The sequence below is a fragment of the Sminthopsis crassicaudata genome, chromosome 4 (genome assembly GCF_048593235.1).
Source record: "Sminthopsis crassicaudata isolate SCR6 chromosome 4, ASM4859323v1, whole genome shotgun sequence".
Lineage (NCBI taxonomy): Eukaryota > Metazoa > Chordata > Mammalia > Dasyuromorphia > Dasyuridae > Sminthopsis > Sminthopsis crassicaudata.
In genome coordinates, this window is record NC_133620.1 from 346,902,339 (window position 1) to 346,962,028 (window position 59,690).

General features: G+C 35.7%; 1 protein-coding gene and 1 long non-coding RNA gene across 9 annotated transcripts; one reads left to right on the forward strand and one right to left on the reverse strand.

Annotated features, from left to right (window-relative positions):
- Nucleotides 1–492: 492 nt before the first annotated feature.
- On the reverse strand, nucleotides 493–58,704 carry LOC141539027 (beta-1,4 N-acetylgalactosaminyltransferase 2-like). 8 transcript variants are annotated; one of them, XM_074261233.1, is made up of 11 exons: nucleotides 58,498–58,704; nucleotides 42,192–42,386; nucleotides 31,242–31,373; nucleotides 28,192–28,298; nucleotides 12,206–12,243; nucleotides 11,698–11,878; nucleotides 10,191–10,277; nucleotides 8,734–8,921; nucleotides 6,613–6,753; nucleotides 3,538–3,757; nucleotides 493–2,485 (listed from the first exon to the last, which is right to left on the reverse strand). In XM_074261233.1, the coding sequence occupies exons 1-11, from the start codon at nucleotides 58,503–58,505 to the stop codon at nucleotides 2,274–2,276; spliced, it is 1,509 nt and encodes a 502-aa protein (XP_074117334.1). In that variant the 5' UTR covers nucleotides 58,506–58,704; the 3' UTR covers nucleotides 493–2,273. The 8 variants fall into 8 exon arrangements, with proteins under 8 accessions (XP_074117334.1, XP_074117333.1, XP_074117332.1 ...); XM_074261232.1 differs by lacking the exon at nucleotides 58,498–58,704 and adding an exon at nucleotides 45,683–46,044; XM_074261231.1 differs by lacking the exon at nucleotides 58,498–58,704 and adding an exon at nucleotides 44,978–45,128.
- LOC141539028 (uncharacterized) lies at nucleotides 45,962–53,126 on the forward strand. The gene is made up of 3 exons (XR_012481182.1): nucleotides 45,962–46,099; nucleotides 50,892–50,987; nucleotides 52,768–53,126. It is a non-coding gene; the product is annotated as an uncharacterized LOC141539028 (long non-coding RNA).
- Nucleotides 58,705–59,690: the final 986 nt, after the last annotated feature.

Genomic DNA, 59,690 nt, shown 5'->3' on the forward strand with positions numbered 1-59,690 from the left:
GCATTCACATCTAATAGTAGTCTTGTTAGGTCAAAGGATACACATGAATTTATAGCTCTTTGGGTATAGATCATATCTTTTCATCATTTGTAAATTGAAACATGGCTCTTATTTTATTTTTTATTTTTTTTATAAATTTGAATCAGTTCCCTTTATGTTTGAGCAATAAACCCTTATCAGAGAAACTTTGAATTCATTTTAGTTACTGTTGCTAATTGCATTTCCATTTAACCTGAAAAGGCAATGGCAAATGAAGGTTTTTTAATTTAAAATTTTATTTATTTAACACTTTCCCTCAATTTTTTAAAGACAACTTTTTTGTATTTGAGTTCCAGTTTCTCTCCTTTATTTCTACTCCCAATTAAGGAATAACATGTGAAGTTATAAAAAACATTTCCATAAAAGTCATGTTGTAAAAGAAAACATAGATCTCCCACCTTAATGAAAAAAAAAACACTCAGGAAAAATAAAGATTAAAGAGAGTGAGAGAGATAGATAGAAAGAGAATATGCTTTAATCTGTTCAGACACAATCATTTCCTTTTCTGGGTATGATTAGGATTTTTCATCAAAAGTCCTTTAGAGTAGTTGTGGATCATTGTACTATTGAGAATAACAAAGTCATTTACAGCTGGTCATCTGAGAACATTAACTGTGTAAAGAATACATTTCACTTTGCTTGAGTTCATGAAAGACTTCCCAGGTTTGTTTGGCTTTTTTCTGAGAGTATCTTGCTCATCATTTGCCATAGAACAATATTATTCCATCACAAACACACACCAGAAGTGTCATTCCCCAATTGATGGGCATACCCTCAATTTTTTTGCCCTGAGAAGAGAGGTTCTATAAATGTTTTTGTACAGGTCATTTTCCTTTTTTTTTAAATCTCTTTTGGTATTCACATCTAATAGTAGTGTTGTTAGGTCAAAGGATACACATGAATTTATAGCTCTTTGGGTATAGATCATATCTTTTCATCATTTGTAAATTGAAACATGGCTCTTATTTTTTTTTATAAATTTGACTCAGTTCCCTTTATGTTTGAGCAATAAACCCTTACAATAAGTCCTTATCAGAGAAACTTGCTTCAAAATTCGTTTTAGTTACTGTTGCTAACTGCATTTCCATTTATTCTCTCTTTCCTTTCATCCTGTCCCTCCTCAAAAAATATTTTGCTACTGACCACTCTCTTCACCAATATGATATAATTTATAATCCTACATATTTTCTTTTATGCATCTAAAAATATTAACCTGAAAAGGAATCTATAGGCTTCACCATATTACCAGATGGGCTCATGAAACACAGAAAAGATTAAGGCATTTGACGTAGGTGATCTGAATGACAAATGGAGAATTCTTCCACTACCACTATACCAAGTCCAAATCTTGATCAATGTTCCTTTGTTCCTTCTTCAATTCTCTTAATCAGAATAGCAAAAATCAGAGTGGCTTCCTGTGCTAAGAGCATCCTGCCACTTTATTTTGGAAATGGTATCTTGGAAAATCAAAGTGATTTTGTATTAAAACCACATCTAGACTTAGGATCATTGAAAACTTTCAGCTGATTTTCTAAGAGTATACATAAAATTACTAATATCCTTTAAAGAAGAAGCCATTGCTTGAGACATTATTCAAACATAAAAAATTGTGTTTACAATATAAAATTATTGTAGCATCTTAAATTATGCTCAATAAATATTATATCTACTTCTACGCCAACATAATTAGGTTATTGGCATGTTGCAAACATGGGCCATGTAGCAAATATCCATTAATATTTTATTGTAGTTATTCCATATTTTCTAGAAAAGAATTCTTAGAACCTCTATTATGAATTACTGGTAGAAATGTCAAGAATTCTGTCAACAAGTCTGTTGTGGTTCAAATCAAAGAAAGATAATTGTGGCTTTGAGCAAATTTGATCCTATTCTTCCCCCTGTATAAAATGGGGATGCTAATACTGTATATCTTATGGGATTTCTGTGGGTAAAATACTTTATACATATTAAAGATCAAACTTTATTATCAATATTATTATTGTCATATTCTATATTTACCTTGACCACTGATAGATTCATAATCCTAATGAATGATTGATCTTAATCCAATTGCCCTTCCTACCAAATCACCAATTCTATGGCTGCTTTTTTTTTATTAATTAATCCATTTTTCTAGCAGTCAACTGATAAGTCCATTCTATACCCTCTCTCCTATTAACTGGTATAAGGTACATGAAACAGTTTCATCAGCCCATTTCACATTACTCATAACCTCAAGCCTGAGTGTAGCAGTGGAGATAATTCTTAAAGTAGTGGAGAGACAACTTGAACTTGATCTGATCCTGAGTGTTAGTTCGAAATTTATGGTAAGTTTTTTCCAGGGCAGCTTGATTTGGGTTAAAAGCTTGGGTGTGGGACTGATGGCTCACAATCACATTTGAGCATGATGCAACACGAAGACTCCCTAGTCCATCGATGAAAAACTCTGTTAAGGGAAGGGAAATAGAGAAGATACTGTGAATTCTGTGCCAGAGACCTCAGTGGTCCAGTTCCCAAGCCATATTAACACTTGCTTTACCAGAGCCTAATGTTGAATCCTGGGAAATAATTCATGATAAAGGCGAGGCACAGTTCTGTCCCAGGAATCTCTCATTCTGAGGGTCAGGCACAGCCTCCTAGTCTTACTCTTCCCACCTTTGAGAATATAAGCTCCAAGACAGAATGTATTGCCTCTCCTCATTCTTTCCCTTCTCCTTTCCCATCTTCTCCTTTCACCCTTTCTCTTTCTTTTCCTCTCTGTCAAGGACTTCCTACTTAGAAGGAAGAAGGACATACATCACTATGAGAAATGCAGACCTGGAGACAGAGATGAATAGAATACTATACATTATACCTGAGGAATGAGAAAGGGGGAAATGGAAATTGGATGGAAATAAGAAGTGAGCTTGGATGTGATGAGTCTAGGGAGGTCTGAAAGAAGGGTATGGGTTCAGAGGGAAGGGCTGGATAGATATACTCCCACTTCTAAATATTCTTTTTGAAATTCAGTGCCCCAAATTAAATATAATATTCCACTTGTGAATTGGTCAAAAAAGGGGATAGAGAATATCTCAAGCTGGAAAATAGACATTGTCAAGACTCAGAATGAGAAAAGGTAAAAAAGGGAATGGAAAATCATAGGATAATAGATTTAGAGTTAGAAGGGACGTTAGAAGGTATTATGCAACACTCTCCCCTTCAATAATTCAGATAAGGAAACTGAGGTATTGGCAGGTTAAAGGCTTTCCCAAGGTCACCTTGCTAATAAGTGTCTGAGGTGGGATCTGAATCCAGGTCTTCCTGACATCAATTTTAGTGACTTTTCTATAACACGACACTGCTTTAGCTTGAGTTGGAGTGCTTTTGAAAGCTGCCTCTGTTTTATAATAGAATATGGTAGAAAAGATGCATATCTTGGAAGTAGAACCAGTGCTTGAAGGTGGTTTAATCTGACTTTAATCTGTGGCTACTCTCAGTTTCTCCCTCCAGCCCCATTACCTGTATGAGCCACTCTTTGCAGTCGGGGATCGAATCCAACTTTTTGGAGGCTCTCAGTATGAGCCAGGAAGAAATTGGCAACGCCACTGGTTACCACGCAGCTGGGGAAGCCATCAAGGGTCTGGAAATAGCCTGATCTCCTGTGCATACAGTTCCCATCTTCACCTTGTTCCATCAGTAGCTTGAACTGGAACACATTCCCAGATACACTTCCGCCAACCTGAGACAGAGTGGGGAAGAGATCAGAGAAAATCTGCAATGGGAAACTCTTGATAAATACCCAGTTTGCCTCTCTTGGGAAACCTCCTCATGTTTTTTTGTCTTTATATCTTCATGAGAGGTTAATAAATGTTTGTTGATTTATCAGCTTGTACCATGCTAGCTTGACCACATCCTCAGTCTCCTTTGGGCTGACCTCCCTTCTATTACATTAAAATAGCATTAGTGATTCAATTTTGCCTTTATGCATCAATTTGTGAAACTAAGTTTTAACAGCTTGCAAGTCACCTGATATTGGAGAAGTCACAAAATTACTTGCCTTTCCAAAAGTCACTTGACTTAAAGAATATCACAAAACTAACCTTTCCCCCCCAACCTCAGGGTCTCCCATTCCCTTTCACCAATAAAAAATTGGGTCATCTCCATCCCTATATTCTTCATTCCCTCCAAATTGTATATTAACTTATAGAAACCAATGGTCAGTAACCTTGGTGGACTGAAAGAGCCTTGGATCTTATTATTTCTGCAAATATATGTGTTGCTAAATAAATCATTGTCTGGAAGAAACTACTTAGTGCCTTCATTCCTATAACACTCTTCTCCTATCCATTTGTGTTCGCAAGAAACCTAAATGCATTGCAGCATAAATCTGTGTTAGCACAAGAGGAAGGCAGTCTACCTGAATTGGTTTTTGGACAATGGAGGGCATATGGCTGTTGCATTTGGAGTATGCATCATCATCATTTTCATATTTTGAATAATATTTAATCAGGAAGAAGCAGTGGAAACTTTCTGACATATTTGAGATAAGCCCTCTACAAGTTTACCAAATTGCTACAATGTGAAAAGAGGGAGGGAATGATATAGTTATGACTCTGGTTGCCATTAAATTGTGGAGGGTAGGGGGCAGCTAGGTGGCGCAGTGGATAGAGCACCAGCCCTGAATTCAGGAGGACCCGAGTTCAAATGTGATCTCAGACATTTAACACTTCCTAGCTGTGTGACCCTGGGCAAGTTACTTAACCCCAGCCTCAGGAAAAAAAAAAAAAATTGTGGAGGACTTTAGTCGTTGGCCCTTCACCATGATGTTGTGTTGGAAAGGTGCTCAATGGTGGATGGTGTCTTGTATACCTGAGACTGTGGTAATATTATCATCATCATCATCACTAGCATTTTTATAAAGCGTTGAGGTTTGTAAAGTGTTCGACAAATATCTCATTTTATCCTTACTATTTTATCCTGGAAGTTAGGTGCCCTCATTATTTGTATTTTATATATAAAGAAACTGAGGCAGGGAGAGTTTAAGTTACTTGTCCAGGATCTCCCAGCTGGTATCTGAGCCTGGTCCTCCTGACTACAGATAAAGTGCTCTGTGCTCCACCTAGCTGCCAACATTGCTAATGATCCATTGCCTCCACCATTAAACCTCTATTATGATCTTTCTGTGGCAATATCTGTTTCTATATTGAAACAGATATTACACTATGCTCCTTGTATTGATTCCCTTGACCATTCCTCAATAAATGTTCCAAAATGTTTGCGTTCCTTTATTTCAATTAGAAGACTGAACTATATTTTATTACCTCTTTCAGCTTCCTTCCCTTGTCTATTCCTTGAAACAAATATTCTTTACTCAAGGACCTGGAATTTATTTTTAAAATATTTTGATAACTCTTTCAGTATAATTGATTCCCCTTATAATTCTATTTATTTTAATTTATACATTCAAAATAATTATTCTTAGGCTTTACCAGACCTCCAAAGGGGAACATGACAAAAAATATGAAGAATCTCCATCTTAAAACTTTTGGGCATCATTACCCTCTTTTCTTCTTCTTTTTTTCCTTTCAAATTATAGATATATGTCTTCACTAACTTGGATCCCTCTATTAGAACTCATAATGCCATTCCTTCCAAATCTTGTATGTTCAAGTGTTACTAATCTTTTCTTTTGACCTTTATACCCCACCCAACTACTGTTCTACCTCTCCCTTTCTTCACTGGAGCAAATCCTGGGGCAGAGTTGATCTGAATGCAGTGAGTATTTCAAATATGTTTCATGCCTCCATAGTCACTAATTTGCCTTGACCATTAGGCATGTCCATGGTTACTGGACTTCTCCCTTTTGTTGTGTGTCTACTCTTTGCCCTTAATCTACCCTCTTTTACCTCTTTTTTGAGGATTAATATTCAAATCAACATTTTCAATACTATTCTGAAAATCATAAAAATCTACTTCCTTATGGCCAGATTATCTATGCTGAAACTGATTACTTTTTATTGCCCCCTTATCTTCATCCATGTCATTCCTATTCCTATTTTCTCTACTATTCTATCATGCCCTCTGAATTCACTTTTTTATTGTTAACAAAATGTCTTTTACATTATACTTGTGCCTTTCCTTGAAAATCTCTCTGTATATAATTATATTTGCTTCTGTTTGCATATTATTTTTTCCTCTAAATAACATGCAAAGTCCTTGAGACCAGGGACTATTTTGTTTTGTCTTTGTACTTCCAGAGTCTTGAACAGTACCTGGCACATTAGATATTTGATAAATGCTTATTGAATTGAAATGCATTTATCTATATTCCATTCAGGTGAGATAGGTAGGGCAGATGGATTATTGTTCCACTTTAGGGATTGGAAAACTGAGGCAAAGAAAGGTTAAATTACTTTCTCAAGATCTCAAGATAATTCTGTCGTATCATTGGAACTCACACCCAGTTCTTCTGGCTATACCTTCAGTCTAGGGTTTTCACCACTAAGAAAAAGCTAGCTGAGTGTACCCACCCTCCACCTGCAGACTTCACAGATTTCAGGGGTATTGCGGAAGGAAACAGCAAATATTTCTTACCACATCCATCTCTGTTTTCTCTAGAACATCTACCAGTGCCTCAATCTTGGTTGTTTTTGTGAAAAAAAAGTCATCATCCACCCACAGGACATATTTTGTGCTGACCTGAGACACAGCCAAATTCCTGCCTGCAAACCAACCCTGTGAAGGAGAGGGTACATGAATCAAAAACTCAGAAAAGTCTGGAATGATGGTTGCAGAGCTTGGATACTGGACATTGGCTGAGCTAGAAAAAGAATCACAAGATCAGAGATGTAGAGCTGGAAGGAACCTTAGAAGATATCTAGCCCAATCCAAACTACATGAACATAAATATAAAACACTTTTTTTTTATCAAAAAAGGCCAGATTTAAATAATTGGAGAAATAATAATTGTTCATAGGTAAATAAAGTGAATATAATAAAAATGTCAACTTTACTAATCTATTTACTCAATGCTATCCCAATTAAATTACTAAAAATTATTTTACTCAGTCAGAAAAAATAATGAGAAAATTCATGTGGAAGAACTAAAGTCAAGAATTTCAAAGAAACTAAGAGGAAAATATGTAAAGGAAGAAGATTTGGCAATATCAGCTCTTAAACTACTTTATAGGATAGGAACATTGTTAAAAATATAAAATGGATAATTTCACTCATTTTAAATTTAAAAATTTCCTGTGTAAATAAAACTAATGTAGCCAAGATTAGAGGGAAAGCAGAAAATTGGGAAAAGATTTTGATAGACAATCTTTCAGATAGTATATGACTATGATAATCTCTTACTCTGATATAAGAAATGATGAGCTGGTTGATTTAGAAATACACGGAAAGACTTAGACCTATGAAAGAAGGTGTTATCCACTTCCAGACAAAAAACTGACAAAGAGAAATATGCACAATGTAGCATGCATATGTGTACATGTATACATGTGTATTCACATGCATATACACATATGTGTATATATACACATACATGTGCGTATCTGTGTGTATCACCACAGAACAAAAGAAAGCCTAGAAGAAAGCACAGAAAAACTGTATTGCTTAAATGAATTTTATAGCAACCCTAAGATTAACCACATTATTAATGCCAATTTAGGAATGATTTTTTTCCTCAATAGTATTTTATTTTTCTAAATATATGTATTTTCTAACTACATGAAAAATTTTCAATATTCATTTTTGTTATATTTTGTGTTCCACTTTTTTTCTCCCTCCTTCCTTTACCTCTCCCCTCTCCAAGACAATAAGCAATATGGTATAAGTTATATATGTACATATATACAGTATTTTAAAGCATTTTTTGTCATTTTGTGCAAGAAAAATCATACCAAAAAGGAAAAAAACCACAAAAAATAAAAAGCATACAGAAAGATGGAAATATTATGTTGTGTTCCACATTCAGTCTCCATAGTTCTGTCTCTGGATGCAGATGGCATTTTCTATCCCAAGTCTAAGGATCCCCACATTGCTGAAAAGAGTTAAGCCTATCATAGTTGATCATTACATTGTTTTGCTGTTAGTTTGTACAAAGTTCTCCTGATTCTGCTCGCTTCACTCAGCATCAGTTCATGTAAGTCTTCCTAGGCTTTTGTGAAATCAGTCTACTAATTTTTAAAATAGAACAATAATATTCCATTACATTCATATACCATAACTTATTCATTTATTCTTCAATTTATGCACCAATTTCATTTTCCACTCAATTTCTTATTCCTTACCACTATAAAAAAAAGTGTACAAACATTTTTGTACACGTGGATCCTTTTCCCTGTTCTATAATTTCTTTGGGTTATAGACCTAGTAGGGATACTGTTGGATCAAAGAGTATGCACAGTTTTATAGCCTTTTGAACATAATTCCAAAATGCTCTCCAGAATGGTTGGATCATTTCACAATTCCACCAACAATGCATAAGGGTTTGGACATGATGTTTACTCAGTCTATGAAGGGTAGGTAGAGGGAGAAAAGAGCCAGTTCTCAGGGTTAGAAACAGTCTTCAACCCTTTCTATCTTCATAACTTTAGCCTTGTACTTTGTTATAAAAGCAGCTATATTATCCCCTAACTATGGTAAGATTTGGTGCTGTAGCTCTCCTGCCTCTTGGGGATCTCAGGCTCTGGTCCCTAGGATCTGTACCTTTCCAAAGGGCATGATATAATGCTCCACATAATTGTCATTGATCTTCTCTGGCTTTTCACTGTCATCAGCCACAATCACAGTCACATCTGGGTAAAATTCTCGGATACTTTTAAGTAAAATCTGGAGTTTGTGGGGACGGAGGAAAGTCTTAGTAGCAATGGTCACCAGATTCTTGAGTTTTCTCTCTGGAGAATGAGAAAGAGAGTTCATTGTCTTTTCTTATTCCTCTACTGCACATCTCTTCAATAACTCCCATCCTTCTGTGAAAGGCCATTGGATTTTGCCTTTGTCACACAATATTCCATCTCCCACCTCCATGCCTTTGCCTTGGCTATCTATGTCTGGAATATCCTCCTTATTCACTTAGATTTTTTAGAATCATTAGTTTTTTTCAAAGCTCAAGTCAAGTACAACCTTACACCTGAGACTTTTTCAAATTTCCCATTAGAATATAAACTCTTGGAGAATCAAGATTTTTTGTATTTTAATCCCTAGTGCCCAGCATGGTGCTTAATACACAGTAGAAGCTTAATAAAAACTTGTTGATTTTGCTCTGTCTACAAGTGCTTCTCCCATATTTACCTCATTTACATATTTACAGATTATTGCTCATTTTGTTTTATTATTTAATTTATTGTCTTATTTATTAATCTAATATCTCTACTCTGCTAGATGGTGGAGGTTACAAAAGCAAAAAAGAAAATAATCTCTACCTTCAAGGAACTTACATTCAGCACATACATGAATATATCATGCAGAGTAAAAGGAACAAGGGAGAGCTCAGATTTATTTGAAGAAAAAAATAACATTAACATGTAGGACATTCAGGGAAAGCACCAGTTAAAGTTCTCTCAGAGACTGTCTCTTTGAGGAAAAAATCATATTTACTTTTTAACCATTTTACAGTTATTTATCTGTGTACATATTGCTCCTCTACACCCCCCCCCCAAAGAAGAATGGAAGATCTTTGAGGAAAGGATTCCTTCATGTACTCCTCATTCTAGCCAAGATGGACTATTTGTGCAAGCCAATCCCTATACTTGGAATGTACTCCTTCCCAACTTCCATCCTTCATATTCCTTCCTTATCATTCTTCAAAGTTCAGCTAAGTGATACCTCATCCTAGAAGTCTTCTCTGACTGTCTTACATGTTAGTGTTATTTCTTTCTTCAAACAAATCTCCTTTATTCCCTTTACCCCCCATGATATATTCATGTTATGTTTTGAGTATAATCTCCTTGAAGGTAGATTATTTCTTTTTGTGCTTTTGTAACTGCCACCATCCCGCAGAGTGGGAGATGAATAGATTAATAAGTGAAATAATAAAGCTGAAGATGAGCAGCAGCTTGTAAATGAGTTTAGATATTTAAACCACATGAATTAGAATATTTCCAAGCCACTTCTGGGGTGCTACTCTACATATTTACATGGAGTTAAAGGGACAAAGGACTTACCTGGTCCAGGGTCAAACAACTTGGGGATGATGGGCTGGTTAATATTCACAGGAAATCTAGCCACTGAGCTCCCAAACTCAATACTCACTGAAGGAAGAAAGAGAAAGTCAGTGTAGGACCTCTTTCTTTAGCTTTGGGGAGCAGCATCCTTTTACTCTATCTCAAAGAAATCTGATTGATAAGGGAACAGAAGATATAAAGATTGAGCTCATGTCTGGAATTCAGGACTTCTGACTTCACTTTGTCTTATTTGTCTTATGACCTTGAGAAGATGGCTTAGTTTCTATAGATCTCTGCTTCCCTCCCTCCCAAGATCATGGCAGAATAACCCCTTTCTTGCTCATGCCTACCATTGTACCATTGTTTTTTTTTGTTTTGTTTTGTTTTTTGTTTTTGTGGTTTTTTTTGCTGAGGCAATTGGAATCAAGTGATTTGCACAGGGTCACACAGCTAGGAAGTGTTAAGTGTCTGAGGCCAAATTTGAATTCAGGTCCCTGAATTCCAGATTGGTAATCTGTCCACTGTGCCACCTAGCTGCCCCTACAATTGTTCTTGTACATCATTCTGTTTATATCTGTTTTTCTGTCTGTCAGACTGGGGTCATCTGGAGGCAATGAACTCTTTCTCAGCATAAGATTGTGCTCAATAAAAGGTGTGGACAAATTTCATACCTTCTCTCTCCCTCCAAAATTATTACTAATATGACAGCTGTCTAATATTCTATGGAAAGAAACCATGAAAATTCAGGACATCATAAGTGAGTTTAAGAAGCATTGTTGCACAATGGATATCCAACTTCAGGAATTCTTAGGAATTCTGGGAAAACATCTATGTTTAAATATTGTTTCTGATACTTTTTAATTTGTGACCTTGGAGAAGTACTTAACTTCTTAATTCTTCTCTTTAAAATTTTTTTTATTTAATATTTTTATTGTTTCACACTTACATGTAAAACAATTTTTTAATATTTTTCTTTTTGGTTATACATATACATTAATTTTTTTAAATACACATTTATGAATCATGTTGGGAGAGAAAAATCAGAACAAAAGGGAAAAAAAAGCCAGAAGAAAAAGAAAAAAGAAAAAATTAGCATGTGTTGATTTAGTCAGTCTCTATTCAGGTAACTTTCAAAACCCATGTCATAGAATAAGTTCTATGAAATCACAGATATGGTTCAAAAATCAGAAAGCACTGTAATATACTAACTAGGGGTCAAACAGAAAGATGGAAAAAATTTCCCCTTCCTCTTTGGCAGATCTTTGAAGGCATCATACTTCCTTCTCTCTAGAGTTTGTTCTGTGAGCACTGTACTGTGTAGACCACATTAAGTAGAAAGAGCCATTTGCAGAACATCTGTAGCATGACCCAAGAGCAAAAGAATATCCATTTTCTCTCTCTACCTACTTAGATTGATATTTTTTCCTTCAAGGAGACAGTCTCTGAGAGTCCTAACTGTTGCCTTTTCTTTCCCAAATGATTCTGGGATCAAGTGAGGGGATCTCACCAATGTCCACAGCTCCTGACTTGTAGATAGTGCTTGTGTACGTCAAATGCTGCAGGATGAAATTCAGGCGATTTTGGGAAGTGGTCAATATGGTCAGATTCTTTTCTCCTCTACCCAGGACTTCATTGTCTAGGGTGTCAGAAAGAGTGTTCAAGGTCCCTAATAAGGCCTTCAGGGTGACCTGGGGAGTGAGGAAACAGATGTTAAATTTGATTGTTGGACAATCCTTCCAAAGAAATGGATAAATATCCAGGGTGTTCTTATAGTGGGATTTGTAGAATATAGAGAAGATTGGAGGCTGGAAATTGCTGTTCCCCATCCCACACACACTGGAAATGTAGATATCTTCTGAATCCTCAAAGCTACTTGATTCATATCTGAATAGTCAACCTGGGATTCAGCTTTCTTTACTGCTGAGGCTGGTAAGAAGATGATAAAACAGAACATGGGAAGAGGACAAGACATGAAAAGTTTAGGGCTATAAGAGGAGGAGGGAAATGATACTGACCTTGTACAATGGTACTTTGGCTCCATTAAACTTCAGGCCTTGAAAACATAGAAAAGGAGAAAGAAATATCAAAATACATACTAGTGGTTCTTCAGATGGTTTTTAGTTCCACTCAAAGTTAGACAGGGGTGATACTGAATGATGCACAGGACTAAGCATTTCTCCGACTGCACATAAAACTTCTCATCTTTTCAATATATCCCTATATCTTTGCTCAAGCCACTCTCCTTCAATCTGGAATGTCTTCACTATCTCAATGAATATAAAAATTCTACTAATTTTCCAAGATTCCCCCCACCCCAAGCTTTAAGCACCACAGATATGGATAAATGTACTACTAAGAATAGCAAAGTCATTCACAACTGGTCACCCTGGCACATTGATGTTACTTTATATACAGTACATTTCATTTTGCTTGAGTTCATGGAGGACTTTCCTGGGTTTTTTCCTCCTGAGAGCCATCCTGCTCATCATTTTCCATGAAACAATAATATTCAATTATAAACACACATCACAGTTTAATGAACCATCCCCAATCAATAGGCATCCCCTCAATCTCCGATTTTCCCTGAGAGCTGCTGTGAATATTTTTTGGTAGATTTGTCAAAATGCTAAATTTCTGAATTCCCTGTGGTTACTACAGAGGAAAAGAGTATGGGACTTTGAATGATATTCAAAAGGACTTGTGGGAGGGGGATAAAGAGGAGAGATAAGGACTAGGTGTTGGTTAAGGAGAGTGAGCCACTGGTATGTTTACAGGCAATAAAGATAAAGTGATGCCCCGTTTAATAGTGGCACAATAATTAAGAGACTAAAAGGAATGTGATACAGGAAAGATTTCCAGGCAAAATGCTATGAGAAACTGGAGGGAAAATGCTATGAGAAACTTAGGGAGAAAAAGAAAGTTCTCATGGAAGAGATGGCACCTGAGAAGATTCTTGAAAGAAGGGAGGGACTTACCAGGCAGAGATGAGAGAAGAATTTATTTCAGACATGGGAGAAAGTGGGAAGAAAGACCCAGAGAAGGTAAAAAGAGAACAAAGATTGGAGCGAGGAGGAAAGTTTCATAGCCTGCTTTGGTTGTATTGTAGAGCACATAATGAAAAGTTAGTAGGGAATAAGGCTGGAAAGGTTTGTTGGATTTTAGCCTCAAATGCCAGATCAAGGAATTGTGGGATGGGAGTAGTAGGGATGCTAACATTTTAAGTTAGGCCATGAAAGGCAATGAAAAGTTTTTGAAGGTTTCCGAGGTGAGAAGAGAGAATTATACAAGGAACAGTTATAAGGACAGATTGGATGGTAGGTAAACAGATCATTTATAAGGTTATTATAATATGCTAAGCAAAAAGAGTTGAGAACCTAAACTAAGGTGATTATAATGGAAGTGAAAATGACAGGATGGATCTAAGAGACATTTCAGAGACACTTAACAGCACCAGAACATTGATTGGGGAAGGAGGAGAGAGAGAGATGCAGCAAAGAAGACTAAAGTTATGAGTTTGAGAATGTTGAGGTGATGGTATCCTTTGGGCCTTTAATTTCCTTATTTTTATGGAAAGAGAAGGACATAGAGATATTTCAGCCAAAAACAAAACAAAACAAAAAACAAAAAACTGTAGAACCAGAGGTACCAAAAGGTAAAGAAAGCTTCTAGATGCAAAAATGGACATTTCCTATACTAGGAAGAGTGAAAGGCTGTAATACACAGGAAGAAGCCAAGAAGACAATGAGCTACTTTGAGGGCATAGAGTGCACTTTCAATTTTCTCTAACCTCTCACCTACATAAGATTCCAAAGGAGCTTGCAAGATGAAAAATACTTGTCACTAAGGAAGTGTGGAGTCACAGAGGCAAATAGCTTTTAAGAGATATAACTTCTCCAAAAGCACCAGTAAAAAAAAGCACCTATTTCTTGTCAAGAAGTGATTGATTAATAACCCAAGAGCTTGAGAGTTGAGTTGAAAGGAAAGATACCCCCCCCCCCAATTCTGAGTTAAGAGCTGTTGCTTTAGCTGAAAAAAAGCTTCTATTATGCTCCAGTTGAAAAGAATGAGATACTCCTGTCTAGGACAGATAAGTGGTATAGTAGATAGACCAGTGACCCTGGACCCAAGAGGAGCTGTAGTTCTTTAGACACTTATTAGTTTGTGGGACTCTGGGCAAATCACTTAATCCTACTTTGTCTTGATTTCTATATCTGTCAAATGAACTGAAGAAGGAAGTAGGAAACCATTCCAGTATCTTTGCCAAGAAAACTCAACAACTCTCTTTTTTTGGTTGAAGATAGGAGGACTAGTAGATCAATCTGAAATTTGTGGGTAGAGCCAGAACCTTAGCCTCTCTTCTCCCTTATTTAATGAGTGACATGAAGAGTGACATGAGAAATAATGAGAATTGTGGGAGGTGGACCTGGTAGTGAAATATCACAGAAGTCAGTGGAAGAGAAAATACTGATAAGACAATCAAACGAGGCAGAGAAATCAAACAGAATGAGGATTGAAAAAAATCCTTAAAAAAGCTAAATTGGATTTGTCAATAAGGAAATTATTAGTGATCTCGGATCACTTTTAGTGATAGGAATAGAAATCAAATTGCAGAGAGTTGAGGAAAAGAAGGTAGTGAAATCTTCCTGGCTCTATTTTTCCTATACTGAGAAGCAGCATAGAGTAGTAGAAAGAGTATTATTGACTTTGAAATCATAGGACTTGGGTTCAAATTACCCTTCTGATTTCCCTGGGTTTTAATTCTATGATTTGTAAACTGAATAGATTGGATTAAATGAGCACTTTACAATTCTAAATCGATAATTCTTGGATCCCTATTCAAATTTATTTTTAGATAACCTTCTTTGTTTAGAATATAAACATAAATTGCAGCTTACTAGCAGAAAGGCTTGTGCTTTCTCTTTGGAAAGGCAAAAAAGGAATTAATGGTGTAAGTTTTATAATGCTCAAATCTGAGTATTCCTACCACTTCCATCCCACCAACACTGGAAAGATTCAAAGGCAAAAAGGAACATAGTTTCATGAGACATTTGGTCATTTCAAATCCTGTGGGAAATTAGTGGAAAGAGGTTGAAAAGAGAAGGAATTATTACTTATACAGGGGTCAGAAGCAAAGCAGACTTGAAGAGGGACAGGACTGTGTGTGTGTGTGTGTGTGTGTATGTGTGTGTGTGTGTGTGTGTGTGTGTGTGTGTGTGTGTGTGAGAGAGAGAGAGAGAGAGAGACACAGAGACAGAGACAGAGAGAGAGAGAGAGAGAGAGAGAGAGAGAGAGTAAAGAGGAAAAAATTAGGATGAAGGGAAATATATAGTAATCATTATTCTGAAAGTAACTGGGATGAACTCACTCATAAAATGAAAATGTATATATAGCAGAATGGATTAAAACCAGAATCCAAAAATATGGGGTTTATAACAAACAACTTGAAACAGAGACACAGAACAAAAATAATAAGCTGGAGCAGAATTTATGATGCTTCAGCTAAGGTTGAAAAAAAGAAAAAGCAGGAATAATAATCATAATCACAGATAAAATGTAAGCAAAAATAAACCTAATTAAAAGAGACTAGTAGAGAAACTATATTTTGCTTAAAAAAGAAGTCATAAAGAATGAAATAAAATCAATCCTAAACATATATACAACAAATGGCATAGTATTCCCATTCTTAAAGAAAAAGTTAAATGAATTATAGGAGGAAAATAGACAGTAAAACTATATTAGTAGGAGACTGCAACTTTCTTCTCTCATAAATATATAAGTCTAATAAAGATAAGTCTTATTATTAAGAAGATGAATAGAATTTTAGAGAAGTTAGAAATGATGGATCTCTGGGAAAAATTAAATCAAAATAGAAAGGATTAGACCTTAACCATGTATTAGAGCATTAAAAAAATCTCAGAACTAAATACAGAAAAGCAGAAATATTAAATGCATCCTTTTTAGATCATAATGCAATAAACCTATAATCAACAAAAAGTCATGGAAACATAGATTAAAATTTATTGGAAAGTAAATAATCTAATATTAAAGACTGAATAATTCAAAGAAAAAAATCATAAAATATTTAGTAATTTCATTACAGAAAATGATAACATACAAAATGAAACAATATGCCAAAATTTATGGGATGTAGCCAAAGCAGTACTTCAGGAAAAATCTATATTTTTAAAAGATTACATAAATAAAATAAAGAAAAATTTGATCAATGATTTGGGATGCAACTAAAAATAACTAGATAAAGAACAAATTAAATATTACCAATTAAATGCCACATTAGAAATCCTAAAAATGCAAAGAAAGATAAATAAATTGAAAGTAAGAAAAACATTGAACCAATTTTTAAAAATTGGAATTGGTTTTATTTTTTAAAAAGCTCTACAAAACTGATAAACCATTGATTAATTTGCTTTTAAAAAAGAAAGAAAAATAAATTACAATTATCAAAAATATATTTTATATTTAAATTTAAAATAAATTAATGCATTTAAAAGGAGGAAATAGAACACAATTCTTAGAAAAAGAAATTGGACAAGCCATAAATGAGCTTTCTATAGAAAAAATCCCCAGGACCAGATGGATTCATAAGTAAATTCTGTCAAACACTTAAAGAAAATTGCTTCCAATAGCATATAAACTATTTGGAAATAGAGGCAAAGAAGGAGTTCTAATAAATTCCTTTTGTGACACAAATATGATGTCAATACCTAACCAGGAAGAGCAAAAACAGAGAAAGAAAACCACAGAATATTTTCCCTAATGAATATTGTTGTAAAAAATTTAATAGTACTAGATCACAATAGATAGAGATAATATGTATCCAATAGATATTAGATAAATAGAGATGGTAGCATTAGATTACAAAGTTCATAACTACAATCAAATAAGATATATACCAGGAATGCAATACTGGTTCAATATTAGGAAACTGTCAGTATAATTGATTGTATCAATAACAAAACCAACAATAATCATATGACTGTCTCTACAGATGCCCCGTCACATCCCAAATTGATACCAGGTCTGTATTTCAAAGAAATATAAGAAAAAGGAAAAGGATCTACATATACAAAAATATTTACAGCAGCTCTTTTTTGTGGTACCAAAGAATTGAAAGTGAGGGGATGTCTATCAAATGGGTAATGGCTGAGTAAGTTGTGGTATATCATTGTGATGGAATACTATTGTGCTACAAAAAATGATGAACAGAATGCTATTAGAAAATGTTGGAAAGACTTACATGAACTAATGCAAAGTGAAGTGAGCAGATCCAGGAGAACACTATATATAGTAACAGCAGGATTATATGAAGTTAAATGTGAATGACTTAGCTATTCTCAGCAGTACCTAAGACAATTCCAAAGAACCTATGATGAAAAATGCTATCCACCTCCATTGAAAGAACTGATAGAATCAAAATATAGATTGAAATGTATCTTTTAAACTTTATTTTTCTTGGTTTATTTTTCTTTGTTCTTTTGCAATTATGACTAATACAAAAACGTTTTGCACGACTATACGTATACAATCTATATCAAATTGTTTGTGTTCTAAAGGATAAGGGGAAGAGCAGAGGAAATTCAGATTCAAAATTTTGAAAAATAATGTTAATTTTCTACATTTAATTAACCATTAACAACACTACTCCTCTCCACCTCAAGGAGAGTAGAATAGCCAAATCTCTTTCCTCTTTCTCCTGCTTCCTCTCTTGGCAGAAAATAAAATCATTCTTCATGAAAAATTGTAGGAAAGAGACTAAAGATCATTATTTTGCCTTCCTTGGAGTCATTTTAATAACACCCCCATGTTATATGTGGAGTTTAGCTTTGTTTTAGATCCAAGAATTAAAGCAAGTATAGAATTGTTCAAGTCACTTCTCCGTTTGAAAATCATAGGATCAAAAAATATAGAGTTGGAAAAGATCTGAGAAAGTAGTCCAATTCCTCACTTTTAAATGAAAAAACTAACATCTAAAAAGGTTAACTGACTTACTGAAAATCCCACCAGTAGTAAGGCGAGAATTTGAACCTAGATCTTCTGTTTTAAAATCCAAGACTCTTAGTACTGTCCTATTCTTCCTACTTCCTAAATCAACTTTACACACATTTTCCAGTTACTCATATCTTTGTCCTTACCTGGGTATGAGCATTCCTTATATTTCATATTATGTCTCTAAAATATTTAGAATAGTGAAATGGTTTCAGAAAAAAACATCAAGTCAGACACACAGCCAAAGCTACTTCTGAAAAGGCCTCCTCTTCTCTTCATATCCTTCTGATCCTTTGAATCTAATGCAAAAAGTGTCTACAAAATACCATACATTTCAGGTTCTCTCTCTCTCTCTCTCTCTCTCTCTCTCTCTCTCTCTCTCTCTCTCTCTCTCTCTCTCTCTCTCTCTCTCTCTCTCTCTCTCTCTTCCCTGGCTGCTGGCTGCTTTTTTACTACACTGAACAAGAAACCCAAGAAGCATGATGATATACCGACACCAGGGGAAACTTTGCTTGGGAAACTCCAGGCAATTAAATGGCTTTTTAATCAAGCCCATCTCCAAACTGTCTACAGGTACAATAACATTCTCAAATAATCATACAACATACCATCCCCATATGTTCCCAATGGCAAAAAGCATAATTCAACTACAAACAATTGTTGCTCTAGTGTTGGCTGAGCTCATAATTTTCTGTTCTTCCCTGTACCTCTGACCATGGTGCTGAAAAGATGATCTAAGAGCATGCTAACATTCCAGAAAATGACAACACTTAAGTAATAATAAAGAAAATTATAGACCAATATCATTAATGAATATGGATGCAAAAGTTTTAAATAAAATACTAGGTATGAAACTACAACAATATATTACAAAGATTATACATTCTGACCAAGTGGGATTTATTTATTTATTTTTTTCTGAGGCTGGGGTTAAGTGACTTGCCCAGGGTCACACAGCTAGGAAGTGTTAAGTGTCTGAGACCAGATTTGAACTCGGGTCCTCCTGAATTTGGGGCTGGTGTTCTATCCACTGCACCACCTAGCTGCCCCCCCCCCCCCAAATGGGATTTATACCAGGAATTCAGGGATGGTTTAATATAAGAAAAACTATTAACATAATTGATTGTCAATAGAAAAAAATCTACAAAAATCATATGATTATGTAAATTGATGTAGGAAAAGCTCTTGATAAAATATAGCACTCATTCCTATTAAAAATAGTTGAAAGCAGTTATAAATGTATATTTTCTCAAAATGATAAGAAGCATCTACCTAAGATCATCAACATTATTTCTAATGGGTATAAGCTAGAGGTCTTCCAAGTAGGATTAGAAATGAAACAAAGGAGCCTATCACTACTAGTATTATTAAATATATTTTTAGAAAGGCTAGCAACAATAATAATAGAAAAAAAGAAACTGAAGGAATTAGAATGGACAATGAGATGATAAAACTATCTCTTTTTGTAGATAATAGGATGCAGATAATGCTTAGAAAATTCTAAAAATTCAACTAAAATTTTGAATTTTAATTAATAATTTTAGCAAAGTAGTGGGATATAAAATAAACTATCACATAGAATTTCTATATATCACCAACAAACCCCTACAAGAAGAGATGGTAAGAGATACCCCATTTAAAATAACTATAGACACTAAAAAATACCTGGGAGTATAATTGCCAGAACAAACTCAAGAACTTCAGGAAGATAATTATAAAATACTTTTTAGCAAATGCAGACTTAAGTAATTGTTCACTGGAGTAGCCAATATAATCAAAATCCTAACTCTACTTAAACTAATCAATTCATTCAATGTCATCACAATTAAATATATAAGAGTATAATTTATTACCTAACTGATGAGTGGTCAAAGGTTATGAAAAGTCAGTGAAGAAATCAGAGCTATCCATATTCACATAAAAATTCTCTAAACCATTATTGATTAGAGAAATGCAAATTAAAACAACTTTGAGACATCATCTTATACCTACCAGATTGGCTAAAATAATGAAAGGGGAAAGCAACAAATGTTAGAAGAGATATGGAAAATTTGGAATACTAATTCACTGTTGGCAAAACCGTGGACTGATCCAACCATTTTGAAAAACAATCTGTAATTATATCCAAAGAATTGTTAAACTACTTATATCCTTTGATCCAATAATACTACTATTAGGTCTGTTTCCCAAGGTAACTAGGGAAAAATGAAAAGAACTTATATATTTTGAAATATTTACAACAGCTTTCTTTGTAGTGACAAAGAATTGGAAATTGAAGGGATGACCATCAATTGGGGAACGGGTAAGCAAGTTGTGGTATATGATTGTGATGGAATATTACTGTGCTGTAAGAAATTATAAGCTACTTGACTTAAAAAACATGGAAAGATTTACATGAAATAATGAAAAGTGAGATAAGCAGAATCAAAAGAATGTTGCACACAGTGGGAGAAATATTGTCCTAAGGACAACTCAGTATGACTGATTCATTTTGAGTATCATAAATATTCAAATCAACTCCAAAGAACCAAGGAAGGAAAATGCTATCTATCTCCAGAAAAAGAACTGATAAAATAAAAGTATGTGTTGGCATAACATGGTTTTATATATAGATCCTTTATATACACTCACATATTTATGTCTATTGTTAGTGTTTTCTAGGATGGAATGGGGAGGGAGGAAAACAAAAAGGGCATAGCAGAGAACATTAAAAACTTAGAAGAATCTACAAAAAGTCAGGATAGCTTTGAAAATGATGAGTAGTAGTTTACATAGTTAAAAAAAGTCAATAGTATGAAATGAAAATTCAGGGTTTTAGATTGAATTCTCTTTTAATGTTATGCTGTGTAAACAGAAATGTTCTTTTTTGTATATAAGTTCAAAATGAATTTTTTTTTTAAAAAAAGTAATAATAGAGTCAGAATAAAAGCCTGGCTTCAGAGTTATTGGGCCAGATCATCTTACTGTACAGCTATAATACATGAAGCACTGGAAGAATGAGAAGGGTGTGTTTTAGTCAAGACATTATTAGTATAAATAGATGCTTCAGCAAAGAACAGTGAATTAGCAAAATATTATTGTAACTAACTGAATTGGTTCACCCTGTGCCTTTCCCATTCCCCCCTCTTCGCTTGTGATTCTTTCTGGAGTAAATTTGTTTTGAGTTATTTTTTTCTTTATTCAAGGAAATCTCTAGAGAGGACATTTAGGCAGTTGTTTCTGTTTTTTTCTTTTGGGAACCATCTTTGAAATACTTATCACTGACCTTAACAAAAATATGCCAGGGGCAGCTAGGTGACACAGTGGATAGAGCACCAGCCTTGAATTCAGGAGGACCCGAGTTCAAATCTGATCTCAGACACTTAACACTTCCTAGCTGTGTGACCCTGGGCAAGTCACTTAACCCCAGCCTCAGAAAAAAAAAATATGCCAGTTGTTTTGCCTGAATTCCAGTGGGGCAGCTTTCAGGCTTATGTGTAATCTTACATTTCCTTAATTTCAATCTCCATGAATGTCAACTTCAACTCATACCACCTTCTTACAACTTCTTTTATGATAGATGAGAGGCTAAACTGGAAAAAGGCTTATCTTCTTTCTCTCACTTTTGATTCTTGCTTCTCTTTACATGCAATACAACGTTTTCCACACATACCTCAATCTGAGGAGGATTCCCCTCTGCTTCTGAATCTGTCTGTGACACTCTCTCTAAGTGTATTCTCCAACATCAATGATTCTCATTAGCCACATGGGTTTGTATAGAAAGGGCAGACTTGAATAGCCTGCCTGCCTGCCTTCCTTCCTTCCTTCTTTCCTTCCTTCCTTCCCTCCCTCCATTTCTTTCTTTCTTTCTTTCTTTCTTTCTTTCTTTCTTTCTTTCTTTCTTTCTTTCTTTCTTTCTTTCTTTCTTTCTTTCTTTCTTTCTTTCTTTCTTTCTTTCTTTCTTTCTTTCTTTCTTTCTTTCTTTCTTTCTTTCTTTCTTTCTTTCTTTCTTTCTTTCTTTCTTTCTTTCTTCCTTCCTTCCTTCCTTCCTTCCTTCCTTCCTTCCTTCCTTCCTTCCTTCCTTCCTTCTTTCCTTATAAAGGGCTAGAACTGAGCAAATGCACTTGGATAATGGAGCACTAATGAGACTAATAGCCAATTGGAGGGTTCCCTATTAACTTGTTTGAAGGTTGACCCTCCTCAGCTTTCTGTGCTGACTTGATTGGTGGGACAAAGGGGGAAGTGACGTGTGTGGGAGAAGTAGGAGGAGGAAGAGGAAACTGGGACACTCTTGTTGTCTCTCTCGTGGCATTGGAGGGAGGAAGGTGTGTGTGGAGATTGCTAGATTTAATCCCCTGACCTTGACCGTAAAAGATCAAGAATAAAGACGTTTAGTGATCCTGACTCCGGCTGATTTCTGGGAAGACAGAGTTCCAGCATTTTGGCGCCCAACGTGGGGGTGCCATTTGTAATATGCCTTCCTAGCAGTTACTATTACCAGTCTGTCCTAGGCCCAACAGAGTACCTTTGACCACTGACCTTTGCAGTGTCAACTTTACCCAGCTTGCCTCCTCTGAGGCCTTCAAAGGTCTCTGGCCACAATTTCTTGAATCTATAGTGTAATAACCGATAACTTGCTCAAGAACAGCACATGTAAACTTAAAAGCCTTTATTATACCTACTCACATAATGCCCTGACTTGTTAACTCCCTAGTGAACACCTGGTCTGAAGATCCATGTGTTCACTACCAAACTCCTTACCTCTCTCGGCTATTCATCAGCTTGGCTCGGCTACCCCAGGCTAGGGAGCCAGGTTAAAGAGAGCGACTTGCTGACTGCAGTGGGCTTATAAAGGGCCTGTGAGGTCACACACATAGCCAACTAGCTAGAGAGCCGTCACCCATTATGAAGCTATCTCAATATGGCCAGGATCCCACCCACAGGGCAGTCCTATATCCACAGAGATTACTTCTGGGCCACTCAATCTCCTGTTGCACTGTGGCTGCCCATTTAAAGGATCCTTACCCTTCCTTCCTTCCTTCCTTCCTTCCTTCCTTCCTTCCTTCCTTCCTTCCTTCCTTCCTTCCTTCCTTCCTTCCTTCCTTCCTTCCTTGTTTATTATTTATTAAAGTTTTTTATTTCCAGAGCATATGCATGGGTAATTTTTCCAACATTGATCCTTGCATTACCTTTTGTTGCAAATTTTCCCCTTCTTCCCACCACCTCCTTCCCTATCTGGCAGGTAGTCCAATAAAAAAATAAAAAAGAATAAAATTGATAAAATTCAATTGACCCAAGAATAAGAGTCAATTGAATGAGACTTTGATGAGTACTTAAATGTTACTTGAATTAGTTTACAGAAATAAGTTATAAACCTTGTCTGGGGTTCAGTTGCTTCACCTGTAAAATGGGAATAATAGCACTATGAAATTTTTATTTGCTTATTACATGAATTAATGATGCCCATTTATAAAGTAGTTTACAAAATATCTCCTTATACCAATGTGGGAGGCAAGCAGTATAGAATCTCTAGGATCAATAACTCCTCGACATCAAGGTAATTTTTTTTATCCACTTTGGTTTGCTTCCAACTGTGTCTTTCCCTAACTAAAAGGACTAATATGGAAAGAAGGTAGTGATGAGAGCAGTATAAAGGAAGGGTAGGAAGCAGGGAAAGCACTAATATTCTGACATGAGCATTAAAATAAATTTTATTTGTTTAAAAATTAAAAGTTTCCTAGACACTACAATGTCAAATAGTAACCATTAAAAATAGAATCAACCTTAAAAAAAAAAAAAAAAGATTAGGAAAGGAGTGTGACAAGGCTGTATGGTCACCTTATTTAATTCATATGTAGATTATATCATGTGAAATACCAGGCTGGCAGAATCAAAAGCTGTAATTAAAGTTTCTGGGAGAAATACCAAGTCTCAGAAATGCAGCAATACCACTCTAATGGCAGAAAGTGAAGAAGAATTAAGAAGCCTCTTGATGAGGGTGAAAAGGAGAGTGTAAAATCTGGCTTGAAGATTAACATAAAAAACATAAAAGTTGTTTGCTACTTGTAAGGAAAGCTACAGCAAATTTGGACAGTGTAGAGTCCTGGAACTCTACAAAAGTGTACTTGAAGCAAAGATACTTAAAGCAGTGTGTTAACTCAGTGTGATTAGTACTTAGTATGGTGATGCAATGGTTCTTTAATTCACACATACTTAGTGTGTTGTAATGATGTAATCATACTGAGAGGACTGGAAATGAGACATTCCATCTTTGACGGTCTTCCTGGTGGCTCTCTTGCCAACTGCACTCCTCCACTAAGATCAAGGCTGGTCCCGAGATCCTCCAGAAAGCTAGTTCGAACATTACAGGACGGCATACCAAAATGCCATGTGTCCATGTGAGCTAGAGCTCCTTAGCAAGTTAATTATACAGTATGTGATCAGAAGAGTGTTGTTTCCCAAAGAAAATCTCTCGTCTGTTTAAAAGTTCTCAGTACCCAGCTCAGCCCTGATGACTTCTCAGGTGTCTTGGAGTCTTGATTGAGTAGTTAATGCTTTGTTTTCTGCTTCTTTCTTGGCACTTTTCTCTTTCAAATAATTTATTTTTAAAACCTTATCTCGAATTCTAACATCAACCCTCTTTGATTCCTCTGCTCAAAGATTGTCTGTGCTATAGCTTGAATTCCCAGCAAAAGAACATGAATCAGATTTCTAAAAGCCTTGTACTACACTGCCCTGTTCTTGATCTAGTAGGAATATCAGAATCAGGTAGAGCTGGATAATGCTTGGTTGGTTGTTGTCCTTCATTCTTGAAGAGGACCAAAATGACATCACTATGTTAGAGTCAAGTTACAGTGTGTCCAACTGTCGCTGATCAGACCAATATGAGCTCAGAATGCTCTGCCATAGGTTGGGCACAAGTAGTCCCGTGAAAATTTGGATGGATTTTCTAAATTTGTGTATCTTTTGAGGTACTTCAATTCTGTTTTGTTCATAGATCACAACAGCTTCTCTGATGAGGGCTATGCTTGCTGGGGTCCTATGCCATTGCCTCCACTGTCAAATAATTGATTCTAAAGTTCTTGAGACTTTGAGAGTATCCCTGTATCACTTTTTCTGATCACCATCTATGCACTTGCCCTGTGTGAATTCCCCATAAAATAGCATTTTTGGCAAGCATATGTTTGGCATTTGAACAATGTGTCCAGCCCAAAATATTTACATTTCATATTTTACACAGCAGAGTTGGAATTCTTGGTAGTTTAGTTACAGAAAGGACCTCAGTATCTAGTACATTAGGTAATATTCAGAAACTTTCTAAAACAGTTCAAATGGAAGTATTTCCTCAGCATGGTGCTGATATTCTGTCCAAGTTTCACAGGCATACAACAATGGGGTCAACACAACAGTTCTATAGACCTTCAGTTTGGTAGTCAGTCTAATACTTTTCTTCTCCCACATTTTCCTTCAGAGCCTCCCAAACACTGAACTACCTCTGGTAATGAGTATGTCAATCTCATTGCCAATATAAATCACTGGAAAGTATACTGCCAAGGTAAGTGAATTTATACACAGCATCCAAAACTTCCCCCTAGCTGGAGTCCCAGTTGAAGAGTTGTATACTAGTATCTTCTTTGAGAAAGAGGTGAGGCAAGGGAGGATCCATATCTCAAGGTCTGGGTTGCAGACAGTATGACAAAGGAGTAGTAAGAAGCAACAGAAAAGAGACAAGGGACTTAACAAAGAAGTATAAGCAATATTCACAGGAAGCTCAAAAGAAGGCATCTTCAATGAAAAGCAAATGATAATTCTCTAACTCCAAACTAAGAGTAGAAACATTTTTTTCCCATGTGTTTTTTGACTTCTGGAAATTTGTGGGTTCCCTTTCCATTTATATGGTAAATGGTATATACATTTTTTTGCATGCTGTCTTGTCCATTAGAATGTGAGCTTCTCCTGGGTAGAGACTATGTTTTTCCCCTTCCTTGACAGTGTCTAGCAGATACTAAGTATTTATTAAATGCTTAGTAATTGTTTGGCTGTTCTTTCTCTAGTCATAGATGGTAAAAAAGGAAAATTAAATCTCTAAGAACTCTAGGTTAGAGGATGTCTAGAGATTTCTGGTGGGAATGAATGAATTAATGAATAAATGAATGAGTGAATGAACAAGCATGTATTTATTATTTAATTCTTTCCATGGGTTTAGTTATCGTCTCTTTTCTGATAGCTTCTAGATCTATATATATCCAGCCCTAGTCAGTCTTTTTTCCAAGTTCCAGTCCCATGTCACAAACAGTCAATTGGATATTTTGAACTCAATGTGCTTTAAGCATCTCAAATTTAACAGATTTAAAACAGAACTCATCATTGTTTCCCTAAGATCTTCCCCATTTTCCAGACTTTTGTATTTTTTTTAAGGATATCATTATCTTTCCAATTACCCAGATTCACAACTTGGAGTCACTCCTCACTGTGATTAAATTTAGCCATTTATAACTTTGAAACACCTTTGAATATGTTTTCTCTCCACTCACACAGCCACTCCTTTAATTTGGGGTCTCATCATATCATAAATGGACTACTGAAATAGCCTCCTAATTGGCTCTTCCTGCCTCAAATCTGTCTATTCTAGCCAATCTTCCATACGACAACTAAAGTGATTTTCTTGAATTGTAGATATGATTACATTATTGTCCTACTGAATAAACTTCATAGCCTCTCTATTATCAAAAACACATTCCTTTGCTTGGCATTTAAACCCTTCACAATATGATTTCATTCAACTTTTCACTTGATATCCCATCTACTATGACTTTCTGCTGAGACTAACAAAAGTGAAAAGAAGACAGAATAAATTTCTCTGCAGTGCTACTTGTTGATCAGAGGTATTAGAGAAGAATTCTGAGAATCATTTGAAGAGGTCTTTTCTAAAATTAGAGTAAAAGTCATTGCCTTTTCCTAAAAGAATGTAACACTATGTTAGCTGAAGGCATTGGCTAAGATTGAATCTGGAAGTGATAGATACTACAATGGATATTAAGTAATAAGTGCAACTGAGAAGAATAACTTGGAAGTAGAGAATCAAAGAAGTCATTTAGTGGATTATTTAGGGTGAGACATACATCCAAGTGAAGTATTATTCAAGCATGGTGTGGATAAAGTTTAGATTAGAAGTGGACGATTCTGTTAAATACAGAAGCTACATTCATTGAAGAACACTTATGGAGAGTTCTTGAGACAAGAAGAAGATATTAAAGTTTTCAGTTCCATAGTTGTTATGTTAATCACATAAGTTTTTTTTTCCATTCATGTCTTTTCTTGTCAAGTTTGCGCTGGCTCTTCCATATGGGCATTAAATATATTGGAGAAAAATCATGACAGGTTTATATGCAAATGGTATTTGTTATTCTTGCATTTGCGTGCAATGTATAATTGTGATGTTCTTTTTCTTTCTTTTACTTTATTGTTAAATAAATAAGCTATGTTTACTATTTAATATGCCATTATTGTGAGTGGTTGAATTTATATAAATGGAAGTACATAGATGAGAGGATGAAATCTGTGATGACTAGGGGAATATATTCCCTCACAAAAAGGCTAACTTAGGATCCTGAGAGAATTTGAACAACGCCAATAGTGATCCATTTCTGGAAACTCAGATCTGACAGGGTGAAGTCAGTTGACATGAATGAGGTAGATAAGATATTGAATATAGAGGGTAAAAGCAGTATTCTATACCAGAAGTAAACCACATCAGGTGTTATATACATGTTTTGGTATAAACTTATATATGTGTGTTTTCTCCTTCATTACAATGTAAACTATTTGAAGGCAGGAACTCTTTCATTTTTTAATTTATATCCCCAGAATCTAGACTAGAACATAGTAGTTACTTAATTAATACTATTGATTGATTGAGAATTAGAGAATTAAATAGCAAATTATCCATTTTTAGCCTTAGAAGCCAGCATGAAAACAAGGGAGGGGAATGGGGCCAAGAAAACAAGCAGGTACCTACCTGGGATCAGAATTGTATGAAAGGGCATCACCTCCACTCCATAGATGGGGTACCCAAAAGGGATGTTTGGTTGGACCAGCAGTGGTGGAGGGTGGGGTAACCCTTCTCTGAAGAAGAAAGAGAAATATGAGTGTAGTGTTTTGAGGTTTTCCTGTTGTATTTGTCCTCATCTCCAACAAGCAGTCCCAAAATATTTTCCATGAACACTTATTTGCAATGGTCTGTGGGAAGAGAAACACCATGGGGAAACTTTCTACCTGATGGTACAAATGTGGTTACTGCCTTTGGTGAGTTACCATTGTATTAGGGGAAATAAAATACTTTCTAAAAACATTTAATCTAATTGTAGGAAATAGAGTATGCACACCAAATATGACTTAAGCACATCTAGCAATGGATTGAAAGATAATGTAATATAATGTAGTATATAATGAAAGATAACGTAGTGTAAACTTTTCCATATTTGCTCATTATAAGATTTGAAGACTTAAGTTACTTAATAAGGCTCAAGAAACTTTCCTGAACCTTAAAAGTATAAGGAAGGAGTTTCAAGGATTATAATAATGTCATCTGATAGTTATTGCAAGATGTTTTGATTCTTGGAATAGTCATTTCACAAGTATGTGTCTCTACTGCTGATGCAACCTGGAATCCTTCAAGGATTCTTACCCTAAAATTCTTCTTCATGCTTTCCACAAATTCTCTATTGAGGATTCAATCCATTGACTGTAACTTGTCTATATTCTGTATCAGGGAGATCAATGGAGACTGAGTCTATACTTCTATTGTTTCTCATTTCTGAACCATACCCTTCTTTTTCTACCAGAAATGTCCTTGATGATACATCTTAATTCAGTTCTTACTTGTAAGTCAGCATTGGCAATATGATAAAGATTACTTGATTATAGTAACAAAAATAACTGTATAATATTTTCGGGTTTAAAAAGCACTATCCAAATACTATCTCTTTTGATTCTCAAAACAGCCCTGAGAGGTAGGTTGTCTTATTCTCATTTTACAATTTGGGATACTGAGGCAGGCAGAAGTTAAATCAGTTGCCTAGAATCACATGGTTAATTAGTATCTCAGGCTGGATTTGAATCCAACTCTAGGTCCAGCACTGCCCACTGTGCCACTTATCTGCCTTTCCAACATAAATCTATTGTGTATCTTCCTACTGACTTTTTGGCTTATATGTACCTGCAAAGATTTTGAATGAGGAAAGATTTTAGAGGTCATTTAATCCAACTCATTTTACAGATGAAAAAGCTGAGAGTTTAAGTGAAATTCCCAATCTTCAAGCTACTCCTGAAGCCTAACCAATAACTTTGTAAGGCATTATCTCCAGTGGAGTAACTATCTCCAGAAGAATACAGTTAAAATGCTCACGTGTCCTGGAAGTGGGGAGTAGGGTTGTGTCTTTCTTGTTCCTCACCAATTAGCACAGGCCAGCAACCTATTTTGTTATTTTTCCGTAGGGAAGAGAGTGACTCCAGGCGATGAACAACACTACAGATGAAGTTTGTCTAATCTTGGGGAGAGTCCTGTTTTCAGTAAATATTACTTTGGGTTTTTTGCAAGATAATTGGGGTTAAGTGACTTGCCTAGGATCATATAAATAAAAAGTGTTAAGGATCCTCCTGCTCTACCCTTGTGCAATCTAGTAACTCCTATATTACTTTCTAAGAGATAAATTATCACAAGTATCTTTTGCTTTTCTTGATTGCTTATGTATGACAAAAACCAGTCTTAAGTGTACATGGCTCTTTGAGTTTGCAAAGAACTGTATATGTGTTATTTCCTTTGATCCTCATAAGGGCACTGCTAGGTAGGTATTTTTATCACCCTTATTATATGGACAAGGAAATTGAGGCTCAGGGAAATTAAGTGACTTCCCCAACACTACAGCTAGTAAGTGTCTGAGGTACTGAGTTGTCTCCTGTACACATGGTTAATTATGTATACATAGTTAAAAGGTGGTTTTTTTCTTGAGAAGGAAGGAGTATCTAGAACTACCTTCCTCTAACACCAATTATCAGAAATCTAATCTTTTCCTTCTGTTCAATCCCTGATCATCAGATCTACTTTTATGATTCCTTCTTCGCCCTTACCCCTAAGCCTGCTCTTACTCTTTTAAGTTGCAGGACTCTAGTCAGACAAGCATTCCCTTTTCCTCTCCTCCAGGAAGTCTTATCTGATGCTCCTTCCCCACTTTTGTTCTTCCATTTTCTCATATTTCCAGCTGCGATGTCTAGCAGAGTCTTTCTCTCATTTATCAGACTGGCAGCTCTCTCTGTGAGGGTAGGCACTATCTCTCTTGTTCTTTTAGGGTCCACAACCCATTACATATAGACACACCCTACTATTAATAGTGGTTAACACAGTATTCTGTCCACAGAGGTATCATATGCATCAGCGGTGGTAAATGATAATTGCCCTTAGAAAAGACTTGAATATAGTTTGCCTAAATACCCATAAAAATTCAAGTTCCAGATGTATTCCTTATCCCTTTGTTGTTTCTGTTGTTCAGTTGTGACTCTAATTGGGGTTTTCTTGGCAATGATACTGTAGTGGTTTTCCATTTACTTCTCTAGCTCATTTTACAGATCAGTAAACTGTGATAAACGGATTTAAGTGACTTTCCCAGGATCATATATATCAACTGAAGCCAGATTTGAATTCATAAAGATGAGTCTTTTTGATTCCAAGCCCAGTTTTTTACCCACTGCACCACCTAGCTGTTCTTCTCTCTCCCTATACACAACTCTTTCCCTCACTCTCATAGATATTCCTTCATTTTTTTTTCTCTCAATTTCATCTTCCTAGCCCCTCAGACTGAATAAAATCTCCCTCACCAATAGAAAGATGACAAAAGAAGGATCATTCACAAAGTCAGGAAAAGGAGTGTATAAGTGCCACCATGAGTTGTATTCTAGGGTGCCCTCAAGAGAGAACTTACTCTAGGATCCATCTGAGATAACTCTGGAAAATCCGTTTATGACACAGCCAGAGAACTTTTTTAGAGATTTTTCATGTACAGTTTGAATTACCTCTTTTGGAAGTGTTCAAATTCTGCTTTTCTCCTGACTTTCACTGCCTCAAGTTCACTCTTGTTGTAGGAGTCTTGAAAGATATAGTTCACTGTTTGCTTTTCACATTTGCACTGCCTTTGGGGGAACAACCTAAAGAAAGAAAAAAGATTATAAACATGATCCATGTAGATAAACTGAAATGGGGAAAGACTCCTAGATACACTCCAGTAAAACACCACCCCATTAATTCCTCCCTTTTGTTCCTGGAGGTGGTCTAGTTAGATTAAAAGACTAGAAACTGAATGTGGTTTCTCCATGGATTTACAAATAGATGTTAAGGATAGAGATATAGGAAAGCTGTGGGTCTAGAGTCATTACTCATTTATCATGTAATACTTTCGTTAGCATCAAGTCTCTAATGAGAGAAGACATTCCCAAAGCCAGTGTACAACAAAGGAAAGGAACAGAAGATAAAATCTCTTCACTTAATAAAAGAGAGAAGAAATGATGTTAGAAAAAGTAAAGCAGTTTCTAAATGTACATTACTTCTCAAAATCCTAAATGATAACTTGACTGAACCTATTAAGTCAGGCCACTGTGCTATTCATTAAGAATTCCAAGACAAAAAAAATTGGTTCTTGCTTTCAAGGAGCTTACATTCCATGGGAAGGAAAAAACATAAATACCAATGATTACATAAAACTATGTGCAATATGGGGAGCACAAACAACAAGGAAAGATTTAGAGCAAAGGGCAGTTACACTGAGTCTTGAAGGAAGTTAACAGATTTCCAGAGGCAAATACAAGGAGGAACAACCTCAAGAGGAAAGAGCTTATGTTGAATAGGAGAAAAGGATTGTGCTTAGATTGTAGGAAGAATATTTTTTTTATTTTTAAGATAAACATAATAATTATAATGTAGTCATATGTATAGTATACAATAGATATGCATAATATTAGTTAGCAATAGTTCTTGTAATGGAATTCTGGGGTTAATATGGGGACTTTTCTCACATGTTACCACATCGAACTTCAGACACTGTACTCAGCTACGTCCCCACAACAGTCATAAAATGTCTGTTTCTTTGTAGCTCCATTAACATTGGATTTGGTAATTTTTTTCAAAGTTAATGGAAATCAAGCTGTCTTATTTCACATTTCTCTGATACTTAAATCATTTGAACATCTTTTAAAATCCTCACCCACAGTGAGCATTTCTTCCTTCAATAATTGCTCATGTTCTTTGATCACTTCTACAATGGTGAGTGTGTCTCTCTCTTAAAGCTATATATTAATTCTTTATAAATTCTATGTCAGACCCCTATTAACTGGAAATCTATAACTAACTATAAATATTTCCCCTAAACTGGTTTTTTCTTTTATTTTAGAAGTATTACTTTTTTTGGACAAAAATCTTTTTATCTTTGTATAACCAGACCCACCCATTTTTATCCCTGATCATATATTTAATTTTTATTATAAAAATTTTCTTCTTCATAACTGAAATAAGTATTTTTACTTACAATTTCTTTTATGACTAAAGCAATTCAGATAATTGATCTAGTTAGCCATTATCATAATGTATTGTATGAAGTATTTCTTGAAATCTATTTTTCACACTGAATTTTGCTTAAGCTATGGATTTTGCCAATAGTTTTTATTGGATGTCTCATGGAGTCCTTTGAAATTTTAAAACTATATTTGTCCAATACCTTTTATACATCCTGGATTCTATTTCTGGGCTTTGTTTTGATCTTTGGACAGGTTTCTCTGTTTTTTCACCAACATCAGTTTAAAAATCAATAACTTGTAATTTTGAAATATCATAAGGAAAGTTGTCCTTTATTTACTTTGTTATTTTCATGGTTCATTCATATATCATGAATTGTTATGGATGGTTTCAGCTCCACACATGATGACTGCCCTATGACAAGCTCATTACTTGAAATCTTAGCATCTTGGAAATTGATTCACCTTTACAATTCAACAACTCTTCAATACCCTCAATTGCCTCTCCTTTCTATTTGGAGGGCTTTTTGATTCCACTTCATTCCCTTACTCTTCCCCCATATGCCTTCTTTTGGGTATTGTCTTCTCTCTTTAGATTGTAAATTCCTTGAGGGCAGACTGTCTTTCTTATTTATATTCCCAAAGCTTAGCACAATATCTGGCACATACTTGGCACTTAATAAGTAGGGCCCTTTCTTGTACATTGCTACATGGAATTTCAAACACCCAGCTATTGTCCCCCCAAACTGTTCCTCTATCTTTCGAAAAATGAAATGATCATTAAGAAATTATTAGATACTCTGCCTCAAGACAATTTTTTTGTATGCATTTGCCTTTTAGTTTTCTCTATAAATTTTTCTTTTTTTTCTTCTTTTCCCTGAGGCTGGGGTTAAGTGACTTGCCCAGGGTCACACAGCTAGGAAGTGTTAAGTGTCTGAGACCAGATTTGAATTCAGGTCCTCCTGAATTCAGGGCTGGTGCTCTATCCATTGTGCCACCTAGCTGCCCCTTCTCTATAAATTTTTTACAGAAATTTTGTGATGACAATCGGGAGGGATTACTAACAAAGTGGATTACAATCAAAATCCACAGGGCTCTTGAGAGGCTAGAGGATGGGGCTGAATTTAGTAAGATAAAATTCAATAAGGATAAATGTTAAATCTTGTTTTGGGCACAAGAAATCCTTTTCCAAGTCTATAGAGAGGAACCATTGATAGAGTAGTTAATCTGAAAAAGATCTGGAATTTTTAGTGGACTGCAAGCTCTATATGGCAGCAGTATGATGTGGTAGTTAAAAAAAGCTAATGTAACCATGGGCTACATTGAGAAGGATGCAGGTCTCAGAAATAGAGAAATGACAGTCTCATTATACCTGGTTTTCATCAGCCTTCATCTGGAATATTGCGTTCAGTTCTGGGCACTATAGTTGAGGTTGATAAATTAGAGAATGTTCAGTGTAGGGCAACCAGAATGGGCAATGGCTTTGAGTTCATGTCCTATGAGAATGGGACATGGAGAGACTAGTAAAGACATTATCCTCAACTATTTGAAGGGTGTCATGTAGAGAAGGAACATTCCAATTAGACTCAGAACCAGAAGCAAGGGGTGAAAATTGGGAAAAAATAGCAAATTTAGATTAATCAGGAAAAACTATCCTCAGATTAGAGCTGTCTCTAATGGAATGGGATTGTAATTCTCCCCTTCTTGCACATCTTCAGGCAGAAGGCTGGATGACCACTTGTAGTCTATGTTCCAGTAGGTTTCCTTTTGTTCTTGGATAAAATAGAAAGCTCTGAGTCTCTGCAAGCCTTCAAATTCTGTTTCTATAGATTTCTATAACTTGACATGGTTAGCACTTCAGGAAGTTATGACAGATGGTCAAAAGAGAATCCTTTGTCTGTTTCTTCCTTGGTATTTCCTAAATTCATATTTAGTAGTGGTATTCAAAGCATTAGAAAAAAAAAGCTTCAGCATTTGATGTTTGCTCAACACTTGTTGCACTTGGTAAGTTGTCTTAGTTGAGCAATAGGGCTGTACAGCTGGCAAGGCACACTGCCCATCCCCCACTGCCAAGTGGGCAATTCATCCCCAACAAAGGTGCAGGACTGTCCATTACGCTAAGCAGGCAGGTTGCAGAGAAGATTCCTGCAGGATAGTGTAGCAGCTGTATATAGTCTCTAGGCTCCCCAAGTAGAAGCACTGGAAGGGGCAGGGAGGGGCCAGCATCCTCAGCAGGAACAGCATCAGGAACTCAAGCAGAGATGCAGGGGGAATGGCAGAAGCAGCAGAGGACTCAGGACACCCAAGCCTTAGGTGGCTACCAGGACCTTGGGTGGCAGAGGGTCTCTAGCTTCAGCTTCCACATTCAGTGGGAAAAGTGAGTTGGGTCAAAAAGAGAGGAGCCTGTTTGACCTGGGCTGGCTTGTTTCTCCCGACTGGAATGCTCACTTGTTCCTTTGGGGAACTGGTGGGAAGGAATGGTTAGACTGAAGACTGGATATGTACTCCTTATTGGGAAAATTTATTCAGTACTCGTTATTTTTGCCACTTATATTGTCTTCTGAAACCAATTAATGACAAGTAGTGAGGAACCATTGTAATTTTATGGTTTTGCTGTATATCTTGCTATTTTGCTAAAGTTGTATAATAGAGCAATTAAATTTTGTTGAATGATTTGAGTTTTCTGGGACATAGCATTGACATATGCCTATAAATAGATATTTTAGCTTCTTTAATGTCTATGCTTATACCATTAATTTCTTTTTTCATGCTGATTACTGAAATGATTATTTACTTTCATTATTTCTATTTGATGGCTTTTGAAAAGTTAGCAATAACTATATTTTAAAACAATGTGTTTGGTTTTGAATAATTTTTTTTTACCATGTTAGGACAGATCTTTCTATTCCCATATTTTTTATATCTTTAAACTTAGTATAAATGACTTTTATTTTATCAAAGACTTTCACTGCATCTCTTTGTGTAATCATGCTATCTTAATTTTTCTCTTGTTATGATTTATATAGTGTTTATTTCCTGTTATTAAAATATCTTTGCATTTAATTAGGAAATCTATTTTCTCATAACAGATATTCCCCCACCATCACCCTAGGTTGGGGTTAAGTGACTAGCCCAGGGTCACACAGCTAGGAAGTGTTAAGTGTCTGAGACCACATTTGAACTCGAGTCCTCCTGAATTTAGGGCTGGTGCTCTATCCGCCACCTAGCTGCCCCTAGAATATAAAAATTAATAATAATAGCTAACATATATATAGCACTTAGTATGTGCCAAGCACTATGTAAAGAATTTCACAATTATCTTGTTTGAGCCACACAACAATACTGGAAGGTAGGTGCTATTATTAACCCATTTTACAGCTGAACAAACTGAGATAAAGGTACTTGCTCAGGGTCACACAGCTAATGGGTGTCTGAAGCTGAATTTGAACTCAGGTCTTCCTGACTACAGGCCCAGTATTTCATACATTGAACCATCCAGCTGCCCTTCCTGGTTAATTATACATAAGATATTCCTTGTGCTGCTTCCAATCCAATCATGTAAGAACCCATGGTGGGATCCTTTTGCTCATTAGTAGTTTGGGGACCAATGGTGTTTTGACTTTTGGTTGGCTATGGACTTAGGAGATATTGAACTGAAATGGTTCAAATATAAAATGAGTTTTTGTTTCTTTTCCTTCTTGGAATGTGTGAGAAAAGAGCTCCTATGAGCTACTGGGAAGGATAGGAGCAGCAACTGCCCTATCTCCCACATAGACATGATGTCTATCAACATACACATATTTTCTCCATATTTTGTGCTTGTTCTTTCCTGATTTTAGGTGAATGAGTATCCCTACAGAGAAGTTCTCAGCGGCATTGGCTGCCAATAATAGTAGCCAACATCAATAAGAAAACCCACCAAACCCAAGTACATGGTTAACTATTCCATAAATGGATTTACCCATCAGCTCAGACCTGCAATGAGACAGAGAAACTAGAGAAACAGTGGCAGAAATAAAAGCATTATACCAAGATCCAAGATGATATACAAATTTCTCTTACTATTCAGCATGATTGAGACTTTTACTTTGTTTTTTCAGACTAATTATGGTTATTTTCACCTCCACCCAAAACACCTGATTAAAGCACTTCATTGTCAATTATTCATTTTTAGAAGTTAAAACATTTTACAACATATTTGATCCACCCACTAATAAACTGTCAATTTACTTAATCCCCATAATGGTTCATTTAAGTTTTCTTATTTATCTTGCCTTGTCATAGACTTTTCTCATCTATCATTCAGCTTCTACTCTCTCACACACTTCCTTAATCCTTTTATATCCTCTGTAATTGTCTTTCTTCTTGTTTCTCTAATAGCCTGAAAGTAGAAACTGAACTAGGATTTAGGCCTGGAAATTGTTTTCCTTCAACTTTTCTTCAATTCCAAATTTTATCAAGTTTTTTGTTTTCCCAAATTCAACTTCTGCCTTGTTTTACTAGTTCAAATCCATCCAAAATACAGAAATGGTTTATTTCTTCTCATTTAGCTCAAATCCTCCTCTTTCTGCCACAACCTCCTCCTATAGAAGTATAATCCTAGAAATGATGCATATCAGAAATTATGTTCAATAGAGATTAAATGCAGTAATAATAAAGGACTCATCCATCACCAGAGATTACCTAGATATCTGTGGAATAAGGCTCACAAAAGGTAAGGCACACCCAGCCAGAATCAGATTCAACAAGGAATGCATTATAATATCACCAGAAGATGATGGTTATTCTACAGCTTAAGAGACATGAATTTCTCCTGCATTTGGCCTGAGTACATGTATTGCTGGGAAACAAGGTGGCTCAGTGAATAGAATACCAGATGTGGAATTGGGAACACTCATCATCCAGTGTTTAAATCCAGACTTTATGGATGACTGACAAGTCACTTAATCTGTTTGCCTCAGTTTCCTCAACTGTAAAATGAGCTGGAGAAGGAAATGGCACATCATTCCAGTATCTTTACCAAGAACACCCCAGAAGGAATCAAAAAGAGTCAGACGTGACTAAAAATGACTAAACAACAACATGTATTTCCTATTTGTGTATTTTCTTATTCCTTCTACAGCTGTGCTTTGGCCAGGTGCTTCCATGAGCATTCCATCCCTAGAGTTCTCTGCATTTTCATCTCTTCCCAGCTTTCCTGGCATCCTCAAATCAAATTCTCCTGCTTTAAGAGGCCTTTCACATTCTCTTCCAATGTTAGTGCCTTTACTCTGAGATTACCTTTCATTTAAATTGTATTTATCTTATGCATATATAGTATTTGTATGTTGTTTTCCCCATTAGATACTGAACCATGAGATACTGGAACCATGGATTTTTTTTCCTTTCTTTGTATCCCCAGCATTTGCCACAATAATTACTTATTAAATAATTTTTGATTGACTGACTGATATCTGTTTTACATGTTCACTTTTCCTATTCATGGCATATATTGGAAGAGTGTACCCTTGTGTTAATAAGGGTCAGAGAGCAAGGTTCTATTGTTAATTTTCTTTTTTATGTTATTTCATTATGTGTCTTTGCCTTTAGCCAGCTATGCCTTCTAACTGACCAGAAAAAAATTAAAACATTGTTGGGGTATGGTTTTGGGTGGTTGGGGCTACCTAGAATTCTTAGTTACCTTACTCTGTTGTTCTATGTCTGAGTGACAAATGCTTCAAATATATCAGTATTATACACTATTCCCCAAATTGGTTTAAAAAAAGAAACTGAGGCACTTATTATTGTTAAAGGGTCCATTGTTCCCCTCTAATGAAGTAGACCTCAAATCTTCCTTGAGATCTGAGATGCCTCCTTTTTCTAAAAATAAGTTTTTATTAGGCTTGATACCAGATTTGGTACCTGAACACCCTAATGGGGCTGCACAAAGAACAAAATCCCATTGGTTGATAGACCTTGCTTCAGAAGTCAAAAATGATACAACAGCTAGAAATCATAATTTAGCAGGGGGTTTTCATGTTAGATGAAGCATTGGACATTTTCATTAACTAAGTGATCAGAACATAATTGTAAGATGCTCGCTTGCTTCAGTTGGACAAGAGAGAATGGTACATAAGTACAAAAGTAAGTTGGGGAACTTTTCATGTTATTGAGTTACCTCTGCTCTGTTAGATTTGGTCACCTTAACAAGGAAAAAAAAGATGGAAAGTCTCTAGTTAGTTTTCTATGATTAAGCAAGTAAACTTATAACCTGTAGTTCACAGTTCTGGGACATCATACAAAGAACTTATAAGTACTGTCCCTCTGGAATCATATCAAACTGGTTAATACTTATTGGAATAGAGTATGCCTTTAAATGAATTGTTTCTTATACCCCTTCCCAGATGGTTTTTGTTATAATTAAAACTATAGTCATTCAGAAAAGTATTAAATATTTAAATATGTACAAGATACTGTACATAAACTAGTATAAAAGACAAAAAAGCAAGAAATATCCCTGATCTTATAGAGCTTATATTCTATTGGTAGAGGCAATGGTGGAGAATGGTATTGGAGACAGTAATAATGACAACATGAACACAGATACATGTATATATATAAAATAATACAAGGTAAATACAGAACAATTTCCAGGGTAAGGTGTGTCCAGTGTGTAGAAAGGCTAGCAACTGGGAAAATCAGGATAGGTTTCATGTAGTCATTGACATTTGAGATGTGCCTTGAAGGAAGCCAAAGATTCTAAGAATTAGAACTGTGAAATGAATGCATTGCAGGCATGGGAGACAAAGACATGGAGATAGTATGGGAAGCCATAGTGGGGGGGTCAGTTTGGTTGGAATGTTTGAAAAAGAAAAATGTGAAATAAGTTTGTAAAGACAGGCAGATGGTGAATGTCAAACAAAGGGAGAGCTTCATGAATTGTGTGGTATTTGAACTGGTTGTTCAAGAACAGGCAACAGGTAAAGATTGAGTAGGTAGGGACATTACCACAATAGAAAAGAAGAGAACAAGCACTTATTAAGTTTCTAATTCACATACACATGCTAAATATTATGCTAAGCTCTTTACAAACATCCCATTTGAATATCACAAAAAACTTGAGCAGTAAGTATTATTATTATCATCTCCATTCTACAGTTGAGGAAATTGAGATGAAGACTGACTTGCTCAGGATCACACAGTTAAGTATTTGAGGCTAGATTTAAACTCAGGTCTTCCTGATAAGAGTCTTATCACTACATCTATTATAATATCTAACTATCTCCTAGGAAACAGGGTTGCCATTGGAGCTAGAGAACAAAATGTTAGAATGTAGTACTAAGTTCTATAGGAGTTCAGAGAAGAGATGAAAAATTCAGGGAAGGCTTTAAGAAAGAAGTGTGCTGGAACTCAACTTGGCAGTTTTAATTAGAACTTGAACAGACTCAGATGAAGATGAGGGAAAACAATTTTAAACCAAATATTGTAAACCAAAATGAGAGTGATTTCCCAGAAGAGAATAATACAGTTATGTATAAGCGTAAACACTGGAGCTACTCACTTAAGGGATTAGGTAAGACAGGCATCTGTTTTATATAGTTTGGGTTGGTCCTTTGAGAGGGTAAAGATGCTTTCTTGCCTGAAGTATAAATGACTTAGCCCATGCAAAGGTGAAGCTGGATGTTTTTGTTTATAAAGAAGATTTTTCTGACCTATCATAGTTGATTACTATAGTGAAGGCAGAAACAGAAGAAAGTAGCCATTTTGTTCGATTTACTATCCTATTAACCTTAGAAATTGTATTCTTTTAAAAAATTCTTGTCAAGGAGAAAATTTGGAACAGAAGGCTTTGCAAGGGTCAGTGCTGAAAAATTATCCATGCATATTTGTAAATAAAAAGCTATTTAAAAAGGGGAAAGAAGAGCTCAAATCAAAAAAAAAAAAAAGAAAGAAAGAAAGAAAGAAAAAGAAAAAGAAAAAAAAAAAAAAGAAAAGAAAAGGAGGCGTGCAAGGGACTGAGTCTATGACTGCTATTAAAAAAGAGATTGATGGTTATCTGTTAAAGACCACGCCTAAGTGTGAAAGGGCAGGTCAGTTCTCCAAAAGCCTCCACAACTGTGAATCATAACAACCCTGAAGGAATTGCAAATCAGCCTTTACTGACATAGTTGTTACTTGTGGATTGGGAATCAAATAAATTAGAGGGAAGAGGGAAGAGGAGAGAGGTCAGAGAATGCAACTGCCTCTCAGTGTCCTTGTATCATTATCATCTTCTCACCTGAAGGGATACATTCTGCTGGTCTGAGTTAAATCCCCAGCAGCCACTAGCAGGTGGCTCCCATAACATCCAGCAGCCACTAGCAAGTGGCTCCCATAACAGTTATCTATAACCTCCACTATAAACTGCTATAAAGTCCAAGAAAAATGAGTTAACACTCGCAATGATTAAAACAGCTTCAAAAACAGTACTGCACTAGAGGATTAACAGCCAGTAAAACTCCCTTCTTGGTTGGTGCAATACACAAAAGATTTATAAATGACAGGTTCTTAACTAGGTCGATATAAGCAGTAGAGATGCTGATAGACTTCATAAATGGTTTACTGTTATTTCATAGTGCAATAAACTGTCTTTATCATGTACTACTGGGGAGGAGGGGGAGATTCTTGTGATTAGAAAAGTTCATTTTTTATTAAATTTAATTTTTGTTGCATGTGGACTTATGGATTTACTTATTGCATTTAATTTTTATTGCATCTAATGGTTCATGAATGCCTTATGTGTGTTGTTGGGTTTTTTTTGTTTTTTGTTTTTTGGGTTTTTTTTGGCTTTATTACATTTTAACCTCAAGATTAAATTACTGAACTGGTCTGAATGGGATTGGTTAAAGGAAATCTGGTCCTACAAAAGACTTTGGATTTTAGGATTTCCTATCCATAAGGTATGACAAGAACACTGTAATGTAATTTACAGGAAATGAAAACTTTTTTTTGATTGAGAAGAGAATATAAAGAGGGTGCCTAGGGATACCTTGATAAGACAGTTAGTTAGTTCTTTGATGAGGTGTGAATTCTCCTGGCTCTTGCTATTCCCAATATACTTTTAATATTTTGTTAAGGATGATCAATGATTCCAGTCTACTTCATACATTTGGGCTACAAAAGTGTGAAAATATATAAAAGTATATAAAAGTGTGAAAATAAAGGATTTGAGGTATGAAAAGAATTCAGATGGAGGGCTACATAGATTATCTAGAAAAAAATGCTCATCTAACTTTGCATTTGGACAGGATTGCCTTTTACCACCTCTATGACCTTAGGCTAGGAATTAAGCTTTTTTCATTTTCAGTTTCCAAATCTTCAAAGTGAGAAGGGATTAATTTGTCTCTGAAGACCCTTACACTATAAATTTATAATTCATCAAGAGTGGGGGAGCAGAAGTAGGACTCAGGATAAAGAAGTGGGTAAGGAGCAATATCTCACCAGAGTCCATCATAGTTAAAGAGTTTCCTGATTTCCTCCTGGGGCAATAACTTCAAGACAAGAGGAGCTGGATAGTCGGACTTAGGTAGGTATTCCTGGGGATTTCTGAAGACTTGCAAGACAAGAACACTAACCGACAAAAAGGAAAACACCAGTAGCCATTTCAAATTGATCCATTGTTTCTGGCATCTCCAACTGTTGAAAGAAAGAAACAACATCTTACCTTATAGATTCATCTTCTACTCACAGAACTTGGACTAAGTGTCTAATTAATTGCACTGGATCTGAGCAATGTATATAATAAAGAAGCAATCATAGTCCTCAGGGAATTTACAGCCTTAGTCAGATATATGAATGAAAATACTGGGCACAGGAAAAAATAGCGAATATTACTTCCATCCATCTGGAAAATATGCACCCAGGACCTGGGGAATGAGAAACCCTGGGTATAATGAAATTGGAGACATTGACATTAATTCTAAGCTTTTTAATTTTTTATGCCAATGGGGTCAGACTCAAAGAAAAAGGAGCCACTAATCTATATATAAGAATCTCTCTGAATCACATATTGATTTAGTTTTAAAATATAACATCCATTTTATAGTATTTCCATATATTTTGTTAAATATTTCCCAATTTTTTCTTTTTCTTGATCACATTAACAACAAAAGATAGCCTAAATCTTGTATAGACTGATCTTTTTGAATTAAAAAAATTTAATTTATGAAATAAATAAGCATTTTCATAATATAGTACAATAAAAAAGGATAATTGCACATGAAATTAATTTTTTTTCCCCTGAGGCTGGGGTTAAGTGATTTGCCCAGGGTCACACAGCTAGAAAGTGTTAAGTGTCTGAGATCAAATTTGAACTCAGGCCCTCCTGAATTCAAGGCTGGTGCTCTATCCACTGTGCCACTTAGCTGCCCCGCACATGAAATTAATTGAACATAAATTGCACATGCAAAGTTACTATGCACGATTTGCTATTCCTTTCAAATATACAAAAAAATTATCATTTGAATTTCTTTTTATTTTCTTCTATCTTCTGCTTCCCCTTCCATGACTACCATTAGACACAAATCTCTGTGTTTTTATAAAATTATTCTATTTATACTTCTATGTATCAATTCTTTCTTTGGTTGCAGATAGCACCTTACTTCATATGTCCTTTATAGTTAATTTGGGTATTTTTAATAGACAAAATAACATTCACTCAAAGTCAATATTGCTGTTACTGTATACAGTATTCTCTTGGTTCTGTTTATTTTGTCCCAATGACATTTTAATCTGCTTGGGCAACCCTCAGAAGTGTTGTGGGTCATAGGTTATATATTTGATAGCTCTACCTTTTACCTTAAAGCTGAATAGACATGGAATCTTTATCCCCAAATCTTTTACTCTTTGAGGCCAAGAAAGAGGACAGTTTGGTGAATTCAGAATTAACTGAATGTGTTGATCTATTGAGAAGTCATTAGAGATATGGTATTACTGACTTGGACAGAGGGGGCTCTAGTGGAGTACCCCAAGAATTTTATCCTTGTATTTGTCCTCGTATTAAATATATTTATCACTGACAAATGGCCTGCTTATTAAATATGCAGCTGGGAGACAGAGCTAATATGCAACCATCCAGAAAGACTGCAATGGGATCAAATGGGCAAAATCCTTTTGAGATTTGACAGAGGCAAAAGTAAATTATTTTTTTTTACAATAAATTGACTTTACACGCATGGAGGAGGTGGAGTACAATTCATCTGAAAGAGAAATGGGGCTTTTTCCAAATGCAGTATGTTCAATTAGGAGCCAGTACTTTGTTTTAATATAAGAGCCAAATGAGATCATGTGATTTTAGGTTACATGGACATTGTGTCAAGATCAGAAGTGAGAGTGCCCTTGCACTTTATTCAGACCACATCTAGAGTATTGTGCTTAGACCTGGGTGCCATATTTTAGGAAGGATATTGTATAGTGAAGGGCTTGAGACACATTGAATGAACTGGAGATATTTAACTCAAAAAAAGGGGAGAAGAAAGCTGTTTTCAACTACTTAAAAAACTTTTCTGTGAACAAGGGATTAAGCTTATTCTGTTGGCCCCAAAGACAGAACTAAGAATGTGTAATTGTTGTAAAGAAGCAGATTTAGACCCATACAAAGGAAAAAATTGGAGAGATGGGAAGAGGAATTCTTGTTCAAGTAATGGGTTTGGAAGAGATCAAATGAATTACACTACACAACAAAATCTTAAAGCATTATGTAAATACTATCCTCCTCCTCCTCATTATATAGATCTGGATATTTTTTCAGCTCAAATTCTGACAGAACTTGATCAGTGTCTACAACAAAGGCAAAATCTCTCATTCAAACTTCTTGTGAGTCATGGAAGAGACAATTATCATGGCTATACAGATGAGGAAACAAGTCCAGAAAGTCATAAAGCTCTAAAAAAACTTTTAAGGTTATTTAAGCTAATGACCTCATTTTTCAGAAAAGGAAACTGAAATGGGAACTGCCTCTCAAAGGCTGGGAGTGCAGTTCCCGGCTCGCGTCTCCCGGCTCCCAGTTCCCTATTCCCCTATTGTCCAGGGATCAGAGCTCATGCCCCACATCCTTTCCCTCTCTTCTCAGTCAGTCATAGATGAAGGAATTGGATAGAGGAAGAAAAACCTATTGACCAAGGGAATAGTTTCTTTTCCACACGTGAAGCACAGACTCTCCAAACTCGGAGGATTTTCGGACGCTACAAAAATTAGCGAGTGGTTGCGGAGGTTTTGTTTGGTCCTACCGGGCAGCAATTTCCATCTCAACTTTCTGAATTGGGCAGACACGGGTGCAAAGTGTCTTTACACCGTGAGGAATGAATAGATTCCGGATGAAAACTTCCCAATTCAGCGTCCTCGAGGAGCATAAAGTCGAACTTGCCAACAGACTTGAGTGCTCAAAAACCGAACGTTACAGACAATAGGAGAACTTCCAAACTGGCTGGAACGTTTGGAAAAAAAAAAAAAAAAAAAGTTCTTTGAGGATTTGGAAGAAGGCAATGTTAATTTCTAGTAAAAACAGGAGGGGTACTGGGCTCTTCACTCGTTCCAGGTCTGGTTTTAGGTCCCGGTGGTTCCAAAAGCGCAGTTCCGAGCTGCTCCGAAATAAATTAAGTGGAGCCAACATATACTTTTTAACCCATCAACGCCCACAGCCCATTCACCAAGGTAGCGAAGGAGCGTAATGGGAAAAGTACAGAGAATAATGTCAGGCACCTGGCCGCCAGTTCCGACTACCTATAGGCGATTCGATCTTCGCCAAGCCACTTCCTTTTGCTGGACTTGTTTCCTACTCTAGAAAATAAAGGTTTGGACTAGTTGATTTACCTTACGGCTATAAATCCCGAGATTGTTGGAAAAGGCAAGACACTTTCCCACGTAACCTACGCTTCCTCCCGCAACTTTCCCCTATCCTCTCCAAGCTCCACACCGCCCGCATTCTCACTCACCCCAAATAATCCATCCGGAATTCAGCGCACGAAATGAACCTGACCCACCTCCGGATCCAACAGTTCTGGATCCCCGGCACTCTGCTCAGGCCCCGCCCGCCTAAATCCCTCCCCTAAAAACACCTCACCTAGGTGCTCCCTCCACCCTCTCCATCAACTTTCCTTCTGCCCCCCCCCCCCCATTCCGGACTGAGCGCCTCTCTGCGATCCTGGCACTGTTCCTGGGACGCTCAGGAGATCAGAAGATGAAGTGAGAACTAGAAGGAAGCTTCCCTAACCGACTTTCCGAGGGAGATTGGTTTTCTTGAGGTCCTCTCCCTTAAGAAAGCAGCATGGGTGATGCAATCTCTGCTGCGCCCCGATCGTCGTCCCGAGCTGCTTAAGTATACCCAGCATCTCCGCCCAGGAACCAGGAAGGTAGGCTGACAGGCCATTAGTGATGGGTTCTTTTTTCTGTGTCTTTGGAGTTAAATGGCATGGCTGCCTTGGGACTGCCACCACCCTCCCCCTAGCGCAGCCTGTGGCTCCTAGAGTACCGAGCTTTTTCTCTGCCTCTTTCAGACTGGGCCTTTTTGGCTAGTTTTTCTCCTATGGTAAACCTGCCTACCTCATGCAGGTTACTTTTGGGATAATAGAATAATAAAAAGTGAAAGTGCTTTGCATAGTTAAAATCCCGTAAAATGAAAAATATTACTCTTATCAGTCCTCATTGTGGACAGTAATCCCCAGAGCAGTACAAGGGACCTTCATTTTGTGGCCCTGTTTTTTCAGAGTATGGAGGCTATAGAAGGTAACGTTAAACAAAATTTTTCTGGTGTCCTGACCATTAAACATTATCCAGATTTTCCCTTAGGAAATCTGTAAATGTAGCTCATAGTTTCTTATGGATGTGAGTAAATGAATCTCCAGATCTAGCGCTCAATTTTTAATGCATATATTTGGTACTGGACATCTTTTATTTAATCCATAGAAAATGTAGAAGACACATATCTTAATCACAGTAGCCCAGCAACAATTCGTACAGTTCTGCTGTCTTTATGGTGAGTCTTGCCTTTTCCCAGGGTCCTCAAATACCCAAGATTCATAATGCAACTCTGTGGTTTAGATCCCTTCTAAAAAGAAACAAGCTTGGAATGGTCAGACAGACAATTAGCGGCACTTGGACTTCTCTTTAGAAGGAAAATTCGTTTGGGAATTCTGGACTTTCTTTCATAATTCCTATTAGATGTAAATAGTCATGATAATAGTAGTGGGTAAAATTCAAGTCTTAGCTTCATTATATTGTGGCTAAGAATCTCTTAGTCCTTCAGTTTTAGGGGCTATATGCATGAACTTTACTTCGGTGGCACTAGGGAGCCACTGAAGATTTTCCATCTGGGCATGAAACATTATACACACACATACACACACACACACACACACACACACACACTACAGCATAAATGGAGGAAGCTGTACATATAAAGAGGCTTTTTGGTTCAGGATTATTAGTGGTAATAGGATTCTTGGTGATAGCAGGGCTCATTCTAAAATAGAAGTGATGAGGATAGAGAGAAGAGATTGATTTGAGATATTATTAAAAAGAAATCTATATAATCTGGAAATTTATTGTATATGAGAAAGGAGACAGAAAGAAGATTCAAGGAAACAACTCCAAGATTATGAATACACAAGCTCACATCAGAATTATCATCAATTTCTTTCTCCTTTTCCCTTATAATCAATAAGTTGCAAAATCTTATTCATTCTGCTTTCAAAGCTTCTTTCACATCCATTCCCTTCTACCTGAGATAAATGGAAAAAAAAAACCTGAGACAGAGTTTCTGGGTAATTAACAATTTAATAATTATGCTAACTAGAATTCAATAAATTAATCAATGATTTCTCTTAGTAACTAGATACCTAATGGAGTCACAGAATGCCTTAAATATTTTTCTAGAAAGAGAATACTCCTGACAGAAGAAATCAACCCTGATTGGTGGATTTTTAAATGAGGATGTAGGCTAAAAGTCTTCAGCTCCTCCTGATGAGACTCAGATACCCCCAGAAATCTGGACAAAATTTCCATATTCTCCTGGACCACTGTGGTTGGTTTCCTCCCTTATATGCTGGGTCACTCTAAAGTCCAAAGGAGGATGAAAGAATATGAGCTTATTCCCTAAGGATAAGAATTCACCTAGATTAAACTGTGTTTAAACTCTATATCCTCTAGTTTAAGCCTCCTAATTAGGTAGGGTCCTGCCCAAGATTTTGGACCATGTACCCTAAGAATTAGGGCAATCTCCTTTATTAATTCTTTCCTTTAGAGACTGACTGGGCTAGTTCCTGAGTGAGAAAATAAAGGAAGTAAAAACTTAATCCTAATTTAATAATTGGTCATTAATATAACATCAAAATAATTTCATAACTATTCACTATTCACACTGGCATGATCCTAACGTAGTGTCTCATCACTTCTCTCATGGATTTTTGCAATAGCCTCTTAATTTCATTCTCTAGTCCAATTTATCCTCTTCTACACAGATACCAAATTATTATTTCTAAAGCATGACTGATCATGACTAATGCTCAAAAAGCATCACTAGTGCCCTGTAGTCTATTAGATAAAGTATAAGCTCCTTTGTTTAATTTTTAAAGCCTTTCACAATTTGGCTCAATTTCCAGACTTATTTCATATTACTTTCTGCCATATACTTCATACTCTAGCTATTCCTTGTGTACAATGTTGCTTCTCCCACCTCTGGACTTTGACCAGGTTTAACAGAGCAATTCAACAAGCATTTATTGGGCACCTAATATATGCCAAGCTGTCTGCTAGGCACTGGGGATACAAAGGCAAAAACAAAAACAGTCCCTACCCTTAAGGAATTTACATTTTATTGGCAGGGAAATGGTATGTATGTTTGCATATCTATATTTGTACATATATGTGTGTTTATGTATATATACATATATATTTGAATACAATTTATTGGGAAATTAGCAGTCAGTATAGGATTCCTCCAGGAAGTATTTGATATATATTTTTGGACATGGCAATGTGGGAATTTGTTTTGCTCAATCATGGTTTTATATATATATATATATATAATGTTAGAGGTCTTTTGCAACAAAATCAGAAGTAAAGCAATTATGTCCATTATTCCCACTGTGATTTAACACAGTGTTTAGACATGTTAATTATAGCAATAAGAAAAGCAAGAAAAATTAAGAGAATAAACACTGGAAAAGAAGAAACAAAATTATTATCTTTGTAGATGTAATTTACTTGGAAAATTCTTAAAAAGTTAATTATGAATTAATCAAAATAGTTAATAAAATTAGCAAAGTTTCAGGATATAAAATAAATCCACATAAGTCACTAGATTCATTTACATGACTAACAAAATCTACCCAGACCTAGAAACAGAAATTCCATTCATAAAGACTACAAAAGGTATAAAATATTTCAAAGCATTTCTATAAGTTATAACCAGGAAATATATTAATTCAACTGAAAAAACTCTTTGAAGGAATAAACATCTATACAATTAAAAATATATAGATTAAGCCAATATAATAAAAATAACAATACTACTGATATTAATTTATTTAATTCATTGTCATGACAATGGAACTATCAAATAATTTATAGAACTAGAAGAAATATTAACAAAGTTCACATAAAAGAAAGGTCAAGATTATCAAAGATAATAATGAAAAAAAAGTGACAACAAAGATATCATATGAAATTTGAAATTTTTTTCATAAAAACTAAGAGCTAAATAAATATATTACTAAATAAAACCAAAGAGCTAAAATTAGAAGGGAAACAAGTATTGTTTTTGATAAAGGTTTCATATGCAAGATATGCAAAAATTTAAATGCATAAGAATATTAAATAGTCCCCAAAAGACATGTCAAAGGACATAGACAAGAACTTTTCTTTTTTTCATTATTTTAAAGCTTTTTATTTTGAAAACAAATGCTTGGTTTTCAACATTCACCTTTCCAATTTTTTTTTCTCTCCCTTCCCCCAACTTCCTCCCATAGATGACAAGTAATGCAATATATGTCAAACATAAACAGTTCTTCTATATGTTTCCACAATTATCATCCTACACACACACACACACACACACACACACACACACACACACAAAAGGGAAAAAAATAAGAAAACAAAATGCAAGCAAGCAACAAAAAAAGTGAAAATACTATGTTATGATCCATACTCAGTCCCCACAGTCCTCTCTTTGAGTGCAGATGGCTCTATGCATCACCAGATCATTGGAATTGGCCTGAATCACCTCGCTGTTGAAAAGAGCCACTGGACAAGAACTTTTCAAAGGAAGAAATTTAAGCTATTAAACAACTGTCTAAAAAAAAAAAAAAAAAAAAAAAAAACAAGCAAAGCATACTAACATTTACAGAAATGCAAACTGTGGTTTTACCTTAAAAGAGAGTCAAAGATGACAAAAGAAGAAACTGGCAAATGTTGAAGTGACTGTGAGAAATTAGAAATATTAATGCATTGTTAATGGAGTTGTGAATTAGTTCAGCCATTCTGAAAAACAATTTGGAGCTATACTCCCAAAGTTATTAAACTGTGTTTTTTCTTTGACCCAACTGTACCACTTATAGGTTTATAGTTCAGGGATCAAAGAAAAAGAACCAACATGTGCAAAAATATTTTATCATAGCTCTTTTTGTAAAATGCCAAAAAATGGAAACTAAGGGAGCACTTATGGGAACAGCTAAGCAAATTGATGTATATAAATGTCATGGAATATTATTGTTATAAGAAATGACAAAATGGACAGTTTCAGAGGAAATAGAGAAGACCTTTATGAACTGATGCAGAGTGAAGAAAACAGAACCAGAAGAACATTTTCATGATATTATTAAAAACAACAACAACAACAACAACAACAACAACTTTGAAAACCCTTGGAGATCTATTTAATGACAATTATAAATCATGAGTCCAAAGAGTTGAAAATTAATACATTACCCATCTAGGTGAATGGATATAAAATGTAGAAGGAGATATGCATTTTTGGACATAGCAAATATGGAAATTGCTTTTGCTGAATTATGCATATTTGCTATGAGGGTTTTGTTTTTAGTTTTTCATTTGGTGTGAGGGAGAGCAGTAAGAGAGACAGTTAAGAAGTTATTTCAAAAACAAATTTTAAAAGGTTTTGTTCTTTTTATTTTTTCCCTCAAGGTCGTGAGGAAAAATAAATGCCAACTAATTGGAAAAAATAATTTTAAAAAAGTAACACCTGAGACAAGTATTAAAGGAAGCTGTGGATCCTATAAGGTATTGTTATTGTTGTTGTTTGTCCTTTGTTCTCAGAAAGGATGAATGACATTATGAGGGTGATACCTTGACTTGTGAGTTATGAGGGGAAATGCTTATCAGCCATGAGGGCAGCATAGGTCAAGGCAGAGACAAGATGCAGGAGCTAGAGAATCTTATATACCAGGAATCACAGACAAATTTGGATCAATTGCAGAGCATATGAAGGAGCTATAATTGATAAAACTTAGCAACTAATTGAATGTAAGAGGTAGGGAAAAGGTAGGAAAAAAAGGCCTTGGTCAGATCTACAAATTTTGTATAAAGCCCTCTGTTTTGCCACTGATATATCTTCTGGAGTTATTGGGCAGCAAACACCAAATCAAACATTCCACAGCCCTTTCTGAAGCAACACTAGCTCTCAGGTAGATGAAAGATTAGCCTAATAAGGGCTCTGGCAAGAATCTTGCTAGCAATGACTAAGAGAGATACCCCTCCCTGTGATTATCACAGGATAATCTATTCCCTTTACCTTATTAGAAATGGACAATGGAGGGATCTTTGAACTTCTGGGGCATAACCTGCTCTTGCCATATAATCTGGAAATTTTCAGTCAGCTTTTGTATGAGCAATGCATCCCTCACCCCTTGTAAATCTCATGTGGAATAGAATCAGTGCCTGGTTCTTTGCCACACAAAAATAACCTAATGATATTCAAAATCTCTTCAGTTGGGACTTCAGTTAGGGAATGAGTTCAACTTGAGATAAACAGTCAATTGTTGTGCCTGTTTCCTTTTATTGTCCTGCCTCAGTTTTCCTAATTGTCCTGCCTCTATTTCCCTAAATTGTTCAGCCTCAATCCCCTTGATTGCAATTCCCCTTTCCTAACCATTAGGACTTCCCTGAAAAAGATCACATGCCTCTAATTAGATAAAATATGTTACCTTCTGAAATAGATTGGGTAATTTGTAAGCATTATGTTATGCTTTAAATTTTGTCAGTCTGCTGGAATGTGTAAAGTTTATGGAATTATTTAGCTATTCAGTTGCCTAAATTGGTCTATTTGTTCAGTGTCCTACCAATCAAACTGCTAAAACATTATTTTATAGGTCTAGAAAAAAATTAAAAAATTCATCTGGAAAAATAAAAGGTCAAGAATATCAAGGGAATTAATGAAAAAAAAATACAAAGAATGGTGACTTAGCAGTACCAAACCTAAAACTATATTATAAAGTAGCAGTCATCAAAATCATTTAGGTACTGCCTAAAAATAGTGTGGTGGATCAGTGAAATAGATTAGATACATACAACACAATGAGCAAGGCCTATAGCAGTTTAGTTTTTGATAAACCACCCAAACTCCAGCTTCTGGAATAAGAATTCACTATTTGACAAAAATTGCTGGGAAAACTGGAAAATAACATGTCAAAAACTTGTCATAGACCTACATTTCACTTCATATCAAAATAAAGTCAAAATAGGTACATGATTTGAGCATAAAGAATGACACCATAAACAAATTAGGAAAGCAAAGGATACTTTCCCTATTAGATCTTGGGAGAAGGGAGAAATTTTGACCAAAGAAGAACTAGAGAACTTTATGAAAGGCAAAATGGATAACTTTGATTACATTAAATCAAAAAGTTTTTGCAAAACAAAACCAATAAAGTGGATATCTTCAACATAGAGAAGATCTAATCCAATTCCAATTGATCAATGATGGACAGAATCAGCTACACCCAGAGAAGGAACACTGGGAAATGAGTGTAAACTGTGAGCATTGTTTTGTTTTTCTCCCCAGGTTATTTTTACCTTCCGAATCCAATTCTTCCTTTTCAACAACAACAACAACAACAACAACAACAACAACAACAACAACAACAACAAAATTCGATTCTGCACATATATATTGTATCTAGGATATACTATAACATATTTAATATATATGGGAATGCCTGCCATGTAGGGGAGGGAGTAGAGGGAGGGAGGGGAAAAATTCGGAACAGAAGTGAGTACAAGGGATAATGTTGTAAAAAATTACCTATGCATATGTATTGTCAAAAAAGTTATAATTATAAAATTAATTAAAAAAAAAAGAAAAGAAAACCAAAAAACCCCAATGGAAACAAGATTAAAAAGAAAGTACAAAGCTGGAAAAAATCTTTACAGCTAATGTTTCTGATAAAGGTCTCATTTCTAAAATACATAAAGAACGGTGTCAAATTTATAAGAATACAAGTCAATTACATGAACTGATGTTGAGTGAAATGAGCAGGACCAGGAGATCATTACATACTTCAACAACACTATATGATGATCAATTCTGATGGACGTAGCCCTCTTCAACAATGAGATGAAACAAATTAGCTCCAATAGAACAGTAATGATTGAACCAGCTACACCCAGTGAAAGAACTCTTGGAAATGAGTGTGAACCACTACATAGAATTTCCAATCCCTCTATTTTTGTCCACCTGCATTTTTGATTTCCTTCACAGGTTAATTGTACACTATTTCAAAGTCCACTTCTTTTTGTACAGCAAAATAATATGAACATGTATATATATATTGTATTTAACATACACTTTAACATATTTAACATGTATTGGTCTACTTGCCATCTGGGGGAAGAGGTAGGGGAAGAAGGAGAAACATTGGAACAAAAGGTTTTGCAACTGTCAATGCTGAAAAATTACCCATGTATATATCTTGTAAATAAATTTTTTAAAAAAAGAATACAAGTCATTGAACAATTTTTAGATAACATTAAACCAAAACCAAAGTTAATCAAACTCATATATCTGCTACAAATTTCTATTCCCTGATCTTGACTGGGTCTACATTCCTTGGTGACAACTCTTTAATTTTTCTCTGAATCTCTACCACCCTCTTCTCAGTAACTATTCTTTTCTCAAGTTTTCTATATATTCCCTTTCTTCTCAACAAAGGACCTCGCCTCCAATTTTGATGAGAATATTAAGGGTTTCTATTATGAGCATCCACTTTTCCTTTATACCTTCAATTCCTCTACATTATCCTTTATCCTTTGCTTTAATGTCTAAGAAAGAGGCGAACCTTCTCATTGCCAAGGTCAGTTGCCCTCTACTTGTTCCCTTGATCCCATCCCCCGTCCCATCCTTGGAGCTTGTTTCCCTCATTCCATCTCTTTTACTCATTTTTCAATCTTTCCTCTGCAGGTGCTCTTCCTGCTGCAATCATGTCCAAGTCTTTCCCAATCCCTAAAAAGAAAACCCTTCACTTGGTTTTGCCACCTCATCAACCTATTATCCTGGAACTCATTCCTCTTTCATAGCTTTACTCCTAGAAAGAATCCCCTACATTTCCATTCCATTTATCCATCTGACACTTCTCACTTTCTTGAAATCTGACTTTTGACTGCATGATTCTACTGTTAATTGCTCTCTCTAGAGTTGCCAGTGATCATATAACAGTTAAATCCAAAAGTCTTTTTTTCAGTTGTCATTCTCCTTGATGACTGCAGCTTTTGATGGTGACAGTCATTCCCCTTTCCTTGGACCATCTTTCTCCCTTGGACTTTTGTGACACTATTCCCTTGCTTCTTCTCAATCTTTTTTACTGGACCATTATTTTCTACATTAACAGACTTCAGGGAAAGCTCAGGACTGCTATAACTTGTGAGCCTACAGATCAAAATCATTCTCCCAATTATGTGAATATATAATAGTTGATATTTATCATCTCCAAGGGATCAAAGAATCAGAGTCCATTCATAACTATTTGGAGTTTGTAAATACCTATTGTTTAATTGTGAATCTTTCTCCTTTCTCCCCTGCCCTGTGTAGATCCTTCCTGATTTTATTGAGAGGATTTGTGAATAATACCAGAATTACTGCTAGATAGAAACAAAGATAGAAGAATGGTGGCCACAAAGTGGCCCATTTCAGGATATATGGATTCTTCTTCCTCCACATTACCTTTTCTCCTGCTTCAACCATGATATTATCCTAATGACTAACATGAAGTGATTTGGGCCATTCCTCCCTCAGATCATTTTGATAGTCTAGGATGAGAACAAAATGAGATGCTCATAGCCTACTACACATTTTTGTTTTAAAGGGAGTTTACTTAACAATAGCATGAAGAGGACTGAGTCAGATGTGCAGAATGAAAAGAGAAAATACACATTTATTAAAAGTCTATTTTCTACCAATCATTTTTTGAATATCATCTCATTTGACCCTCAGATTTGATCCTGAGAGATGTTATTATGAACCTCATTTGAGGAAACTGAGGCACACAACATTTAAGTGACTTGCTTAGGATCATTTCAACTCAAGTCTTTCTGACTCTAGACCCAGTACTCTAATCACGAGCCACCTAACCCTTTTGTTTCTGCATTTGCTGTGATAAATACCTGATCAGAAATGTGTTGATTCTTTTGAGGAACTCTCCCCTGATTGAATGTTGAACTGTTGTACTTAGGAACCAGAAAATATTATGATCTTAGTCCCTAGACCAATTAAGTTTTGGAGTTAGTTTTATTATCTTTTAGGGGAAAATCAGTCAAGTCCATGTGACAGAGACTTCAGTTGTTATTCTGACCACATTGCACATATCCAATTAGTTGCCAAAACAATTCATTCTTACCTCCATTATTAAATGCTCATTAATTGCAAAGCTCTGAGCTAAGTGTTTGGGACACAAAATTAAAAACAAGCTAAATCCCTGCTTTTAACATGTTTACATTCTAATGGGAAAGAAAACCCATATAGAAGCCTTCCTATAATTAAATGCTGTTAAGTTATTTACTTTCCTAGTTCAGCTAAGTTATATCAACTTATTTTGTTCTGATCCCTAACCTCATTCAATTAAGTTGGAAGGACCCAATGGGCAATATAAGTTGTAGAAGACAGACTATTATGGAAGGATTTTAGGATTTTAAAAGCAGAGTAGATTCTGTTGGAAAACATCTAGTTCAGTGATGTTCATATTCAAAGACCAAGAGCACCTAGAACAGCAGTGCCCTTGATCATTGGCCCTCATTCCAGGTCAGCTCCCATATTCATTTTCCAACCCCCCCCCAAAAAAAAACCTTTGTGGGAATGTGACCCAGCAATTGCCTCTGCAGGTACCTCCTTAGCATCAAAGCCACAGAATTTTTACCACCAAAATTGTTGGCAATGTTGTATAATCTGATATGGTTTTATCATTGGAAATAAAACTAAGCAAACTGAATCTTCTGTGCTGCTGAATCTAAGGACTACAGTCATTTCTCTCTGCTTTGCAAGGCTTCCTGTATGGGTGGTTTCTCCTTATTGGAATATGAATTCTTTGAAATAGGAACCATTTTCTTTGCTTATTTATATTCCTAGCACTAAATACAGTGTTTTATATGTAGTAAACCTTTAATTTTTTTAAATCATTCATTTTTATAGATGAAGGAACTGAGACCAAGAGAAACTATGAGTTGCCAAAGACATACTATCTAATAGAGTCAGGTATTTTGAATCCAAAAATTTCTGGCAGGTAGATTTACTAGTTGCTACAAGGAAATTCAATTTAACAAGCAGGCCTTAAGGACATATTGTGCAAACAAATGCCAAACAAATACACAGATAGAATGACTTTGCCATCATGTAATAAAATTTTTTTCTCTTTAATGTAAAATTGAAATATTATTCATCAAAATGATTCCTTTTATTTTTGCAGGCCCTTTTAAATTCAAATTGCCCCACTAAAAAGTGAAATGGATTTCAGCACCACAGATACTTTCAATTATTTTAGTATGTGTTGTTGTTCAGTTGTGTCCAACTCTTCATGATCCCATTTGGGCTTTCTTGGCAAAGATACTGGAATGGTTTGCCATTTCCTTCTCTGACTCATTTTACAGATGAGGAACTTAACTAATTGTAATTATGGGCCTGTTTGGAAAGGACACAATTTATTTCACTATTATGAATACTTTCCCCAAAGAAATTCTAGCAGGGAAGAGAATTTAATCAGAGATGCCCCAAGACAGAATGACTGTAAGAAGTCTTGCTATTTTCTGCTGAGCAGACATAAAAGAAAGAACCCATTATCTCAGATAAAAGTCAGTCAAGTATTCCATAGCGTAATGTAGTGTAGTGTACATATAGTGTAGTTAATTGAAAAGAGATTAAGATACTATGACATATATGACTAAGCATATAGTATTTCCATCAGCATTTTTCCCCCCTGAGGGAATTGGGTTAATGACTTGTCTAAGGTCACATGGCTAGGAAGTGCCTGAAGCCAGATTTAAAATCTGGTCCTCCTGACTTCAGGGCTGGTGCTCTAGCTACTGTGCCCCATCAGTATTCTTAAAGAAGAGTTTGTAGAAGTAGTATTCAGTGGCTTTTAACTATCATTCCTAAGCTAGATATAGCCCTCCAGTGTTTTCTTATATTAGTCACTCTATGGAAACAATGAGATTACTTCTGGAGGTTTTAGAGATTTAATAACATTGAAGATTTATTCTTCTTATAGCATATACTGAATGGGAACTACATCATATTTAAATTCAGTTTTTATATTTAGTTTTTTGTTTTTTTTTTAACTAAGCTAAAGAGGCCATTCTTTGTTTCAATTGCTACCTAATCTTTATTACTGAATGGGTATCGTCTCAGTCAAACTGAGACCTGTTAAAGATCTTAGTTTAAAAAGGCCTAAGTCTCCTACTGTATTCAGGGCCATCTTCAGTTGTCCTGATCTATATCTGGCACTGGACCCGGATGACTCTGACCTTGCCAGCCCTCCTTCACTTAAATCAAATTCACTCGAATATATTGGTCCTCCTTGAGAACAAAGGACAAATGACAGTAATGATAAAGAATTGAACAAGATAAGTGAAAGGTCTGGGTTCATATCTAGACCCCTGTACTTATCAGAGGTGTGAACTTAAAGAGCTTCACCCAGTTTTTATCAGCAGCAAAATGGTATCAGATTCAGTGACCTTTAAGGTCTTTTCTAGCACTAAATTTATGAACCTAGATATAACCAATCTAGAGGTTAGGAACATTAAACATTAAGCCTGGCATTTCTGTTAATGAAGCTATTTCCCTTTTCTCCTAGGATCATGACAGGCTGCATCTAGAGATCATTCCATGACACTGCTTCATTTTCCAAGAGATAGGGGCACTTAAGTGTAGGGTGATGACAAATATGCACTCATCCAATTAGGTCTGTCCATATTTGGAGGAAGATAATCACTATCTGAGACAACTAATTTGATACTAATGTAAAGTTGCATTGAAAAATCTATCCAATTGGAAATAGAAGAACCAAAACAAAGAGGTATGGGGAAAGGGAAGAGCAAACAAGGATAATAAGGAACTGGTGTCAACCATTTTTTCAGAGTTTAGTCTAAGAAAGACAAAACAATTCAGTTGTATCTGTGGATTTATTCTTCCTAAATAGGCAGACATGTATACAGGGGAACACAGAACTGAGCTCCGTGGACATAGGCAGCAGAGATTATAAAGACAAAAATCACAGGGGTGAGGGAAGATAGAATCATATAGTGGTCTTACCAGGTCATCCCTGGATGGATTATTTTTCAGGGTAGTTGATAGTCCGAGTTGGTTATCTGGCATAGCAAGGAGAGTTCAGGGTTCAGTATTCCAATGCCACAAGGAACTTCTGATGAATATGTATTTCCTATATAAACAGCTTAAGGAATTCTCAGTTTGGTCTCTTGCTCAACTAGTTATGATTCCCAGGTCAGTCTGACCTCTTCTGGATTGTAAGGGATTAAAGTGATTAGTAAAGTCATTAATCATTCCATTTTCATGCTGAAATTGAAAGTCCATTCCTGGCAACATGGGTGTGAACTTTAAGTAAAGTGCATTAAGATGTTGAATGGAGGTGCCCTACCCCAGTTCAGACAATGTGCAATTTTTATGTGACTATTTCATGTTTGCTTAATACATAGTGAAAAAAATTCTTTTGACTGACTTCTGAGCTAGAACTGAGTATGCATACATGCAAAAGTTAACTAATTGGCTAAATAGTTTTGTGTTTTCTTCCTGCTGTCCATTAGGTATAATTCACTGAATCCCAAAGAGCAGATAGGAGAATGCTCATTTGAAGAAATAAAATAGACAAAGAAGAAGCCATATGTGTGTGTGTGTGTGTGTGTGTGTGTGTGTGTGTGTGTGTGGTTTTTTTTAGATTATTTGATGGTATACTTAGAAAGCCCCCCAAAATCTACTTCAAAATTAATTGAAACAATAACTTCAGCAAAGTTGCAAGATATGAAACAAATCAATACATAAGTATTTCTGTATATTACCAACCAAACTCTGCAGTAAGAAATGGAAAGAGAAATTTCATTTAAAATAACTATAGAACATATAACACATTGGAAAGGCTACCTAACAAGATGAATACAGAGACTAATTGTATGAAAATGATGTGGGTTAAGACTTCTTTCTAATTCCCAGCCCCCATCGGATCTGAGCTAACTTGGGCTGTCCCAGCCCCCATTCTAATGATCTGCTGGGTTTACCCAAACCCCACCCCAAGCACAAACAGTTCCTTATCTAAAAACCCATTGAATTCTATTCAAATTTTAACCCTGGCTGAAACCAGCCAGGAGCCAACCTGGGACTCCACCTACCTTCAAGATGACCAAAACCCCCATTATAAAAAGGGGAAACTTGGAGTCCACTCTTTGCAGGAGCCCCAAACATGGCATCATTACACCGGCTATGTCAAAGGTTCC

Excerpts from the sequence above, each read along its gene's own strand:
- LOC141539027 (XM_074261230.1), bottom strand. The coding sequence starts at position 42,409 with ATGTTGTTTCTTTCTTTCAACAGTTGGAGATGCCAGAAACAATGGATC. Across the intron at positions 31,374-42,191 it reads TTTAACTATGATGGACTCTG|GTTGTTCCCCCAAAGGCAGT; the intron begins GTGAGATATTGC and ends TTCTTTCTTTAG. Across the intron at positions 6,754-8,733 it reads ATATCATGCCCTTTGGAAAG|GGTTGGTTTGCAGGCAGGAA; the intron begins GTACAGATCCTA and ends TCTCCTTCACAG.